The sequence below is a fragment of the Balaenoptera acutorostrata genome, chromosome 10 (genome assembly GCF_949987535.1).
Source record: "Balaenoptera acutorostrata chromosome 10, mBalAcu1.1, whole genome shotgun sequence".
NCBI classification, from domain to species: Eukaryota; Metazoa; Chordata; class Mammalia; order Artiodactyla; family Balaenopteridae; genus Balaenoptera; species Balaenoptera acutorostrata.
Genome location: NC_080073.1, coordinates 65,986,341 through 66,056,220, shown reverse-complemented (window position 1 = coordinate 66,056,220; position 69,880 = coordinate 65,986,341). Strand labels below are relative to the sequence as shown.

The 69,880-nt window shown below is 43.7% G+C and overlaps 4 protein-coding genes across 6 annotated transcripts; 3 read left to right on the top strand and 1 right to left on the bottom strand.

The window, feature by feature from the left end:
• Positions 1-32,821: 32,821 nt before the first annotated feature.
• Positions 32,822-40,478, bottom strand: PSMB9 (proteasome 20S subunit beta 9). The gene is made up of 6 exons (XM_007186927.3): positions 40,110-40,478; positions 38,201-38,268; positions 36,009-36,140; positions 35,211-35,340; positions 34,825-34,966; positions 32,822-34,166 (listed from the first exon to the last, which is right to left on the bottom strand). The coding sequence occupies exons 1-6, from the start codon at positions 40,476-40,478 to the stop codon at positions 34,039-34,041; spliced, it is 969 nt and encodes a 322-aa protein (XP_007186989.1). The 3' UTR covers positions 32,822-34,038.
• Positions 40,310-48,618, top strand: TAP1 (transporter 1, ATP binding cassette subfamily B member). Of its 3 annotated transcripts, XM_057555483.1 has the most exons (12): positions 40,310-40,410; positions 40,597-41,379; positions 41,859-41,973; positions 42,112-42,242; positions 43,002-43,207; positions 43,872-44,069; positions 44,917-45,045; positions 45,208-45,396; positions 45,970-46,143; positions 46,377-46,539; positions 46,831-46,967; positions 48,005-48,618. In XM_057555483.1, the coding sequence occupies exons 2-12, from the start codon at positions 40,782-40,784 to the stop codon at positions 48,269-48,271; spliced, it is 2,307 nt and encodes a 768-aa protein (XP_057411466.1). In that variant the 5' UTR covers positions 40,310-40,410; positions 40,597-40,781; the 3' UTR covers positions 48,272-48,618. The 3 variants fall into 3 exon arrangements, with proteins under 3 accessions (XP_057411466.1, XP_007186988.2, XP_028023411.1); XM_007186926.2 differs by lacking the exon at positions 40,310-40,410 and having other exon boundaries at positions 40,566-41,379; XM_028167610.2 differs by lacking the exon at positions 40,310-40,410 and having other exon boundaries at positions 41,164-41,297.
• A 1,098-nt stretch (positions 48,619-49,716) lies between these two features.
• PSMB8 (proteasome 20S subunit beta 8) lies at positions 49,717-53,284 on the top strand. Its single transcript, XM_007186928.2, has 6 exons — positions 49,717-49,979; positions 50,753-50,900; positions 51,060-51,171; positions 52,031-52,160; positions 52,535-52,739; positions 52,985-53,284. The coding sequence occupies exons 1-6, from the start codon at positions 49,833-49,835 to the stop codon at positions 53,071-53,073; spliced, it is 831 nt and encodes a 276-aa protein (XP_007186990.1). The 5' UTR covers positions 49,717-49,832; the 3' UTR covers positions 53,074-53,284.
• A 1,543-nt stretch (positions 53,285-54,827) lies between these two features.
• On the top strand, positions 54,828-67,752 carry TAP2 (transporter 2, ATP binding cassette subfamily B member). Its single transcript, XM_007186929.2, has 12 exons — positions 54,828-55,020; positions 55,448-55,948; positions 56,029-56,143; positions 58,404-58,534; positions 58,779-58,984; positions 59,587-59,784; positions 59,940-60,068; positions 62,008-62,196; positions 62,334-62,507; positions 62,690-62,849; positions 66,554-66,690; positions 66,990-67,752. The coding sequence occupies exons 2-12, from the start codon at positions 55,456-55,458 to the stop codon at positions 67,218-67,220; spliced, it is 2,163 nt and encodes a 720-aa protein (XP_007186991.2). The 5' UTR covers positions 54,828-55,020; positions 55,448-55,455; the 3' UTR covers positions 67,221-67,752.
• Positions 67,753-69,880: the final 2,128 nt, after the last annotated feature.

Here is a 69,880-nt window from a genome sequence, read left to right as displayed (position 1 = left end):
GTCTCCTTGGTGTTTTCCTGAGGGAACGCGTGTTCCTGTGTTCCAGGTTCTTTGCTTCCTTATTCAGCACACATTCATGTGAAAGGAATAGAAAGGGATTAGTATTTAACCTCACTGTTTATTTAGGGAAATTATTTTTAGATCATCTTCTCAAGTAATTCTGTTTCCAAAGTAAAACCGGGTGAATCAGATGACAGCTGAGGGTGGAGTCAAACCCCACCCCCACCTTGGTCGTGGATGGAGTGCCTTCCATTCCCAAGAGTCCTCAAACTGCCCTGGAGCAGGGCCTGGGGGATTCCTCCTTGGTGCTTCCTACCACCCCTTGGCCAGACCAGTCCGCAGGGGCTGCAGAGAGTGGAAAGGCCCCAAACTCAAAGAGGCTGCTCCCAGACAGGGGCTCACTGGTTCTCCCAACACTTCCTCTCTTTTCCATCGCATATGGGGCTTCCACGAGCCCCCTGGTCAGACTGGACTGGGGCAGGGAATGAAGAAATAAGTGACTTTCATTGTATCAAGGCCTCAATGGAAAACGAATGGCACTTACACCAGGATAGTTCAAGGAGACTCTATTTACAGGGAAGTGGGTGGAGGACAGTACAGTGACCTGGAGCTGGCAGCAGCTGAGCTGTCACTCCCCACCCCGGGACGGGACGGGAGGGGTATCAGAACCCAGAGCAGGGCAAATCCTGTAGAGTCCCCCCCTTGCCAGCAGCAATGCCCTACCCTTCAGCCCAGGGGACACAGCCAGCCTAAGCTGACCTTGCAGGGAGGGAGCCAAGGGAATAAAAACCCTGACCTCACTCTCCTCTTCCCTCTGCTCTCTGGGCAAGGCTAAAAGCAAGAGAAAGCCAGGGAGCAGGGAGCCTGTGATGTCATATAGGTTAGCGCCCGGGGCAGTGGAGAAGTGCAGAGAGTGGGACCGAAAGGCAGAGGGAGGACAGTCAGCACATTTACAATATGAAGGAAAGAAGCCAAGGTTGGGGGGTGCGGTGGGGGGGGAGAAAGATGCAAAACTCTGGCTTTTTTTGGCCTTGGACAAGACCTCAGTTGCAAGAGAAGACCACGTTCGTACTTTCCTGCTGGGGGACCTGGGAGAACACTCTCCCTTTCCACCCCTCCCTGCCCCAAGTTTCTGTAACTCTTTCTGAATCTTTCTTTTTTTTTTCCCTACATAGTTTACAGTAAGTTTATAGAGTTCTCAAAATGAAAGTAGAATTTTGATTGAGGTTATACTGAATATATAGAGCAACATGGGGATAATTGATTTCTTTTTATGATCAAGTCATCCCATGCAAAAGCAGAGGGTATGTCCTTATTTATTCAAATGACTTATTTGCTCTTCATTATGTCCCCACTCCCACCACACCGCGCAGCTTGCAGGATCTTAGTTCCCTGACCAGGGATTGAACCTGGGCCATGGCAGTGAAAGCCTGGATTCCTAACCACTAGGCCACCATGGAACTTATTATGTTCTTTAAAATTCACTTTTTCACAGTGATCTGGGTATGATGGGTTAACTCTTGGACATTTTAGAGCTTTTGTTGCAATTGTGATTGGTATCTTATTGTAATTTTATTTTCAATTCAGTTATTTCTGGTACAGAGAAATGTAACCAATTTTTAAAAATTGTGGTAAAAAACATTTAACATAAAATTGACCATTTTAACCATTTTTAAGTATACATTTCAGTGTTAAGCATGTTCACTTGTTGCATATTTGTTCAACAAATCGCTAAAATTTCTTCATCTTGCAAAACTGAAACTTTGTACATATTAAACAGCAATTCCCCATGTCCCTCTCTCCCCAGCCCCTGGTAACCACTGTGCTTCTTTATGTTTTACTGAATTTGACTGCTTTAGATACCTCATATAAGTATAATCATACAGTATTTGTCTTTTCGTGACTGGCTTATTTCACTTAGCATAAAGTTCTTAAAGTTCATCCATGTTGTCACATGATAGGATTTCCTTCCTTTTTGAAAGCTGAATAATTTCCCATTGTATGTGTATACAACATACTGTTTATCCATTCATCCACTGATGGACATTTGTGTTGCTTCCACCTCTTGACTATATATAGTCAAGTACATATACTTGTATATAGTGCTGCTATGAACCTGGGTGTGCAAATATCTGTTCAAGTCCCTGCTTTTTTTTTTTTTATAATTGTAGCCATCCTAATGGTGATATTTCATTGTGGTTTTGATTTGCACTTCTCTGATGAGTAGTGAGGTTGAACATCTTTTTGCAGGCTTGTGGGCCATTTGTATTTCATCTTTAGAGATGTGTCTATTCAAGTCCTTTGCCCATTTTTCAATTGCTTTTTTTGTGGTTTTATTTGTTGTTGTTGAGTTGTAGTAATTTTAAAAATAGATTCTGGATATTGCTGAGGCCATGAATGGGGCTGAGCTCCATGAGTCTCGGCCTGGCCCTAATGTGGCTCTGGCTGCTCAGCTGAGCTCCTTTTATTTTCTGATACCTGGACATCCCTGCCCTGTTCGGCCCCACAGCTCCCAGCTAGACAGTTTCTGTTCCTTGGTGGGAACTCTGACTGTTTGAATAAACCAGACACCCCACATGTGTCACGTAAGTTAAAAAAAAAAAGATTCTGGATATTAATCCCTTATCAGATACATGATTTGCAAATATTACTTTTTAAAAAATATATCAATTCGAATTTTGTTAATTTATTTATTTAAAAATTTTTTGGCCACACCACATGGCATGTGGGATCCTAGTTCCCCAACCTGGGATCAAACCTGCGTCCCCTGCATTTGAAGCATGGAGTCTTAACCACTGGACCACCAGGGAGGTCCCTGCCTATATTACTTTTAACCTACCTGTATTGTTATACTGGCATACATCAGAGATATTGTGGGTTCGGTTCTAGACCACTGCAATAAAGTGAGTCCATAATTTTTTTGGTTCCCATTGAATGTAAATTTATATTTATACAGTACTGTAGTCTATTAAGTGTACAATAACATTATGTCTAACAGAACAATGTACATACCTTAGTTTAAAAATAATGCTGTTGGAAAAATGGTGCTGATAGACTTGCTCGATGCAAGGTTGCCACAAACCTTGAATTAGTAAAAAAAAAATCTGCAAAGTGCAATAAATTGAAGTGCAATAAAATGAAGTATGACTGTATTTGAACTGAGTTTCTTGTAGTTAGCATATCTTTGGTTCACCTTTTAAAAATCAACTCTTCCAATCTCTTTTAATTGATGTATTTAGACTATTTACATTTAATGTAATTATTGGTATGTGTATTTGTCTACTTGAGATGCCATAACAAAATACCATAGATTGGGTGCTTAAACAACAGAAATTAATGTTCTCACAGTTCAGGAGGCTGGTAGTCTGAGATCAGGGTGCCAGCATGATTGGTTTCTGGTAAAAACTCTTTTCCTGGCTTGCAGATGTCTGCCTTCTGGTTGTATCTTCCCTTGCATGGGGTGGCCATTCCTCAGGTCCTGGCATCCTAGATGGTCTGCCTTCTTATCTCTACCTTTCAGAGTCTTCTTATGTTTGTCTTATATATATAATGCCTGGGGGTTTTAGTTGTACTTAAAATTAAAATTAAAAATAGAGTTTCCAGCATTGATTTATTTCATCATATATATTTTCCCTCTTAATCTTCTAATATAGTGAATTATATTGAGAGATTTTTTGATGTGAAACATCTTTGCATTCTTTGGATAAATCCTATTTGATCATCCTATAGTTATATATTAACAGTTGGTTTTATTTAGTTAATATTTTACTTAGGGTGTTATATTTACTTTTATAAAGTATGGACATAAAATTTGCTTTTTTAATATTTCCTTATATATTTTTGCAATAAAAATTCCTCTATACAATGAGCTGGGCAGATTTTGTTCTTCATTCTTTTTTTCTGGAACAACGTACATATGTATATTTTCAAAGGTCAGCTTTTGTTTTCATTAGTGCTTTTATTGCTTTCAGTTCTCTATTTCATTGATCTCTATCCTTATCATTATCATGTCCTTCCTTCTTTCTTTGGGTTTGTTCTGTTCATCTTTACTTAACTTTTGAGTTGAATGCTTAGCTCACATTTCATGGCTCACTTTCACATCTTTTTTTTTTTTTTAGTTTCCTGATAAGTATAGTTAAAGGTAAAAAATTTCCTCTAAGTTCTGCTTTAATTATATCTAACACATTTTGACATGTACTGATTTAACTTCTATTCAGTTTGAATTATTCTTTATACTTTTTATTTTAAGTTGAATGTTATTTATGAAAAATGTAAGCTTTTTATTTTGAAATAATTTCAAACTTACAGAAAAGTTACAAGAATAGTACAAAGAATTCCTGTGTACACTTTGTCCAGATTCAACAGTTTTAAACATTTTTCCATATTTGCTTTCTTTTTCTCTATTTCTGCCCCTCTCTCTAATGTTTTTTCCTAATCATCTTAGAGTAAGTTGAAACACATATGCCCCTTTACTGCTAAATATTTCAGTGTATTTCCTAAGAGCAAGGATATTCTTTTATATAAACACAGGAGAATTATAATATTCACAAAATTTAACTTTGTTGTAATACTATTATTTAATCCACAGTACATATTCAAATTTCACTAATTTTCCCAATAAAGATTCTTGTAGTCTCCAATCCCCAACCTTCTGCCCTGAAATCTGGAATCATGCATTTCAGTAAATTGTCTTATCTCCTTTTTAAAAAAAATTTATTTATTTATTTGGCCACACAGCTTGTGGAGATCTTAGTTCCCCAACCAGGGATTGAACCTATGTCCCCAGCAGTGAAAGCAGAGTCAGGGAATTCCCAAGTTGTCTTATCTCTTTAGTCATTTTTAATCTGGAAGAGTTCTTCAGTTTCTTATTTGTTGGGGCCTGAATAATTTGATTGTTCTGCTATTCAAGACCTCTTTTTATTTTTCTCTCTTCCATATTTTGAGAGGGTTTTGTTAAAATCTCCAACTGCAATTTTTAAAAACACACAACTTCTTTTTTTCTTTTTGGCCGTGAGCCTTGGCTTGTGGGATCTTAGTTCCCTGACCAGGGATTGAACCCATGCCTCCAATGCAGTCTTAACCACTGGACTGCCAGGGAGGTTCCCCCCAAAAAACACAACTTCTAACTGTAGTTTTCTTTAGTTGTTGCTTTATAAATTGTGAGGCTGAAGTTTCAATTTTATATATATTTCTGATACTCATCTTCTTGCTCTATTGTTTCTTTTTTTAAAAATTAATTTAGTTTTTGGCTGCTTTGGGTCTTCGTTGCTGCTCGCGGGCTATCTCTAGTTGCGGAGAGCGGGGGCTACTCTTCCTTGCGGTGTGTGGACTTCTCATTGCGGTGGCTTCTCTTGTTGCGGACCACGGGCTCTAGGTATGCGGGCTTCCGTAGTTGTGGCACGTGGGCTTCAGTAGTTGTGGCTTGCGGGCTCTAGAGCACAGGCTCAGTAGTTGTGGCACACAGGCTTAGTTGCTCCGCGGCACGTGGGATCTTCCCGGACCAGGGCTTGAACCCATGTCCCCTGCATTGGCAGGCAGATTCTTAACCACTGCGCCACCATGGAAGTCCCTCTACTGTTTCTTTTTAATATAAACACATTTTCTTTTGTCCTTTATGCCCTTTTATTAAAACTTAAATTTTATTTATTGTGCATTGAGATTATTCCCCAATTTTCTTTTGGGTCATATTTGCCACCTGGTTAATCTTTTTCCTCCTTTTAATTTCAACCTTTATTTGTCTTCTTGCTTTAGGAGTATTTGTTGTGAATAACACATGGTTTGGTCTTTTTATTTCCTCCATTATGAGAGCCTCTGTCTTTTTGACTGGTGACTGTTGACATAGTAAGACTTATTTTGCAACTCATTTCACATTTTGTATTTTTGTACATTGTTTCTTCCCTTTTTCTGCTTTCCATTTGATAAACTGATTTTGTTTTCTGCTGGACTGAAAAATATACATACTGATTCTGTTCTTTGGTGGTTGCCTTTAATTTAAGACCTACACTTACATTTACCTATCTTTATTATTTTCTTTTTTTATTCTTAAAATATTTATTACTATATTGGACATACTTCCTCAAAATTATTTTTGATCTTGAAAAATTTATCAAATGGAACATATATGCAAACAAATGTACACATATTTCTTGTTCCTTAACTTAAATGTATCCAGTGCTTTATTTCCTTTGGTTATCGTTTTAGCAAAATGCATTCCAGGTTTGTAAGGTTTTCTATTTCTTATTTTTTTCTTTTTTAACAATTTGAATTATATTTAGTCATTATGAAAATTAACTTCTTAATGCAAAGGTAAATATTTTTAGCATATTGGAATTCTATCTACTTATTTTTAGTTTTACCATCTTAACCATTTTTAAGTGTATAGTTTAGTAGTGTTAAGCTTCTTCACATTGTGGTGCAACCGTAGTTTTTCTTAAATGGAACTTAATTTATTGATGAATGTAGTGTTGCTGAAGCAATGTCTTCATGTTTTTTCTACTTTATTATTCTTTCTCCAGAATATGTATCAATTTGAAGGCACTGGGTTTTCAAATATCCCTCAACTTATAGACCATCACTATACAACAAAACAGGTCATCACTAAGAAATCAGGCATAGTTCTGCTGAATCCTATTCCTAAGGTAGGTGCATATATACACTTAAACATTTTTTTAAGTTAAAAAAATTTTTTTATTGAAGTATAGTTGATTTACAATATTGTGTTAGTTTCAGGTATACAGCATAGCAATTCAGTTTCATATATATATATAATCTATCTATCTATCTAGTTATCTAGCTATATTCTTCTTCAGATTCTCTTCCCTTATAGGTTATTGCAAAATATTGAGTATAGTTCCCTGTGCTATACAGTAGGTCTTTGCTGGTTATCTATTTTATATCTAGTAGTGTGTATATGTTAATCCCAACCTCCTACTTAATCCCTCCTCCCACACCTCTTTCCCCTTTGGTAACCATAAATTTCCTTTCTATGTCTGTGAGTCTCTTTCTGTTTTGGAAATAAGTTCATTTGTATCTTTTTTTTTTTTTTTTAAAGATTCCACATATAAGCAATATCATGATATTTATCTTTCTCTATCGGCTTACTTTACTTAGTATGATAGTCTCTAGGTCATCCATGTTGCTGCAAATGGCATTATTTCATTCTTTTTTTATGGCTGAGTAATATTCCATTGTGTGTTTGTGTATAAAATATTCCACTGTGTATGTATATAGATATATATAGCTATGTATACATATCTATATCTATCTATCTATATCACATCTTCTTTACCCATTCATCTGCCGATGGACATTAGGTTGCTTCCATGTCTTGGCTATTGTAAACAGTGCTGCAGTGAACATTGGGGTGCATGTACGATATTTTTTAGAATTAGAGTTTTCTCTGGATGTATGCCCAGGAGCGGATTGCAGGATCATATGGTAACTGTACTTTTAGTTTTTTAAGGAACCTCCATACTGTTCTCTATAACGGTTGTACCAAATTACATTTCCACCAACAGTGTAGTAGGGTTTCCTTTTCTCCACATCCTCTTCAGCATTTATTATTTGTAGACTTTCTGTTGATGGCCATTCTGACCAGTGTGAGGTGATACCTCATTGTAGGTTTTTTTTTTTTTTTTGACAGCTCAACACGGCATGTGGGATCTTAGTTCGCTGACCAGGGATCGAACCCGCGCCCCCTGCAGTGGAAGCGTGGAGTCTTAACCACTGGACTGCAAGGGAAGTCCCACCTCGTTGTAGTTTTGATTTGCATTTCTCTAATAATTAGCGATGTTGAGCATTTTTTCATGTGCCTGTTGGCCATCTGTATGTCTTCTTTGGATAAATGTCTATTTAGATCTTCTGCCCATTTTTTGATTGGGTTGTTTGTTTTTTTGATATTGAGCTGTATGAGCTATTTGTATATTTTGGAAACTAATCCCTTGTTGGTTGCATCATTTACAAATGGGAGAAAATATCTGCAAATGATGCAACCGACAAGGGATTAGTTTCCAAAATATACAGTCATTGATTTCTTAAAAAAGATTTGAAACAAGTAAGGCAAAATATTAAGATTTAATAAAGCTGGTGTTTGGGCAATGAATGTTCTTTAGTGTTTAAATATTTAACAATTAAAATAAAATAAAATATCATAAAAAGATTGGCAAACTAATTGATTTTAAGAAATGCTAATCATAGGAACAAAATCAGTTGTTACTTGCTCAAAGAACCAGACATAATTAATAATACCTGATTCTGTTAGAACTAGACAGAATTCATTAAAACTTATTCTATTACCTGTATATGGATTATGAGAATAAGAAGTTTGATCAGAAGAGTGGTATTCTATAATTGGCAGCATGAGGGACCTGAGTACATTTTACATTGTTATAATTAGTATTAAACATTTCTAACACACAGAAAACACAAAGAATCATACTTACACACCTGACTTCAGTTCCACCTTTCTTTTCCCTCCTCAGATGTAATTATTAAAGTTAGTGCATATTATTCTTCATTATGTTTTGAGAGTTGTCCTTGTGAGATATTGCAAAATATTTAAATCTGGTTAATAACACAACTGATGTTTTTCTGTGGGAATTCAAAGATACACTAATAATATTCATTGGGCTGTCATAACTATTCACAAAACACCTTAAGTTTCTAAAGGCTGAGGATGCTTTCACATTCCACTTGGTAACAAGGGAGGAATCACTATCTACAGCAGCATGAATGGACCTCGAGATGATCATACTAAGTGAAGTAAGTCTGACAGAGAAAGACATCACTTATATGTGGAATCTAAAAAAAAATGATACAGGGACTTCCCTTGTGGTCCAGTGGGTAAGACTCTGAGCTCCCAGTGCTGGGGGCACTGGTTCAATCTCTGGTCGGGGAACTAAGATCCCACATGCCACACAATGCAGCCAAAATATAAATAAAATATAAATTAAAAAAATGATACAAATGAACTTATTTGCAAAACAGAACTAGACTCACAGATGTAGAAAACAAACTTATGGTTACCAAAGGGGAAAGTGGGGGGAGGGATAAACTGGGAATTTGGGATTAATGGATACATACTACACATACTACTATATATAAAATAGATAAACAATAAAAACCTACTGTATAAAACAGGGAATGATATTCAATATCTCATAATAACCTATAATGGAAAAGAATATGAACAAGAATATATGTGTGTATGTGTGTGCGTGTGTATAACTGAATCACTTTGCTCTACACCTGAAACATTGTAAATCAACAATATTTAATGGAAAAACAATAATGCTTCAGGTTGAGTAACCTTGTGTTAAGGGTGACATGTGGCCTAAGAAACGAGGGAGTTTTGGTTTATGTTACAATATTCCAGATTCAGACAATCCCTCAGTGGAGAAGCTGGGACGCTGAAAAATTTTCATCTGATGACTTTGATGCTTCCTTTCTGATCATTATAAAGAATGAATAGCTCCTTAGCATTGACAAGAAATACTGATGGTGGTGGTGATTTCATTCAAGTGACAAACTCATGCCAAGTTTCCAATCCTTATCTGTTTTAGGATTAGAATATGTAATTTGTAAAAATCATGGAAAGAAATACTAACTTGCTACAAAGCACTCTAAGTACTAACAAAGACCCCCTCATGTCTCATCTGTACTTCACTTGTTTATTTTGCATGATTTCAAGGCAGTGAAGGCAAAAGTCTCAACATTTATTTCTGACAGATCAACATCACATTTTGGAGTAAAAGAAACACATATGAGGGGTACTTTAATATATGTTTTCTTGTACTTATTCAGACTCATAAGAGAAATGTTTTCATTAACTTTTACCAAATATTACTGGATTGTATAAATACATTTTCTACTTGGGTTCTGGTCTATGATATACTGTTATTTCTCTACTCATTTATTTTTTATCATATACTGACTAGATTCAGATTAATCTGATAAAAAGATCTTGTGGATTCTGCTATACATAATGCACATAGCAATCAGTAATAGAATTTCTGTAAATTTACACTTATTGATGATCTAATACCTTCTCTTCATTTAGCTGTTGATTTTCACTAAGTAGATTAAACGGTGTTCTTAAAAGCAGAAAGCCACTTATGAATAAATACAAAACGAAATGTTCCCAAATGCAATCTTGGATGTAATGTCTTAAACTTAAAAAATTCAGGTTCATTTATTTTGGATTAATTTCTCCCTGTTGGATGTTGACACACTGTTTTTCATCTGTCAAATGCATAATTATAAAACTAATCATTTTTGACAATGAAGTGAAATGATATACACACATTAAAGTGTCCACCTCTTTGCCATACTTCTATTTTTTAAAAAAATTATTTATTTTTTATTTTTGGCTGCGTTATGTCTTCGTTGCTGTGTGCGGGCTTCTCATTGTGGTGGCTTCTCTTTGTTGCAGAGCACGGGCTCTAGGCACATGGGCTCTAGGTGCACGGGCTTCAGTAGTTGTGGCACGCGGGCTTTAGAGCACGGGCTCAGTAGTTGTGGCGCACGCACTTAGTTGCTCCGCGGCATGTGGGATCTTCCTGGACCAGGGATCGAACCCGTGTCCCCTGCATTGGCAGGCGGATTCTTAACCACTGCGCCACCAGGGAAGTCCCTTTTTGCCATACTTCTTAAACGCGCTTCCAGATGACATAAAAAAAATGGGAAAAAGGTCTTTATTCAGAACCTACTGAATTTTCATTTTCAATTTTGTGGGTCTGTCTGTTTCTTTCTATCCCCAATTTCATCTAATTTGAGTTTCACAAACAAGATGCCTCTAAGTGAATGGTTAACATGTAAAATTATTAGTTATTTCATAAGAATTTGTAAAGCCTTTTTGGTATTGAGAAAGTGATAGAACCTAATGTATGTGTAAGAACAGTTCTGCAAATCAAGTAGTTTCTAATTCTTTGCTTCAACAAAACTGAAGAAAAACTCTACATTTGAGACTTCCCTGGTGGCGAGGGGTTAAGAATCCACCTGCCAATGCAGGGGACACGGGTCTGAACCCAGGTTCGGGAAGATCCCACATGCTGCAGGGCAACTAAGCCCGTGTGCCACAACTACTGAGCCTGCGCTCTAGAGCCTGCGAGCCACAACTACTGAGCCTGCATGCCACAACTACTGAAACCTGCGCGCCTAGAGCCTGTGCTCTGCAACAGTAGAAACCACCACAATGAGAAGCCCGCGCACCGCAACGAAGAGTAGCCCCCGCTCACCGCAACTAGAGAAAGCCTGCGCGCAGCAAGGAAGACCCAACGCAGCCAAAAATGAATATATAAAATAAATTGTAAAAAAAACCCCCAAACCTCTACATTTGAGTTGTGAGACTATTAAAAATAGTATTTAATAAGAGCTTACCATGTGAGTTTTTGGCATATAACTAAGAGGAAATTTGTAAAATTGGTTGAAGTTGCTACAAGAAAATTCTTTCCACTTCCATACTTTTTCTGTTCCCACACTTACATATGTGAACAAAATTCTTTAGTTATTTTACGTTAAACTTTTTTTTTTTTTAAGGAATAGAAATCATATAGAACCTGGCTTCACAATAAGTAATTTTCATCAACATGAAATTGGGAAAATAAAGCTCCTATCCATCTCAGTAAGAGATGCATTTCAGTTAAATTTTACTTTTAAAAAATTTATAATTTCATATTTTATTTACCATAATCTATATTATTTATACTGTTTTGATAATCTGTGTATCTTTAATAATTGTAATTATTTTAATCCACATGACTTTTTAAGCACTTAAAAGAGAAAATTAAAAATTCATTTTTAAAACGTACTTTGCTGCAAAGAAACATAATAGCTGGATCAAGAAAAGATTTCCAAGAACAAAAATATATTACATTAGGATGCAGCCAGGGTGAGAATTCAAAAACTATTCCATAGGGGGCAGTAACATGAAAATAGGAATTCAAAGGAAAAAGGAGCAAAGTAAAAATTCCAACTGTTAAGGAAGGGGTTGCTTGTGCCTTTTAAAAATTAATGATGGGTGTCAAACATTATGGTACTTGGATTCCACTGGACATGTGATAGAGTGATTAATAGTTTTATGTAAATGTGTTGATATATATATTGAAATTTCTATTCTTTGTAACTATTTGAATCCATGCTGAGAATTTCAGATCAACTTCAGCCTGTGGGAAGGGGCATATGATGTTTCATAATTCTTTTAGGAGAGATGTGAAGGGAAGAGCACTAATTCTTCCCCCTTCTTGTGTTACCCTGATAGGAACACAGACATATTACTGGGGAAGAGAACCTAGGTGTCAGCAGACACAGGAAGGAGTGGACATTTTTTCAGTTCTATGCCAGGAAGTCCACTCAAACTGAGGCTGGAAACAATAAGACACACTAGTCTTGAAGCCCCTGGTATTCTGGAATCCCTGCCCACACCCCAAATGGCCAACCCCCAAAGCTTCCTTCCGCTGAGTTGACTATTCTTAAACTCTCAGCAACTCTTCCCCACACCAAAGAACTAGTTTTTCCTTTCCCTTGTGATTTGAATCCCTCCCCCTTATTTACTAGATGATGAGGATACCACCCTTTTTCATTCCCCATGAAGAGAAAATGACCGTGTGGGGTCAGGGTGAAAGTGCAGGTTGTGAAGTCCTAGAGCAGACCCATTAGTCTTATATTTGAAGCAGTATAAAAATGTAGATGCCAGATGCAAGGTAGCATCTGTAAACAATGGAGGGGAAGACACATATGTGCCAGGCATAGGACAATGGCTCTCCTAGAAGTCTGTCCTGAAGTAGTGGCTTTCCTCCAGTGAACCCTAGATCTGGGGACCATGCCAAGGTGCTTTGATTCCAAATTTTCGCCTCATTTACACTTGGGATAGATGTCCCCTTTGACTATTCAACACACCATTTGTAGCACCATTTACATACCCATACATGCCACCTAGAGGGTTTGGGGTTCATCTTTTGTTTTTAATCAAGGCTGGGACCTGGTTTCCTCCCATGGAATCACTATTTTGTTTTTTGTTTTTTTTTTTGCATCACTATTGACAAGCTTGAGAAGAGAATTCTTGGAGTGGATATCTTGAAGATAAAAGAACCATTGCTCAGGTGCCTGGTGCCTTTTGGTCACTCTCCAGGCTCCTGGCTTGGCTTCCCCAGCCTTTTTGAATAAGCAGGGGAGCTCTGAATGCAGACCAGCCAAGTGGAGCTCAGCCGGCAGAGACTGGTCATCCCTGGTGGAAGGCTGCCATTGGGCACTGGGACTCCTGGAAAACCTGTACTGCTGAGTTTGCAGTTCTCCATCTTGGCTGCTTCTCGGACTGACCACGAGGCTGAGTTTTCACCAGCCTCTTGCCTCCCCTCGTTTCCCACAAGCAGACAGGGGAACTCACTTGCACGTGCTGATCCCCTCTGCAGTGGCTACTGGGCCACACCCTTCTACCAGGCTGAGACTCGCCTGCCTAAGGTCAGACTCCCTTCTATCCTCTACAGAACACCTGTGAGTCAACACCTCTGGCCCTAGTGTAAGAGTGGTCAGATATTGTGTAACTCAGCTACTTAAGAGTGGAAAACCAAAGTCAAGGTGAAGAGACCTGGTATCCTCACTCAAGCTTTTCATCTATATTATCCAACCTCCACTCTGATAACCAGAGCACCAAGGAAGAGTAGGTCAGCAACTATGTCCATGATGACTTTTTTTAGGGTTACAGAAAAATGGAAGTTTATTCAACTTTTTCTTATTGGTAAATTTTTACTTCTTTAGTCCTTTTCTATTTCCATTGAAAGACCTATAAAAGGGAGAGCTCAGTAGTTCAGATTGAATATAGAATACATAATGTATCTTACTTTAATAAAAGGATATCTATTTCTGGGATTCAACAAACTCTTGGCTTTTAGTTTACTTAAATTATGAAACCAATTAAAACTGCTTTTAAGATATTGATGTGAAGAGTCCAGAAAAATCGTTTGCTTTCTACAACTAAAACTTTTGATCTTATATTTTATTTTTAATTTTATTTTTGTTTTAGACTTCCATGATTATACCATTCCAAATTGGAAAAAAAAATACTTGTTAGTTAATATATTTACTTCCAGGATTCTGTATAGAATAAATGTCTACTATACTATTTCTCTCATAGAGAAATAGAGAGATATTTCTGATCACTGATCACTGGTATTTCAGTTAGAAATATGATATTCAGAAGAAGTTCAACTTAGGATTTTTTTTCTTAACTTCTTTATTATTTTGAATTATGGAGCAACTGTGTCCATGATTATAAGGAGGTAGGACAATGGCTTTTGAAAAGGGGAAGGGAGATGGCTTATGATTCTCTCTTGGCTGGAACCCTGGTCCTGCCTGCACCTTGGATGGCTCCTGATTGCCCTGGTCTGAGAAGAGATTCCCTTCCCCACACAACCCTCCCTACTCCACCTCAGGCTGAGGGGTGCGGATGTGAGGCTCAGAGGTTGGTGTCTAAGAGAGAAAACGGCTGTTGCACAAACTAAGGCCACCTCAGGTTAAACGGAACGAGTTACACATCCAAACAAACGCGGTGAGAACCGAAGGGATAAACGTACTACCCGAAGTATTCTCCTGGGACCCTCCCCAAGGACCTGGATTGCTTTAATGATCCCGCCAGGACAGGAGGACTCAGCGTACACCTCCCATAACTAACGGGTCTAAAGGTCTGGGTAGACCCCGTCCCTCCCTCGTCAGGGACGAGACCTATTCTCATTGCTCTCCCTCACCTCACTCCAGGGCTCCGTGAAGAGAATGAGAGAGGAATCTAGGGGTCCGGATCCCTTCCTCACTACCCCAGCTGCGTGGTACCTGGGGGACACGATCTCGGTTCCAAATCTCACCCCGCAACAGCGTCTCCTGCGCGTTCTTCAGGTATTTGCAAGCCACCAGATGCATGCCCTCTTCGTCCAGGCAGGCGCTTCGGGACTTTGCAAAATAGGCGTCTATTTTGGGGGTTTTGAGCAGCAGCATCCGCTTCTGTCGAGTCTCCAGGCCCGGGTGCAGGCTTTTTTTTTTTTTTTAACATCTTTATTGGAGTATAATTGCTTTACAATGGTGTGTTTCTGCTGTATAAGAAACAGAATCAGCTGTACGTATACATATATCCCCATATCCCCTCCCTCTTGCGTCTCCCTCCCACCCTCCCTATCCCACCCCTCCAGATGGTCACAAAGCACCGAGCTGATCTCCCTGTGCTATGTGGCTGCTTCCCACTAGCTATCTATTTTACATTTGGTGGTGTATATATGTCCATGCCACTCTCTCACTTCGTCCCAGCTTTCCCTTCCCCCTTCCCATGTCCTCAAGTCCATTCTCTACATCTGCGTCTTTATTCCTGTCCTGCCCCTAGGTTCATTAGAACCTTTTTGGTTTTTTTTAGATTCCATATATATGTGTTAGCATACGGTATATGTTTTTCTCTGTCTGACTTACTTCACTCTCTATAACAGACTCTAGGTTCATCCACCTCACTACAAATAACTCAGTTTCCTTTCTTTTTATGGCTGAGTAATATTCCATTGTATATATGTGCCACATCTTCTTGCAGGCTTTTAACGAGGTCTGCCAGAGGCGCGGAGAAGCGGACTCTGCCGGTGCCCCTCTGGTGGGCCCTTTCACCAGAAAGACTGTGGCCGGGTATCCGCCTCCGCAAGAGCGCTAGGAGCGCTCAGGCCCCACCCACCTGTGGGCCGGAAGCTATGATTGGCTCTCTGGAACGCCAATCAGAGCCCGGCGCTCTGAGGGGGGCGGGGGGGGGGACGCAGCCCCGCCCGTACTGCTTGAACCGGGCCTGGGAGGCGATCTGCGCTCTCCCGGAGGAGCCGTTTCCCTGGAGTCCCTTAGTGTGGTCCCGTGGTGACCTGAGATGTCCGGGGTCACCTCAGTTCCCCACGCACCTGCTCACCGCTGCGGCAGGGCCCGTGAAAGGAGCAGGAGGGGGATTTCTAGTAGCGTTAGCGGGTTCCAGATGCCACTGCATGAAACGGCAACCTAGACCCTAAGTCCACTCCAGCTGACTTGATAAATGTGAATCTTGACTAACCCTGGAGTCTTCCCCATAGGCAGGTGGAAAAGAGGGACGTCAGCTGCCCCTGTACAGAAAAACTGAAATCGCAGGTACCATGGATGTGGAAATGTGGGGTCCTGGGAATCCTCAGCACTGATCACGCTCCTAAGTCCACTTCCAAGCCACATCCACGACCCTGAAAGCCTGTATGTATCTGTGTGTATATATATATATATATATGTGTGTGTGCGTGTATATGTATTTTAGTGGACTGGAATAAATAATATATAAATATATAATATAAACGTATATAATATTTATATAAAATACATTTATATATAATATATAGTAATATATAAAATATATAGTAATATATAATATATGTAGTAACATGTAAAACATGTAGTAATGTATAGTAATATATTAAAATGTATATGAAAAAATATGTTTACATATGTGTATATAAATAGAGTGGAATGGAATAGAATACAATAGACTAGAAAATAACAGCCTGCACCACAGATAGTGAGTGTAACTATAGTTTCATGAAATGTTTCAGTTAAATATATTTGTGTGTGTGTATTAGCAGATATATATATATATATATATAAATAAAACATTTTTTAAAAAAAGTTTGAAAAGCACGGAGCCCTCTCCCTGAATTGAACTCCTGGTGCCCTTGCTCCCAAAGTAACCAAGAGGCCCTCTCCCTCTGAGCCCTCCCCCCACCACCCCTAGACTCCTCCGTAAGGAAAGGAGCCCTCAGCCAGAGTGACCTTCCTTCAGGACATAGCAGGTAATGGAAAGGGGCTGTGCTCTTTCTTTCTGAAAATAGCTGCTGTCTGGGGTTCCACATGATGATCAGCTCATCATTTTTCAGTTACATTGAATCCTTCATTTTAATAATCATCTGCAGAAAAAATTGAATTGATCATTGAATATCTTCACACAAAAGAAACTCAAACCCTAATTGCCACATCAGTAAGTTGTACCAAACACTTAAAGAAACAACAATTCTAATCCTACAGAAGTTCTTACAGAATATAAAAAGAGGATATATCCCCTACTTCTTTTAGGAGGCTTGTAATAACCTTTATAGTAAAAATTTGACAAAGACAGGACAAAAAAGGAAAATTATAAGTCAATCTCACTCATGAATATAGATACAAAAACCCTAAACACACAGTTCACATGGGCTTTCAAACAGGTAGAATAAATCTCACACTCAAATAAAAGGAGAAATCATTAACTTCTTGGGAAAACTGGAGATTGTTCTACTGTACTTTCCTTCCAAGGAAAAGAAAGAAAAAAATATATCCATCTAGAAGAGAAAAAAAATCACACAACTTTCCTATGTTTCCTTTAAAGAAATATTTTGGGGTGGTGGGTTGTGGATCTCTTACTGAGGAAAAGCAACCTATTGGAACCTCTGTGTTCTGCATTGTGTACTTAAACCCAGGCTGGGTTATTCTCAACTCTCTCTGTGGAGACACTGTCCATCTCAGCCTCATTTCTCACAAAGAATCACTCACTTAGAATCAGATGAATTTTTAACACAACCAACTTAGAAAAATGAATGATAGAACATGTGCTGGAATTACAGTTGTTCTTCTACTCCAGTGGTTCTCAAAATGTGGTCTTTGGATCAGCAGCTTTTGAAATGTATTTAAAATGCAAATTCTGGGCTTCCCTGGTGGCGCAGTGGTTGAGAATCTGCCTGCCAATGGAGGGGACACGGGTTCGAGCCCTGGTATGGGAAGATCCCACATGCCGCGGAGCAACTAGGCCCGTGAGCCACAACTACTGAGCCTGCGCGTCTGGAGCCTGTGCTCCGCAACAAGAGAGGCCACGACAGTGAAAGGCCCGCGCACTGCGATGAAGAGTGGTCCCCGCTCGCCACAACTAGAGAAAGCCCTCGCGCAGAAACGAAGACCTAAGACAGCCAAAAATAAATAAATAAATAAATTTATTTATTTAAAAAAAAATGCAAATTCTTAGGTCTGAACCCAAAACTTCTGAATCTGACCCTCTGGATGCGGGACCCAGAAATCTGCATTTTAACACGCCTTCCAGGGGATTCCCATGCACTCAAGTTTGGGAATGCCTGCTTGGATTCAACTGCTAGTACTCTCACAGATAAGAGTGCACCTGGACCCATACCAGTGACATCTGGCAAAAACCTTTAGACAAAAATCAACAACAAAAGAAAATCCCATAATTTTCTTACTTTCTAATAGCTCTGGATTTTCAGTACAAATAATTCTTTAACAACAAAGTTTTGAGCTAGCTGAGGAAGGATCACAGAGGCAGACAGGCTCCTATTGAGGCCAAAATAGAGATTTGTCTTACTTGATTTTTTTAGAACTAAAAACATTTTTTAAAAAATTGTGGGCTTATTTTTAGGCTCAGCATGGAATCACCCTCCTTATGGTTCTACTCTCTGCTTGGTTCACTCATTGAACGTCTTTCACTCTTTGTTTAATAAAAAGTCCAGTAGAGTCATTTATTCTGTGTGTGTGAGAAGAGGGAAATGCCAATGATTCTTTTTCTCATTTGACAGAAGAAATTCGCAAGTAATTTTAGCTTCCTGCAGATGGAGATGTTAACAATATTATCACTAGAGCTTACATTATCAAGAAAGATGAGTGGTCAGGATTAGAGATGTTTTATAGGTTAAGGGGTATTTTATCCAGTCTTGTCCAAAGTCTTTGATGTCTAGGGGTTTGACAAATTGTCTTGGTTAGATGTATCATTTACAAAGACAGATTTATGTTAAAAAAATGCATTCATCATTCTCCCCAGCTTTGCGGGCAGAAAAGAACATCTTTTCCTTATTACCTTACAGAGAATTTTCTCACCTGCGTCTTAAGGCTAAGAACTGAAATTCCATCTTCGGCATTGAGTTAAAAAGAGGTAGACCCTTCTAGAGAGTCAAATATTATACTGTGAAATGGAAAATGGCTTAGTGAGGTTACTTAGGCAGAGAATTTGGGACTTTTTAACAACAGCCAAAACGAAAGAAAGAAAAAGAAAGGAAGGAAGGAGGGAAGAAAGAAAGAAAGAGAGAAAGAAAGGAAGGAAGAACATAGAAGCATAGGAAAGGAAAAAAACAAGCTTTCATTATGTAGAGGTGATATGATTGTCTACAGAAAAAATACCAAAAAAATCTGAGATATAAGAATTAATAATATTTTAGTAAGGTGGTTGGATAAATACACAAAAAATCAATTGCACTTTTCTATCAAAACAAAAAAAAAGTGGGATATGTGATAAAATGGTCTCTTTTTTTTATTTTTTTTATTTTTTTTTTTAGAAATTCACGGTCTTTTATTTATTTATTTATGACTGTGTTGAGTCTTCGTTTCTATGCGAGGGCTTTCTCTAGTTGCGGCAAGTGGGGACCACTCTTCATCGCGGTGCGCGGGCCTCTCACCATCGCAGCCTCTCTTGTTGCGGAGCACAGGCTCCAGACGCGCAGGCTCAGCAATTGTGGCTCACGGGCCCAGTTGCTCCGTGGCATGTGGGATCTTCCCAGACCAGGGCTCGAACCCGTGTCCCCTGCATTGGCAGGCAGATTCTCAACCACTGCGCCACCAGGGAAGCCCAAAATGGTCTCTTTTAATAGCAAACTTACAGTAATCAGAAATAAATGCTCAGAAAGAAAAGACATGCAAATTGTCTCATTTCAAAACACAAGAACAGGGCTTCCCTGGTGGCGCAGTGGTTGAGAATCTGCCTGCTAATGCAGGGGACACGGGTTCGAGCCCTGGCCTGGGAAGATCCCACATGCCGCGGAGCGGCTGGGCCCGTGAGCCACAACTGCTGAGCCTGCGCGTCTGGAGCCTGTGCTCCGCAACGAGAGAGGCCCGCGCATCGCGATGAAGAGTGGCCCCCGCTTGCCACAACTGGAGAAAGCCCTCGCACAGAAACGAAGACCCAACACAGCCAAAATCAATCAATCAATCAATCAATCAAACATACGCATCTGATTCAAGATCCTCATTAAAAAAAAAACAAAAAAAAAACACAAGAACATAAGGTTTCTAATGTTATTGGTATATTATTATCTTTAAGATGATTTAATACACAATTCATTGTTAATTTCCTTTTCGCTGCCCAACATCTGCTAGTTTCCTTTTTGTGCATTCATGTTTTGGTTGTTCATTTGCTAAGCGGGACGTAGAAGAAGGAAAGTGGCCAGATTCTCTGCCTCTTCTGAATGAGATTTTCACAGTGTTTTAAGTGAACAAATACTTATTGCATGCACATTTAAAATATAAATGATCATGATTAGGAATGATATTTGATGACCTTTGTTCCCGTACAAACACGACGCGTGTATGCGCTTTTCTTTTCCTTAAGTGAAATCATTTTGTAAGACTTTGAAAGTGAACAAATCTGATTTAAGTAGCTATGAATTTGAATGTGCTCTCAAATATTTTCGAAACTGTCATTATTAAGCATATACTTTGTGTGCAGTGTAATAAGTCTCTTGGAATGTAAATGTGAATAATATGTAATCCCTGCTCTTAAGGAAAGGAAAGTCTAATAGAGGAGGCAAATATGTTGGTAAGTGATTACAATAGACTCTAATGCTATACTGTTATACTGTAGTTATGTTATAATGACCCTGGGAGCCTCTTACGAGATTGACTGTAGCTTGGACAATCCTTCACCAAGGAAAAAAAAAAAAAAAAAGAAAAGACATGCAAGATTTAAATGGGGAAAACTAAAAACATTGAAATGGACTTCTCTGGTGGTCCAGTGGTTAAGAATCCGCCTGCCAACATGTATACAATAGAATATTACTCAGCCATAAAAAGAAATGAAATTGAGTTATTTGTAGTGAGGTGGATGGACCTAGAGTCTGTCATACAGAGTGAAATAAGTCAGAAAGAGAAAAACAAATACCGTATGCTAGCATATATATATATGGAATCAAAAAACAAAAAGGTCTGAGGAGATATATCCAAAATATATAAAGAACTGTTTGTCGATTTTGTTTATCTTTTCAAAGAACCAGTTCTTAGTCTCATTAATTTTCTCTTTTTTTAAAGTCTCTATTTCATTTATTTCTGCTCTAATCTTTATCTCGTCTCCTCTACTAACTTTGGGTTTTATTTGTCCTTCTTTTTCTAATTCCTTTAGGTGTAAGAGTAGGTTGTTTAGGGCTTCCCTGGTGGCGCAGTGGTTAAGCAACTGCCTGCCAATGCAGGGGACAGGGGTTCGAGCCCTGGTCCGGGAAGATCCCACATGCCGCGGAGCAACTAAGCCCGTGCGCCACAACTACTGAGCCTGTGCTCTAGAGCCCGCGAGCCACAACTACTGAGCCTGTGTGCCACAACTACTGAAGCCCGCACGCCTAGAGCCCGTGCTCTGCAACAAGAGAAGCCACCGCAATGAAAAGCCCGCGCACCGCAACGAAGAGTAGCCCCCGCTCGCCGCAACTAGAGAAAGCCTGCGCACAGCAACGAAGACCTAACACAGCCAAAAATAAATAAATAAATAAATAAATAAAATCTATTAAAAAAAAAGAGTAGGTTGTTTATTTGAGATTTTTCTTGTTTCTTGGGGTTAGGCTTATATCGCTATGAACTTCCCCCTTACGACTGCTTTTTCTGTGTGCCATAGATTTTGGACAGTTGTGTTTCTATTTTCACTTGTCTCAAGGTATTTTTTGACTTCCTTCTTGATTTCTTCATTGACCCATTGGTTGTTTAGTAGCATGTAGTTTAGTCTCCATGTGTTTGTGTTTTTTGCAGTTTTTTCCGCACTATTTTTTTTTTTTTTATTGTTTATTACTTTTTTTTTTTTAATTTATTTATTTATGGCTGTGTTGGGTCTTCGTTTCTGTGTGAGGGCTTTCTCTAGTTGTGGCAAGCGGGGGCCACTCTTCATCGCGGTGCGCGGGCCTCTCACTATCGCGGCCTCTCTTGTTGCGGAGCACAGGCTCCAGACGCGCAGGCTCAGTAATTGTGGCTCACGGGCCCAGTTGCTCCGCGGCATGTGGGATCTTCCCAGACCAGGGCTCGAACCCGTGTCCCCTGCATTGGCAGGCAGATTCTCAACCACTGCGCCACCAGGGAAGTCCCTTTCCGCACTATTTTAAAATATTTATTTATTTGTTTATTTTGGCTGTGACACGTCTTAGTTGCGGCATGCAGGATCTTTGTTGTGGTGTGAGGTATCTTTAGTTGTGGCATGCGGTATCTTTAGTTGTGGCATGCGGGTTCTTTAGTTGCGGCATGTGGGATCATTAGTTGCGGCATGCAGAATCTTTAGTTGCGGCATGCATGTGGGATCTAGTTCCCTGACCAGGGATCGAACCTGGGCCCACTGCATTGGGAGCGCAGAGTCTTAGCCACTGTACCACCAGTGAAGTCCCTGTAGTTGATTTCTAGTTTTATACTGTTGTCCCAAAAGATGCTTGATATGATTTCAACCATCTTAAATCTATTGAGACTTGTTTTGTGCCCTAATATGCCATCTATTCTGGAGAATTTTCCACGTGCAATTGAAAAGAATGTGTGTCCTGCTGATTTTAGATGGAATGGGCAAAGCAACTAGGCAGAGACATAAGGGTCAGTGATGCGATGGGTCAAGCATGTTGGAGATTAGGTAAGGATGCATCCACAGCCCACTTGTGGATGTTCATCCCTCAGATACATATCCTCCTTTTATCCAGGGAGACTTAAGGAGAGGAATGTGTACAGATCCAGTGTATATTTCTGCAATTTCACTTCAGCTAAGGAAAAAGAGTGTATATCTTTATTATCAGTGTGTGTATCTCTTCTCAAGTTTCCATCATTCCTACCATAATGCACCACAATTGTTCACTTTCAGTAGGAGTACATCTCAGGCCCATTTTCACAAAATCAGATTACAGGGGAACATAACCAGGAAAGCATTACTCAAAAGAGCAGATACCTATCATCTGGTGTTCATGGAGCAATTAAACCTCAGACTGATCTACTTAATAAATATTTGTAGCTGCAAGTGGGCTATAGCCTTTGATTTTCAGCTTAATAAGTATTTCTTTTTGCCCTTCAGGTTCAGACTAATATTGATTGTAATTCTCTACTACCACCTAGTGGAAAATCCAACCATTAAAAAAAAAAAAGAAAAAAAGGTCCCATTTTTTATTTCTTAAAATTCCGCAGTAAATACCTGATTTTGTTATAAAATATCTTGTTATAAAAAGTTCAAATCATATAGAAGAGTGTAAAAAGAGTAAAAGGTCTCCTTTTATCACTCCCCTCTCTCCATTTCACTCTGCTTCCCAAAGGTGACCGTGCATTGTGGCCTGTATCCTGCTAGGACATTCCCTGTGCTTTTACATATTCAGGTGTTACAGCAGGAAAAATTCTAAGACATCAGCTAAGGATTGTTTTGTCTTTCTACTATAGAGACAGATAAGGCATTTTACCCTTCATGCCTTGGGTGGCCACAGCAAAACAATGATGATCAAAAGGTTAAGCTCTTGAGCTTCAAATTTACCTTTGAAAACTATGGTAGAAGCAAGATGAATGAAAGACCTAGATTAGTAAATATCTGGTCAATGCTTATGCCATAAGTGGTAGATTTGGGAAGGACTCCTGATGAAGTTAGGACCAGTTTTCTTGCTTGGAGTTGATACAGAATCCAGGCTTTGCACCCTGTAATCCTTCTAAACTGTGTCACAGATGTTTTTGTTTTACTTTAGTTTAAATAATTTAAATAAAAAAAAACCTGATCTACTAAATTAGGAGGCAAAAAAGGAAACAGGATATTTGATTGTGCTATGCTTGACCTATGACCTATTTGGTTTTCTATTGCCAAAGCCCACAAAATCAAAAACTGAAATTTCTGATCTCATTTTGTGGTTTTTAATAAAGTTTTTGGAGGTGTAATTTACATAAACCCAATGGAAACATTTAAAGCAGGGTTCCCCAACCTCTGGGCCACGGACCTGTAGCGGTCCGTGGCCTGTTAGGAACCGGGCCACACAGGAGGAGGTGAGTGGCAGGCAAGCGGGCGAAGCTTCATCTGTATTTACAGCTGCTCCCCATCACTCGAATTACCACCTGAGCTCCGCCTCCTGTCAGATCAGAGACCGCATTAGATTCTCATAGGAGCGTGAAACCTACTGTGAACTGCGCATGCGAGGGATCTAGGTTGCACACTCCTTATGAGAATCTAATGCCTGATGATCTGAGGTGGAGCTGAGGCTGTGATGCTAGCGCTGGGGACCAGCTGCAAATACAGACTATCATTAGCAGAGAGGTTTGACTGCACAGAGACCATAATAAATCAATTGCTTGTAGACTCATATCAAAACTCTATCAGTGGGGCTTCCCTGGTGGCGCAGTGGTTGAGAGTCTGCCTGCCAATGCAGGGGACACGGGTTCGAGCCCTGGTCTGGGAAGATCCCACATGCCACGGAACAACTGGGCCCGTGAGCCACAATTACTGAGGCTGCGCATCTGGAGCCTGTGCTCCGCAACAAGAGAGGCCGCGATAGTGAGAGGCCCGCGCACCGCGATGAAGAGTGGCCCCCGCTTGCCACAACTAGAGAAAGCCCTCACACAGAAACGAAGACCCAACACAGCCATAAATAAATACATAAACAAATACTTAAAAAAAAAAAACTCTATCAGTGAGTGGCAAGTGAAAAGAAGCTCAGGGCTCCCATTGATTCTGCATTATGGTGAGTTGTGTAATTATTTCATTATACATTACAATGTAATAATAATAGAAATAAACTGCGCAATAAATGTAAGGCACTTGAATCATCCCCAAAACATCCCCCCTGCTCCCGTCTGTGGAAAAATTGTCTTCCATGAATCTGGTCCCTAGTGCCAAAAAGGTTGGGGACCGCTGATTTAAAGTATTCAGTTTGATGAGTTTTGACAAATGTATACACTGTGTAACCACCACCCCAATTGATACATAGAACATTCTTCTTGTCTCGAAAAGTTCCTTCTTGCCCTTTTGCAGTCACTTCCCACTCTAGACACCTACTAATTTGATTTCTATCACTTTAAATTGATTTTGGGGGAAAAAAAGAAAAGGATTTGTTCCCCGTCCTCAGATTTTTTTTTTATTTGATCACTGCCATGGGGCATGCAGGATCTTAGTTCCCTGACCAGGGATCAAACCCGTGCCCCCTGCAGTGGAAGCACAGAGTCTTAACCACTGGACCATCAGAGAAGCCCCTCATTTTGCTGTCTTAATTTCTGGGAAGAAAACTTAAATGTAAACATATGTATTTAATCTAATTAACACAGGACATGCTTTTATTTTGTAAACTATTAGCTCTTGTGATCTTTAGACAATGCTGCAAATCATTGTATTAGTTACTCCACTTACTTTCTCAGTAAAAATTAAAAATTCCACCTCTGAAAAACTTCTAAGGTCAATAGTGGTTATTATGTTCAACTTCGTAGTCTCACCTAAATGATTTTATAAGTTTGGACTGATTTAAATTGAGTTAAGTAAGAAATGACTTTTTGATTACCTGCAACATTCTTTAAAAAAATTTTTTTTTTGTTTTAATTTATTTATTTTATTTATTTACTTTTGGCTGTGTTGGGTCTTTGTTGCTGCATGCAGGCTTTCTCTAGTTGCAGTGAGCTCGGGCTCTAGAGCGCAGGCTCAGTGGTTGTGGAGCACGGGCTTAGTTGCTCTGCGGCATGTGGGATCTTCCCAGACCAGGGCTCGAACCCGTGTCCCCTGCATTGGCAGGTGGATTCTTAACCACTGAGCCACCTGGGAAGCCCCACCTGCAACATTCTTAAAAGAAATAACAATTCATAGAGACAAAGAAAAGAAATGCTGAATCACCAAAAAATACTGAATTGCTTTTATGTATATACTCTTGTCCATATTTACTTTTTTCAAAACTGAAATTAAGATGGTAAACTCAAGTCCATTGACAGATGAATGGATAAAGAAGATGTGGTATATATATATATATTACACAATGGAGTATTACTCAGCCATAAAAAAGGATGAAATAATGCCATTTGCAGCAACATGGATGAACCTAGAGATTATCATACTAAGTGAAGTAAGTCAGACAGAGAAAGACAAATATCATATGATCTCACTTATATGTGGAATCTAAAAAAAATGATACAAATGAACTTATTTACAAAACAGACTCACAGATATAGAAAACAAACTTTTATGGTTACCAAAGGGGAAAGGTTGGGGGGAGGGATAAATCAGGAATTTGGGTGTAACATATACATACAGTACTATATTTAAAATAGATAACCAACAAGGACCTACTGTGTAGCACAAGGAACTATACTCAATATTTTGTAATAACCTATATGGGAAAAGAAGCTGAAAAGGAATATATATATATATATATATATATATATATATATATATATATATATATATTTACATATATTTGTAAAACTGAATCACTTTGCTGTATACCTGAAACTAACACAACATTGTAAATGAACTATACTTCAATAAGAAAAGATGGTAAACTCAATGTGGTATACACATTAGGGTATTGTATTAATAAGATTAATTATATTTTAAAGCTGAAGTTGAAAGCTTTAAATAATATTGTCATCTAACTATACACATATTTGAAACACACACATAATGATGAATTAAAATTAATAAGCAAAGAAAGAGAGGACTTGTTCAAATTTGGTCTTGGAATATTCATTGTACTCTTAAAAAGAGATAGAAAAAGTTTTTATTTCCTTGAGTGTAATCAGCTCAGCAAGCAGCTATTTTCTCTCAGAATACTCTCACTCAGTATCCTGATAAATTTGAGTGCTTTTGCTGATATTTTCATGGCCTTAAATATTTTAAAAACAAATAACAAAAACCCTTTGAATCATGAGAGACCTACAGCTTCTATAATTATTATGTTACCTTCTTTATATTTATTTTAAATTGTTTTATTATCACTCTGGTTATTGGGATAGCAAAAACTTTAACAATTGACCACTCTTAGGTACCTGTCCACTTATATTAATTAAGTGACCAGTTTCCTCTGACAATTCTTTTTTGTTGTTGTTGCCTTCCTGAAGCCTAAACTCTTAATTGAAAATATTAAAACTGTCAAGCTATCTTTTACTGTACTCTAAAAAACCCCTTTTTCCCACTAGGTAGCCACTACCCATTTGACCACTAGGTGGCCCCAAAGCCTTAATCTGTCACAATATGAAATGCAGGAGGCCAGAAGTTAATTAGGTGCATTTTGCATGCTTTATATACTTTAGATTAATTCTATACTCTCAAAAGAGCTACCCTGTGTATCAATCCCACAATGCTGAAAAAGCTGACAAAACACAGGAGCTCAACCTTTCCTTGATTAATCTTGTCCAGGTAAAAATATTGTGAATGTGTGTCATAATGACTGTAGATGTTTCAGGAAGGGTAAAAGCATACTCTTGTTTGTATTCCAAGTCTGGATGGGTGATTTTAATACATTTATTTTAAAGAAGGTTTTGTTTCTGGGTTTAAAATACCCTTGTCAATCAGTAGGAATCCTAGTCTGCACTTTACAGGCTGAATTAGAAGAACATGGAAAGTTGCCAAAGCCCCTCACTGTCTAGAATGTGTAATTACCTTCAGAGTAATGACTCATAAGTCTCTGTGAAATTGTGAGATTTCTAGATTCTACTCCTCTATTCTGATATTGTTGGTTACTGTGATAAATTAAACTGCACCATCTGGCCAAACAGATGTTTTCTGTTTTTCTCTCATATTTGAAGAAGCCCTCTGCTAGAAGCTATCACCAAAAATTGGGTCTTCTGAGAGAAACAACGGAAAAGGACAATCTCAGGGGCTCAGTGGAAATGATGACCAGGATTTCTTGATTCTTGCTATTGCAGAGAATAGAATTATGAGAACAAATTTACCAGTTTAAGCTGATATGGTCACCTATTGACATCTGTCAAACTGTATCAGGGGACTTAAAAATTGGAACTTATAGACTATTTTAGTACAGAAGCAGAGAAGTCATTAACATAGTCTGCTAGCCCTAGATCAGTGGGACAGGAAATAAGACCGAATGAAACTGTCAACCAATATTTAATTATGGTGATTTATTTCAGAACATTGTTTTAAATGTTCTATTTTCTGATGAGCATGTAAGCAGACCATTTTATTTTCTTCTTATCTATCTGTAATCCTCAGGTTTAGCCTATGCTTATGGAAAATAAAACCCAGTGTTCTTTGAATGATGTCTTGTTCCATTGGAACCACAGAATTCAGGAAAAAGTATCCTATAGTAAATCTTAATATAGACTGCAAAGTATAACTACTCAGGAAAAATGAAAGATAATGATGACCCTATTCCTAATTGGAATTCTGACAAATGCTTTTACAATTTTTAAGCTTAGAAAAATCTCAGCTATCCTTTGTTAAAGGACAGTGAGTCAAATTTTGCTTTTTATGGCTAGCATAGCTCTATAGACAATCAAATATTTTTGTAGACAGCATCACTGGTGGAATATATGATAATTCTATAGAAAATTTGGTATATAGTTCTTCTCTGCAAATAGTGTTCAAAGTGCTTTTGTGGGTTGCTTTATGTTTTTATGGCAATGTAGTGATATGCAGTGGTTCACATTTCCAAATTTGGAACCCTGAGCATGCCAGAAATGTCACATAAAAAGGAAAATCTCACTTCATTAATCTCATTAATTTCTCTAATAAGACAAAGGACTGCAGTTTGTATGTGGAAACAAGGCCTACAAAATCCTCTGAGCACACTGGTTCCTAGTTTATTGTCCCCACCCGACAGGTGGGAAAGGATGTTAATTTCTGAGGATGAGTTAATTTCAGAATCACTGATGAACTTTGAGAATCTCAGAGAAAATGGGATTTCATCCTCAGTGAAAGGCCCTATAAATGAAGCTCTGAGATGGTGAGTCGGGGAGGGTTCTTGGGATAAGTAAACTCTTGCATGGCAATAAAATTATTTCTGGTTATCATAGGAGTAATTAAAACTATGACCTTATGGACTAAAGCCTTCCAGAAAGATGTGAACTGTTAATATCGTTAAGACCTTTGTTTTATTAACTACATGACAAGGAGGTCTTCACATCTTAATCCTAAAACAGGCCAAATAAAAGAGCCTGTCAAATTAAGGATACTGAATTAGAATATTTCTGGAAAATCTTATTTGGTCAATTCATTACTTTACGGGTAAGAATCCTGTAGGGAAAATGTTCCAAAATTTGGAAATAAGGCAAAAATCTGCTTTCTTGATTAATATATGTGAACATTTTCTTATAATCCTGCCTGATTATAATCCTGTTTCAGGGATTGTAACTTGACTAAAAAGAACCCGGCTGGCCCTGTACTGTGAGACGTTAATCTGTAGAAAGCTGATAAGGTGTGATGCCTTTGCTTTTTCTCTGGTAAAGAAGATAACTCCAAGGTTATGATTTTATTGCTTTGTAGTACATTAACCATTTTGAATCTCTAACACAGCGATTTCCCCTGACTATGTGTATCTTTGTTTTGCAAATACTCTTTGAATCTAGTCTCTTGTATTCTTCCTGGTTCCCTCGTTAATGTTTGGTAACACTTTAAAAAATCTAACAAATACATTTCTCCAACATATGGTAGGCTCATCATAAACAGATAACCTTCCCCCTCGACCAAGCCCGAACAGGTCTCATAAACCACTTTACTGCTGCTTCCAGGTACTGCTGCTTCCAGGTGTCGCTCTTTGCTCTGTCATTAGGAATTAGACTTTATTGCAACCACCACTGAAGACACTTCGAAGCCGCTTTGGTGACAGGAACTTAGCCTTTTTTACCACTGCTTCCCCCAAAGCCAGTTGCTTTTCCTGTCACCTTTGCCAGCGAACTGAATGCAGGGTAGATGCCCATTTCCTCCTGTCGCTCAGTTGTGAATTGAAGTCTCAGGTGCATGAATTTGATTTTTTTAAAGGTGGGACTTAGGTCCTATATTGGTGCCCTGGCTTCCAAGAGGACTGGGAGAAGTGGGTTTTCTGAATTGTACTATGGGGAGGCAGGACCCATAAAGTCGGGGAAATTTTTACAGTATTCTAAAAGTGTTCAAATCTGATGGGACAGGTAACCAATGTCCTTACATGAAATGTCAGGGGTTGTATGGATTGGCTGCCTTGATAAGTGCTTTGGTTCACGGGCTACATCAGTGGTTCTTCAAGTTCAGTTAACCCCCAGAATAACAAGAAACCATAAAATGATTGTTTTTGTTTTAAGCCACAAAGTTTAGGGGCAGTTTGCTCCACAGCAATAGATAACTGAAACCTATATTGTTTTTTTTTTCTTTCTCTAATTTTATTGAAGTATAGCTGATTTGCAATGTTGTGTTAATTTCTGCTGTACAGCAAAGTGACTCAGTTATACACATATTTTTTTAATATTCTTTTCCATTATGGTTTATCTCAGGATATTGAATATAGTTCCCTGTGCTATACAGTAGGACCTGGTTGTTTCAAAACATATATTGTGTAGTTTTGTGTGCATCTGGCTTCTTTATTCAATATTATTTCTGAGATTTATCTACCTTGTTGCATTATCAGTAGTTCATTAATACGCATTGCTTATGCAGTATTCTATTGTATTAATAAGCTACATTTTATTTATCCATTTACTATTGAGGATCTATTTTGTTAAGTCATTTGAGAAAAGTTGTGGACATATGACATTTACCCTAAAATAGTTTGGAATGTGTATTTTAAGAATAAGGATGTTTCTCCTACAAAACCAGAATAACATCATCACCTCTAAGATACTTACCATGGATATAATATTATCAAATACACAGTCCGTATTAAAATTTCCCCTATTGTCCCAATAATGCTCAATTGTAAATGGTTGTTATTTTAAGCTGCTAAATTTTGGCGTCATTTGTTACACAGCAATAGGTAGCTAATGCAGTGAGTATGAGACAATAGAAAAATAGATAATAGACAATAGAAAATTAATTTCCTTCCTTCTTATTTCTTTAGGTTTGCTCAATTGTTCTTTTTCCAACATTTCAGGAGAATTTCTAAGTCATTTATTTTAAACTTTTTTTGTTCTAAGAAATGTATTTGAAGCTATAAAATTCTAAGTATTCCTTTGTGTCCCACAGAATCTGATAGGTAACATTTTTACCACCTGGTTCTAAATGAGTAAATTTCTTTTATGAGTACCTTTTAAATCTGTTATTTATCAATATTTTTTTAGTTTGCAAACCATCAGAATTTTAGGTATCCTTTTGTTATCAAGTTCTAATTTAATACAATATGGATGCTGAATGTAGTTTCAAAGATACTGATACTTTGGAATTTATTGGCGTTTTCTTTATGGCATGATGCATATTCTATTTCAGTTAATGTTCTATGTGATTTGAAAAACTATATATATATTATATCTATATCTATATCTATTTTGTTGTTGTTTTTGGATGATTTGCTTTTTAAATGAATCTTTCAAATCTTGTACCTGATTGCATTTCCTTTTTTGCTTTCACTACCCTGTAGCTCAGAGCCAGTTATTTTTCACCCATGGATAGCTGGCTGATCAACATGTGGCATGTTAAACTGGCTTTCTGGCGAAAAAACCAAAAAAGTTCTGATGCGTAGCATTGCTGGTTTCTGTAGTATAAATGCTTCCACCATGGTCAGTGTCAAGCTACCAATGGTTAACAGTTGCCTCTCAAAATTCCTGAATGTTTTACAATCTGCTCTTGTTAGGCTGTTCAAAACAGCTCCAGCACATCACTTTTCTTTTTTAAAAAGAGATATTCATGTTGTATACTGTTTTTACCTCTTGGCTTCATTTATTTCTTAACTTTACTTTGTCTTTGCTCTAATTATTTTCTTTCTCTTCTCCTCCTCCTCCCCCTCCCCCTCTTCCTTCTCCTTCCTTCCTCCCCTTCCCTCCCCCTCCTCTCCCCTCTCTCCTCCTCCCCCTCCCCCTCCTCTCCCCCTGCTCGTCCCCCTCCTTCTCTTTTTCCTCCTCCTCCTTCTTTTTAAATTGTAAGCTGCTACAAGCCATTTTTTGGAATAAGGGGCATAAGGATGCAGTTTTTTGGCCAATAAAGAAAAAGATGGCCATCTAATTTTAAAAGGTTTACATCTTAATTCAGTTCTCAAAGTCTTTGCTGTTTTGTGCTGGTTGTGTCATATGTGCAGCTCAGGAGTAACCCGGCTGTCATGAGGATTCATACCTAGAATTAGGGAGCCCCGTCCCCAGCTCTCTCATCTGGGAGATTCCCCTACACTCTCCTGCCCACAGGGGCCCCTTTTCTCAGTTCCTCCAGCCAGAAGGGCAGTGGAGATTCAGCTCAGAAGTGCAGCTCTGTAGCTGATGCCTGACTTCAGGGCAGAGCCATGAGAGGAAAGAGAAAAAACATTGAACCCTCCTTTTCCCCCCAGAGCGTTGCCTTCCCAAGTTTTGACTCTCTCCACAATCCCCCTGCTTTTGTTTATTTTTCAGAGTGGTTTAGTACTTGCTTTTGTCCACTCTCCAGAGTTCGAGTTGGGGAGTTGTGATTGGCAGGAGAGACAGGCTCTTAAACTATTATGTTAAATTTCAAAATAAGTTAAATCTCATGGCTAGAAAGAACTCAAGGCTCTAGTAATTTATTTTTTATTTATTTATTTTTCAGTTTAAATGGTTGTTCTAATTTTTATTTGCAATGTACAATTTATTTAACATCTTTATTGGAGTATAATTGCTTTACAATGTTGTGTTAGTTTCTGCTGTATAAGAAAGTGAATCAGCTATATGCATAGATATATCCCTATATCCCCTCCCTCTTGAGTCTCCCTCCCACCCTCCCTATCTAGAGGGCTAGATGGTCACAAAGCACCGAGCTGATCTCCCTGTGCTATGCGGCTGCTTCCCACTAGCTATCTATTTTACATTTGGTAGTGTGTATATGTCAATGCTACTCTCTCTTTGTCCCAGTTTACCCTTCCCCCTCCCCTAGGCTCTAGTAATTTTAGATTATTTTTCTCCAAACCAAATACACACTACCAAGGACATAGGAATGTCTTAGGGTACTTTGAATTCGTAGGTTGAGCCTGAGATCCAGAAAGAAAAGCAGACAGAAGCTTCCTGGGTAGCCTACTAGGATTTCTGTTAAATACACCTCTTAACTGCTCACTTATGAGCAAAATGGCATAGAATGTCAAAACTATAAACCATCTTAGAAGTCACTCAACACCTTCATTTGACAGAAGAGAAAATGAGGGCTCAAAGAAGGGGAGTAATTTGTCCTCTCACTCAGAAAGTGCCTGGCAACGATAGGACCAGAACTCAGCCTGTTTCATACAGTTACTCAAACATCTAGTGATGACTTGGTAAGTGTCAAATCATGGGCTGGGCTAATTATTGCAGATTTCAAGGAGGAGATGCTATATGAAGCTTGCGGTTATACAAGGTTTCACGTTGTGTTAGAGGAAATGCATACGGTAAACTAAATCCCACATCTCAGCTTTTGAACTTGCCATGACTTACTCTTCCTAAGTTCCCATCTATCCATACACAGAAGTAGTTGTCCTATCTACATAAGATTTTTTTGTTTGGGTTCTAAGAAATAAAGTTTATAAGCATGTAGCTAATGCTTGGTTCAATAAATATAACTTTTTTGGTTCTTGTTATTAGTCTTTGAAATTCACAAGTACCCCCCCCCCCACCACCAAATATTTAAGTACTTATCAGTTTTTGGTCTCTAATGTGAATGAACGCATTATGAAAGGAATTCTTTTCCATGTGAGTTTGCTGGTGCTCTTAGCTAATTCTCACGTGTGTAGCTGTCTTAGCTACCTATGACCTGTCATGTGTAGAGCTCTTCCTAGTTCTAGTATACACCCCGCCTCCCTGCCCACCTCTCTCTCCTGTGGGAAAGATGTTTTAGACCTGGGGACAAAAGAACAAAAAAGATATGCTAACATCTGGGTGGGAAGAAGCTCCCTTCCCAAGCTTTATCTCCCTGAGTGACCATGACCATACCAGCTTCCGGTCCCAGAAAGTTTATTATAAAATAAAGAAGGGAAGTCTGAGAAAGATTCACTCGTCATAGAATTTCGGCAGCTCATTGCCCAAGATGACTCGATGGTCCACACCAGCGGCTGTGATCGTGACCAGGTAGATGACGCCCCCACTGGAGCCATCCCGGTTCATGGCCAGAGCAATAGCTGCAGAGGGTTTCAAGTTGCAGAGAGGAAGAGAGAATGGCTTAGCTTCAAATATCGTTTCCCTTCCCTCCGGTCCATATGCCTATGACCACTTTCAGACTTCAGAACCCATCTCCTAGAGATGCATATTTAGTGGTGGTCAACCAACTTTAAAAAAAAAAAAGTCTTCACATAATGTCCATGGTCTCAATACTCCCGCCATGATTGATTTCAAGTTATAAATAGATAAATAAGCAGCTCCCCAACCTTGAATATTTAACAATCGACTCTCATGAGCGGGCCCAAGCTAGCTCACCACTGGTTCTTGTGGTCACCCATAAACCTAGTCCTGGTTTATGCCTTTTATCCTGAAAGCCCATCTAGTTTAGCCTTTGTCCTGCCATCTCTCACTCTCAAAAGTGTCCCAGTTGGGACGTTTTCTCTCTCTTTTTTTTTTTTTTGTCCGTGCCGCATGGCTTGTGGGATCTTAGTTGCCCCACCAGGGATCCAACCCGGGCCCAGGGAAGTGAAAGCGAGGAGTCCCAACCACTGGACCGCCAGGGAATTCCCATTGGACATTTAATTAAATGGTCACCCACGTATTCCTATTCCTCATACTTTACCTCCTTCCCACATTTAACAACCCCTGCCCCAGGTACCCTTCCACTTGCTGAGTTACCATTCGTGGTGAAGCGCCTGCACTCCTCTGGGGACATGCCTGGTTTGTAGGCCGCGTCCACGTAACCGTAGATATAGGTGCTGCCAGAGCCACCGATGGCAAAGGGCTGTCGAATCAGCATCCCTCCCATGGTCCCATATACCTGGGGGAGGCATCCTCAGGTCAGACTCTAGAAGCCTCCCTCCTCTGCTCACCACTGAGACAAGCAGGTGGTGTCCACACTCTGCAGTGAAGCCCCAGCATCTCATGCCCTTCTCCTTTGAGACTATCCTACATTTTCGAGGCAGGGTCTTTGGAACTCTTGGCGAGAATGCCATATGACCTCCATCTCCCTCTCTGCGGGAGAGGGGAACCCCAAGGGACGGAGGACATTGGGAGAGACTCACCTGGCCCCCTTCGCGTCGGTCCCAGCCTGCTACCATGAGATGTGCAGACAGGTCCTCCCGATATTTATAGGTGATATTCCTCACCACATTTGCAGCAGCCAGAACAAGTGGGGGTTCCTCCAGTTCCATTCTAAAGGAAGGGTTAGGAATAGGCAGCAATATGATTTTCCTGAAGTTCCACCCTCCTGGGCCATTACCATCATCGCTGCCGGGGGAACACCCGAAACCTATAGCTGCAAGGATTCAAACTCTAGCTCCCCTCCCACATGTGCAGGGGAACCAGAGTCTCACATCACCCACTGGGAAGAAGGTTTCAATTGCTAATTGTTCTCCCTCCTTTACTCTGTCCCACCCCCAGCCCCCAATGACATAATTCTCCTGACTGCCAGAGCCCTGCCCATGTGGGTAAAAGCAGGTAAACTTTACTTCTGCCCTAATGACCTTGGTTTCCCCCAGGGTCACCACCTGATATTATGGTGGCCCACGTCCTGATCTTCTTCCCCACTATTTATATTAGGAGAGTGATTTGCAGTTTTTGAACTACTTTCACTCATATTTTTTGATTCTGGAAATAACCATCTGGTGAGGTAGGGTAGGTACTATTAGTTATCTCTACTCTACAGGTGTAGAAACCAGCTTCGAGAGATTCAAGTGCCAGTTCAACACTAATGAAAGCCGGAGGCAAAGCAAGAATTTTTCATTTTCCACAGCAGTGCTCCTGGAACAGGACTCTGTATAGGGGTTCACTGGTTGGGGGAACTCTAGGCGGTGTGGACTGGGGACCCCAAAACTTCATACCCATGGAGCTCCAGCTGGTAGGCAGCCATGTCCGCTATGGCCTGAGCATCAGCAGCCGAGCCAGAGAGAGCACAGTAGATGCGCTGGTGCAGGGGGGACAGCTTGTCAAACACTCGGTTCACCACCGCCTCTCTGTCAGGAAGGAGTCAAAAGTCATCAACGTTAGAGATGCCAATTTTTTACAAAATTTTATTGAAGTATAGTTGATTTACAATGTCGTGTTAATTTCTGCTGTACAGCAAAGTGATTCAGTTATACATATATTCTTTTTCATATTCTTTTTCATTATGGTTTATCACAGGATATTGAATAGAGTTCCCTGTGCTATACAGTAGGACCTTGTTGTTTATCCATCCTATATATACTAGTTTGCATCTGCTCACCCCAAACTCTCAATCCATCCCTTCCCCACCCCCCTCCCCCTTGGCAACCACAAGTCTGTTCTCTACGTCTGTGAGTCTGTTTCTGTTTGGTAGATATGTTCATTTGTGTCATACTTTAGATTCCACATATAAGTGATATCTTTTGGTATTTGTCTTTCTCTTTCTGACTATGCTTAATATTTAATCTCTAGGTCCATCCATGTTGCTGCAAATGGCATTATTTCATTCTTTTTTATGGCTGAGTAATAGTCCATTTTATATATATATATATATATATATATATACACACCACATTTTCTTTTTTTAAAAATTTTTTTATTGGTGTATAGTTGATTTACAATGTTGTGTTAGTTTCAGGTGTACAGCAAAGTAAATCAGTTACATATATACATATATTCACTCTTTTTTTTTTTTTTTTTAGTATAAAGACAATCCTCAGAATGGGAAAACATATTTGCAAACGAAGCAACTGACAAGGGATTAATCTCCAAAATATAACGGCTCATGCAGCTCAATATCAAAAAACCAAATAACCCAATCAAAAAATGGGCAGAAGATCTAAACAGACATTTCTCCAAATAAGACATACAGATGGCCAAAAAGCACATGAAAAGATGCTCAACATCACTAATTATTAGAGAAATGCAAATCAAAACTACAATGAGGTATCACCTCACACTGGTCAGAATGGCCATCAACAAAAAAATCTACAAACAATAAATGCTGGAGAGGGTGTGGAGAAAAGGGAACCCTCCTACATTGTTGGTGGGAATGTAAATTGGTACAGCCACTATGGAGAAGAGTATGTAGGTTCCTTAAAAAACTAAAGATAGAACTACCATATGACCCAGCAATCCCACTCCTGGGCATATACCTGGAGAAAAACATAATTCACAAAGATAGATGCAACCCAATGTTCATGGTGTACCACGTCTTCCTTACTCGTTCCTCTGTCGATGGACATTTAGGTTGCTTCCATGTCTTGGCTACTGTAAATAGTGCTGCTATGAACATAGGGGTGCATATATCTTTTCGAATTATAGTTTTGTCTGGATATATGCCCAGGAGTGGGATTGCTGGATCATATAGAGAGTTGCCAAAATTTTTGATGTTCATCTTTCGGTGTTTCTCAAATTTATTTCACGAGAGAATGGCTTCAGAGTACATGAAATTTAATGCTTGGATTAAAGCAGGAAGCAAAGAATTGTCTCCAACAAACGAAACACTGCAAGTAATGATCAAAGTTAGATTTATTTTCAGGCTTAGATTTTTATAATAAAACAAAAAATACTAAATTAAGCTAAGAATAATCTTCCCCTTATTAATTTTTCTTTGTTATTAACCATCTTGAGGAAGTTATGTGTTCTATGGAACATAAAGTAAGTAACATTGATCTAATCCTGTATACTTATTTTGTATGTGAGGAAACTGGCCAGAAGGGAGAAAGACAAACTTAGTTCAACATGTGATGGATTAGACACCAGAATATCTGCTTGGCAGGACCATCTTTTCTATCTCTAAACATAGATGGAAGGTGGGCCCCTGAAATCTCTATCTCCTAAACCCTTTTCAGACCCGATTCCGTGACTCCGTGGGACAGGCCACATTAGCATCCAGGCCCCAGATTCTTCTCCATGAATTCAGAGACCCAAATACCCACCCAATATCTTATCATAGTGGCCTTTCTGAAAGGTTCACTCAGTTTCTCCAATGCTTCAGTTTGCCAGTCTCTTTATGAATGGTTAAGAAAAATGTGCACTGGGGGCCATTAGTTTCCTTCCAAAAGTACACACCGGCACTGGTACTCACCCTGCAGACACCCGGGAATCAGATCCCACCACGACGCCCCCATCAAACTCTACCGCCATGATGGTTGTCTGCAGAGACACAGAGGATGGAACGTCAGAGCAGCAAGAGCCTTGACCCCTTCATGTTACAGATGAGGAAACATTCTCAGAATGGGGAGGCGACTGGCTCAAGGTTATACAGTAATTTAGGCCAGAGCTGACTCCCAGAATGGGATTTTTTGGTTCATCTTTCCATTTTCTCTCGTCTCTCCCAGCAGCAAGGGAATGTCAGAGCCTGGCAGTGGTATCACACAGAAAGAATGGCATCCCTAGAATCCTTTCCACTGTAAAGAAGGAGAGGTGGAATGAGGCTCCTAGGGGCATAAGTGCTCCATTTGAGTGAAGGGCTCGGGGGGGCACTTCCAAGTCCCGGTGACGCAGCTCCACAAATGAATTACCTCCGCATGCGCTTGTTGTGTGTACAGATGTGCTACAGACCTCCCCACGCAGCGAGTGACCGTGACCTTGGGAAACAAGCTCAAACCCTTTTTTTGGGCCCACAGTCATCCACCCCACCACCCCTTAATCAGAAGTGAGCTCTTTCAGTTTACTGAACAACACAAAACATCTCAGGGGTCAGTGGTTAGCATGGCCACGTGTCAAGGAAGGAGGAAAGCAGCAGGAAACACATGGGACAGTTTAAAATAGAGGTCTCATTTAAGGATTTCTTATCAAGAGGTAAACAGCCAGGGGAAGAGAGTAGCCAGGGAAAGAGATCTGTACCAAAAGAGGATTTGATTGGGGAGTTTGAGCTGACTTTTTCAGGTCAAGAAAAGAAATTAAACAAAAGAATTAAGGAAGAGTGAAGGAGGATAAAGCTACATTTTTTTACTCCTGTTGAACTGGAAAGAGCCTTAAAGATCCTACAAATGAAGAAACTGAGTCATAGAGAACGCAAATGACTTGTCCAAGGTCACACAGGACTAAAACCCAGGTCTAGCTCCCATGCTTTGTTTTGACTTCTACTTCTTACTTTTCACTGCTCATCTGGCAGTGAGGAGAGATATTCTAATTTATAAATGGTTTTACGGCTATACTTCTCACCACTCCATAAGTTACTCTGGCCTCCAGGGATGTTGGCCGAGTGTTCATTTTGACATTCTGATTCATCATGAATAGCACAGCAGAGAACAGGGGCAACCCCATCCAAGAGGTTATTCCTATATAACAAAGCTGCTCCAAAGCTAAGCTTGGTGGCAGTAGTTTGAGAGCAGAAGCCGGCCTGCCTTGGGCTGCCATCCGCCCCAGGGGTCCAGCCTGGGCAAAAGTCGTCCAGCAGGTTGTGGAGGTGGGTGGGGAAGACATGAGGAAGGGAGCACGGTGGCACCTAGGCCAAGGAGGAGCCTTCCTGGGCCAGGCTGGGGAAGGTCACCTCCAGCTCACATGGAACCCCCATTATCAGTGCTGGGGCTATGAGTTACCCATGGGCTAGTTTATCAAAGGTCTGTGTGATGCGTCCCTTTTCAATCAGTGCCCATACTCCCCTCTCTCAAGTGCTGTCCTACTTAACCCAGGGCACCGTTTGCTTTTCTCTGTGCACCTTCTCCAACTCCCTCCCTTGATTTAACCAGGCGCTCTCTAGCCCAGAGTGAAAGCGAAAGCGCTTTAGGGCAGCTTCTCCTTAACGCTTCCAGCTTAGAGCCAAAGCACCCCTTCTCCACCTGCCTCCCGTGCCCAGTCCCTTCGCGGACCCCTAGACGACCCCTTCAGAATACAGACGCCCGTGTTAATTTCGGGATGTGAGCACTGGCTGCTACAAGCTCTCTCCCCACTCTTGTTAGTCTCCAAATTCACTCTTTGGCTCTTCCAGGGTCCCCCTATCGCTCCATTTCCTCCACCCCTCCGCTAACCCTCAAGCCCAGACTCATTACCCCGGTGTGGACTTCTCTGGCCCGGGGTAAGTCACCGGTGGGTGCTCCCGCCCGCAGCATCCCGGCGCCGCGCTCCTCGCCGCCTGGGCCACTGGTTTGCGACCTGGGACAGCGCGCTGCTCGCTGCCTACAGCTCCGCCCCTTCTCCAAGCCCGCCAGGGGGCGCCCGGGTCCATGCCGCGAGGCTTCGCATCCGGGCGCTAACTTGCGCGGAGCAGAACTGCCCGGAGACAGATGACGTAGAAACCCCACCCAGAGGCTGGAGTGAGAAAGTCGCGACAAGTGGATCCCGCAAGTGGAGGTGAGGACAGGAGGGTCGGGTGTTGGGAATGGAGAAGGTGGGGCACCAGGGCTTGCTCCCCTAAACATCGGATCTGATGTCGACGCCCTCCCCCCACATAGTCCGGGCGGACCGCCTTCGGAGTGGGCGGGTCTGGAGAGCCGGAGAAGCTTTCATTTTCCCTTTATCGTAAACCGCTCACTTCAGGCCAGCGCCAGCAGGCTCGGTGGGTTCCCGGGACTTTCCGAAGCCCTGCCCCGGCTCGCCCTGCTCCCTCCCCGCCGCGGTCCGGGCGCCCGCCCTGCTACGACTCCGACAGCTTCCAGAGACTCCGTCCCGGCGAGGACTGCGAGAGTCCCAGGACCCGGGCCGGCCTCGAACCGCGCGCGCCCATGGCCTGCTCGGAGTCCCCCGCTCCCTGCGGGTGTCTCCGCCTCTCCCGAGCCTCCCTCGCGTGCCTGGGGACAGCGCTGCTGCTCCTCGCCGACTGGATGCTCCTCCGGCTGGCGCTGCCCCGAATAGCCTCCCTGCTGGTACCCGCTGCGCTGCCGCTGCTCCGGGTCTGGGTGGCGGGCCTGAGCCGCTGGGCGGTGCTGTGGCTGGGAGCCCGAGGCGTCCTCGGGGCAGCGCTGGGCTTCCGGAGAGAAAGCGCAGGAGTCCGGGGATGGCTGGCTGCTTTGGAGCCGCTGGCGGCGGTGCTGGGCTTGGCCCTGCCAGGACTTGCCTCGTTCCGAGAGCTGGGCCCGTGGGGAGCCCGCAGGGACGCTGACAGCACCCGGCCACTGCACTGGGGAAGTCGCCTGGACGCCTTTGCGCTCAGCTACACGGCGGCACTGCCTGCGGCCGCCCTGTGGCATAAGATCAGGAGCCTTTGGGTGCAAGGAGCTCACGGCGCTTCTGGAGTGGCGGTGAGCCGGCTTCTAGGCTTCCTGGGCCCAGAGAAAGAACGCCTCCCGCTCATTCTGGCCCTGTTGGTACTCTCCTGTCTTGGTAAGGGGGATGCAGGGGGAGAGGGACGAGGCTAGAGGACTGGGAAGGAATCGAGAGTAATGGTCAGTGAGATAGATTGGTATGAGTTCTCGGAAATGTGGATGAGGGGAAGGGGACCCCGCTCAGGTCTTGAGAAGAGCCCCCACTCCCCACCCCAGTGGAGAGGGAAGAGCCCTGTACTGGGTAGGAGTCAGGAGTCCTGGACTCCAGGGCTGCCCCGGGCGTTGTTTCACTGGCCACCTTGGACAAGGTCTTTCCTCTGGGGCAGCCCATCCTATGATCCCTAGGCTTCCTCATTCAACCTCTAAAGGTCTGGTGGGGCCAAAGCGTTTTGAGTTCCCAGGTGGCCCGTTTAGGTGTAGATTGTGTCTTTCTGCCACTGCCCTCCAGGATTATGGGCAAAGGTGAAAGGAGGGTGGGCCGGGGGCCGTCTGGTTAGAGCTGACCTGCTTAGACTTGATATTTCTCTCCCTCCCCAGGGGAGATGGCTGTTCCATTCTTCACGGGCCGTTTCACGGACTGGATTCTACATGACAGGACAGGCGCTGCCTTCACTCGAAACATAAGTCTCATGTCTGTCCTCACCATAGCCAGGTCTGAGGGCTGAAGTTGGAAGGCTGGGGATGGGGGAACCCTGAAAAAGAGGGAGTTGAAAGTTGGGGCTACCGTCCAGAGTGCATTTCTGGGGGGCCCCCTGACCATGCCTGGCCCTCCTTCTCTGTCTCCCTCTAGCGCAGTGCTGGAGTTCATGGCTGATGGAATCTACAACAGCACCATGGGCCGCGTGCGCAGCCTCCTGCAGGGAGAGGTGTTTCGGGCTGTCCTGCGCCAGGAAACAGAGTTTTTTCAAAAGAACCAAACAGGTTTCTCATGAAACTCTTCACTATCCGTCCACTTACTGTTTATATCCCCATACATCTTTTTACTTATAACCTTGATCCTTCTCTCACACGTAAACGTCGTCATGTCTTATTCTTGACGTACCTCAAGAGCAAAATACATATACTCCTTACCTTCAGAAAAACCTAGTGTTTCCATCCAAGATTTTCCCACAGATATATCCCTCTGTGTGTATTTAGATAGAAATGACAGGAATTTCAAACCTGGAAATTTTGAGATCACAGAGTCCAACCACCTCGTTTTACAGAGAAGGGAACTGAGGCCCAGACCCTAAATGCCAACACTTGCATAGACACGTATGGATAGAGATGAACTTGGGAATAGAAGCCATCTCTTGATTCCCAATCCAGGACTTGCTACAGTTTCCTGGACTGCTTTCTAGCAGCACCTTCGTTTTTCTCCAGCTCTGTTATATGATCAGTTTAAGTTTTTCCTGCCTATGTGCAGGGGATATACAAGTTCTTTAGAGAACAGAAATCTGTCAGAGAATTAGAAATTCACAAGAGCATCAATTTCTTTAGAGTTAAAAGGAAGGTCTTTGGCTAGGCTTTTCCTCTGGAACCCATTCTCCTTGAGTTGAGATTCCAAGCCTCCCTAAACCACTGACCTTGTTTTCCAGACCTTCTTAGAACCCCTCCCCCTGGCACCCTGGCTCATTGCCAGTCCTTCCCATCACTCTGAGCTTCTCACTCACTCACTCTCTTCTCCTCAACCCTTGGCAGGTGCCATCACATCTCGGGTCACAGAGGACACGTCCACCATGAGTGAGTCTCTGAGTTCACAGCTGAGCCTCTTGCTGTGGTACCTTGGGCGTGGACTGTGTCTCTTGGGGCTCATGCTCTGGGGGTCCCCATCCCTCACCATGGTCACCCTGCTCGCCCTGCCACTACTTTTCCTTCTGCCTAAGAAGCTGGGAAAATGGCACAAGGTATGTCCAGGGAGTTGCCTCAACCTATACTGACCCTCATTGCCCAGACTTGGTGGGCTCTCCTCACAGATTTCTTTCCTGGCACCTTCGCTGATTCTTCATCTTTTTGAAACTCCTTGTCCATGTTCCTGGATTGCTCAGTGTCGATCTTCACATTCTCTGTGTCTTCTAACGTCTGCCTACAATCTGTCTTTAAGCATATGATCACCGAGGTTGGGATTAACATATACGTACTACTATATATAAGATAGATAAGTAACAAGGATCTACTGTATAGCTCAAGGAACTCTACTTGATACTCTGTAATAGCATATATACGAAAGAACTCTGGAAGAGAATAGATACATATGTATGTATAAATAAATCACTTCGCGGTATACCTGGAACTAACATAATATTGTAAATCAACTATACTCCAATATAAAATGAAAACTAAAAAAAGGAATATGATCACTAGTCTCAAGAATATGATCCTCTATGACGCTTCTGAGTCATTTTCCTCTTCTCTGTATCTCTTTAGTATCCGTGGGGGATATAGCTGTGTCCCTTTCTCTTCTGTCTCTCTGCCCTTTCTCACCTTTAATCTCTAATTGGATAACTCAGGTCCTAGTGTCCCTTATGGTTTGCCAACCACGTGTGACATCTCTTGTCCATGTCTCCACAGGTGCTGGCAGCACAGGTGCAGGAATCTCTGGCAGAATCCAGCCAGGTGGCCATTGAGGTGCTGTCAGCTATGCCTACCGTCCGGAGCTTTGCCAACGAAGAGGGTGAGGCCCAGAAGTTCAGGCAAAAGCTGCATGAAATGAAGACACTCAACCAGAAGGAGGCCCTGGCCTACGCGGTCAACCTCTGGACCACCAATGTGAGCACCTGGGGATGAATGCCTATTCCCTGGTCCCCAAGATGCTTCAGTGCCATTCCCTGTCCCATGACCCTGCTCCACACTCTTCCTCCGCTGGGCAATGGTGGGTTCAGTGTCTGTATCCCAGCAACCAGAGGCTCCATGACCCCACTCAGTGTTCCTAACCCCCTCCCTCTTTTCAGGCATGCTAGATGGCTTCCTTTCCCTAGGGTGCACGAAATCTCCCCGACCCCCTTTGTAGGAAAGTGCCAAGTCTTCCAGTCCCAGGGCCTTCCTCTGCCTCATGGGGGTTGCTCAGGGAGCTATATATTCCTGCACCTGGGCCTGCTTCATGCCGGAACTATGCGGATGTACTCCTGAGAGCCATGGGAATAGCGGAAGCCAAGGATGCGGGGCATCTTGTGATGTAATTGACAGAGAACTAGATCAGCGATCAGAAGTTCCTGCCTTGATGCTGCCACTTACTAGCTCTGGGACCACGGGCTATTAACTTACTTTCTCTGAGACTTTTTTCTCATTTTAAAAAATGGGAGTAATATAACCTAGTTTATAGGGCTCTTGATATGAATATGAGATGACATGACATTCATGAAAGCCTTTTGTGAAGAGCAAGATGCTCCCCAAACAGGGCGCTACTGGTGATGGTGATGGTGATAATTGACTTCTATCATGGATAACCGAGTGAGACTCCATGGGATGCTATGGTTCATTCTTTAATACCTATTGAACCCCCTGAGTTACTTGGGGAAAGGGGACGCTATCTCTCCTTAATGTTAACGATTCTGGTTCTTTGCACCGGAATTTTAGATTTTCCTTCCACAGTCCCTTTTCTCTGTGGTCTCCACAGATCTCAGGATTGCTGCTGAAGGTGGGAATCCTGTATTTCGGTGGGCAGCTGGTGACAAGTGGGTCTGTAAGCAGTGGGCACCTGGTCACCTTTGTTCTTTACCAGATCCAGTTCACCACAGCTGTTGAGGTGAGGTCCTTCCGTTCTTACTCCCCAGTGCTTTTCCTTCCCCTGTGCCGTCACCATCTGAGTCAATTTCCTTCCCTCCTTTGCCCTTCTCACATCACATAATCCTGGTAACAGATTGGGTCCCTCCCATCCCCTGCCTCACTATTCATACCTCCCCTCCAGGTACTGCTGTCCACCTATCCCAGGGTACAGAAGGCTGTGGGCTCTTCAGAGAAAATATTTGAATACCTGGACCGGATCCCTCGCTGCCCAGCCAGTGGTGTGTTCACTTCCTTAAAGTTGCAGGGCCTCGTCCAGTTCCAGGGTGTCTCCTTCGCCTACCCAAACCGTCTAGATGTCCCAGTGCTGCAGGTACAACCTACCAATCCCTGTATTCTACCAACCTCACCCTCAACTCGAGCACCCTAAATTTTCTCCCTGCCTTCAACCTGCTTAGCACCAGGTTTAGACAGAGTCTCCCTCACCCTTCAAAGGCAAAGTCGAGATCACGCGTTCCATAAAACTGCCCCCAAGCTCAAGGACCAGGCTGGATTTCCAAGAAGAATGGAAGAGGAGGCTCTCAGGGAGAAGGCTCTCCTATCCTAAGGCATCATGGAAGCAAAAGCTGTGTCTCCAGTCTTCCTTTTTCTTTCCATCTGTAGTTTGGAATGTGATTTTTTTCTTTTTTTTCATGCTATCTGAGATCGAGTGTGTGGCACAGTGGTGCTTAGTCTTTGCCTTTGTGTTTGTTTCATCTTCCATCTCTACTCCATGGGGAGGTGTCTGTGCATGTGGAAGGGGAGTAGTTGCTGTACTTCCGCATTTTCCTCCTTTCTTCTCTGGGGGAAGACATTGACAAGACAACGTGACAAGACAATGACTGACAGGTCTCAAGGTTAGGGGCCTCCGGCTGCCTCTTAGTGTGTGTGATTCTGTGGCTTCCAGGGTCTGACGTTCACCCTTCGTCCTGGTGAGGTGACGGCGCTGGTGGGGCCCAATGGGTCTGGGAAGAGCACAGTGGCTGCCCTGCTGCAGAATCTGTACCAGCCCACCGAGGGGCAGGTGCTCCTGGATGGGGAGCCCCTTCCCAAATATGAGCACCGCTACCTGCACAGACAGGTGAGCAAGAAGATGGCATGGGGGAGGGCAGGGAGCCTCAAGTCAGAAGAGCATTCTTACCGAGCGCTCTGAACAGAGTGTTAGGAGACCTTAGGTGGAGGTGAGCGTGCGGTCAGGAGAGAGGCCGTGTAATTTTGTGATATGCTTCCAATAGAGATTCTCAGTCTTCAATCTCTAGAGAACCACACTCCTGTGTTCCTTGTTCTATGACTCTGCATCGTATTTTGTCCCAGGTGGCTGCTGTGGGACAAGAGCCACAGCTATTTGGAAGAAGCTTGAAAGAAAATATTGCCTATGGCCTGGTCCAGAAGCCAACCATGGAGGACATCACAGCTGCTGCAGTGGAGTCTGGAGCCCACGGTTTCATCTCTGTACTCCCTGAAGGCTATGACACAGGTGCTCTCTCCACTCACATCACCACCCAGACATCTTCACCTTCCTTGTAACCGCAGTAGCCTTGCCTTGATTCCTTAGCTCCCCCCACGCCACTGACATCAATTTGAAGTTGTAAGATCTTGTTCCTATGGCTCTTTCATCCTCATGTCCTCAACTCCTTTACCTTCCCAGAACCTTCCCTATCTTGCTGCATCCATCAGTCCTTGGTGTGCGTGTACATGTGTGTGTGCGTGTGCACACATGGGTGCACATGTGCTTATTCAGCTCTCACCTTGGCCCTTGTCTCTGCAGAGGTAGGTGAGGCTGGGGGCCAGCTGTCAGGGGGTCAGCGACAGACAGTGGCCTTGGCTCGAGCCTTGATCCGGAAACCATGTGTACTCATCCTGGATGATGCTACCAGTGCCCTGGATGCAAACAGCCAGTCCCGGGTAAGAGAGTCATCTTCTTAATGCCTATTTCCCATCCAGTCCTCCTTCCTTCACTCATCCTTTGTTATTATACTAGCATCATAATTCTCCAAACTGGTCCTTGCAATTCTCAGTTCCCATTAGCTTCTCCCCAAGATGCCTAAAACCAGTTAAAAGAGATGATCTACAGACCCTGAATCTGTGAAGCCAAACATAAGCAAAAGACCATCCTCATAATACTAATATGAATTGAAATTTTACTATGTGCTGGACGTGCTGGATGGCCCTTAACATGTAGTCTCTTGCTCACTTATTCATCGTGAATGCTTGTGAGCTGGGTGTTGTTATCCTCATCCAACAGATGATAAAACGGAGGCTAAGAGAGGTTGAATAACATGCTCACTGTCATTCAGCTATTGAATAGCAGAGCCTGGACCCCAATTCAAGTCTGCCTGACTTGAATGCTCATGCTCTTTACTAGTAAGTTATATTTCCTTAAAAGAGAATATAAAAATTAGGAGAGACTCTTCAATACCCTTCACTCTTTTCTTATGGGATTCACCCTAGGGCTCTTTCTTTCATTACATTTTTTTTTTTTTAATTTTTGTTGGAGTATAGTTGATTTACAATGTTGTGTTCATTTCAGGTTTACAACAAAGTGAATCAGTTATACATATACATATATCCACTCTTTTTTTTTTTTTTAGATTTTTTTTTTCCCGTATAGACAATTACAGGGTACTGAGTAGAGTTCCCTGTGCTATATAGTAGGTTCTTATTAGTTATCTATTTTATATACAGTAGTGTGTGTATGTGAATCCCAATCTCCCAGTTTAGGACTCTTTCTTTTATTCCACCGTTGCCACCTCATGTAAACAGCCCTTCACAAATCGAAGGTTTGACAGAGAAGCACCCAGAAGGAGAATCTTCAATTTCCTTGGGGTTATTGGCAGAGGTGGCAATGATCCTGGAGAGGTCTGTCCCAGCTCTGGAAACACAGATGTCTCCCTGAGCTGGGAGTGGTCCCCTGGTCTGACAGAGTGTATGTTTTTTCTCAGGTGGAGCAGCTCCTGTATGAAAGCCCTGAGCGGTGCTCTCGGTCTGTGCTTCTCATCACCCAGCGCCTCAGCTCATTGAAGCAGGCTCACCACATCCTCTTTCTGGAAGGAGGCACCATCATTGAGGCGGGAACACACCAGCAGCTCATGGCGAATGAGGGACGCTATTGGACCATGGTTCAGGCTCCTGGTGGGTCAGGTGCTCCAGAAAAAGACTCCTCAGACCCGCACACTCCATCTCCGTCCCTTTTTCCCTCCTCTCTGTAGTGGAGAGTTTGAGAACAAAGGTCTTACCAGAGTTGCAGAATGGGCAGCTGCTACTGGGAGTGGTGACATTCTAAAACGTAACCCTTGAGGTGATGCCTGAAATTTTGCCATGAGTGTTAGTTGCTCTCCAAGCTCCTCTTGGTTATACAGATTTCCTGGAAGAAAACAGGCTTTAGAACTCCTTAGTGTAACTGGGTTTGGAGCCAGGGTTGGTGTGGCTAGCATAAGAAATATTTAGAATACACAGAAAGGGAGGGTCAGCTCCTTTTCAACCTGACCCGAGGCATATGCTGGCCCATAAATACCCTGTGGTTTCTTGATATTTATAATAAAATTGGTGTCTTGTACTGTGGTTTCTCGTGTTTTCAGTGGACCAAATGGCCCATCGACCATTGCAGTACCATATTCAGGAGCTGGGTCCCTCCCTCCTTCAGCATCCTCAGTGTTTCCCAGCCCTAAGTGTGCCATCTTCTCCCTTAAGTTTTCTGTTTCCTATGGTTGCCCCCTTCACTTCTCCATCCCCCTGTGCCCGACCCCAAGGATGAGCCAGACAGGGGGATACAGTGTCCTCCAAGGCACCAGCAGCTTCAGTGCCTCAGAGCCCGGAGGTGGAGGATGGAGGATGAGCACGTCTAGATAAAGTTCACCACCTCGTTCGCTCGCCCACCCCAGTCCTTTACAGCAGGGCTCGCCCGGTTCTGCAGTGGCACCTGCCCAGGTTACTCAGCGTAGTGGGCGGGGTGGTCTAGTAAATCTCTTCCATTCAGGGAGGGCCGTGGTAGTGTGACGTCAACAGTTGCCGGGCAGATTAGGCCAACTCAGGTTGCAAGGAGAGGCGGGTTTTAGAGACGTTGAACACGACAGTGCTCAGTCAAGCAAGAATTACGCGAGTAGGTGCGGGCAGAAAGGGCAGTTCTTGTGGGTGGCTACAGGTCAGGGAGACCGTTGAACCGGGAGAGGCCCTAGGAGGGACCAGGTCGAAGGATTCAGAGGCTGCACCCTCTCCTTGGTGCTCCCTTCCCCCACACGCTGCGGGTGTATTCTGTTGCCGGTCTCCCCAAGACCTGTCTGTCCTCAAGACTCAGTGCCTCCACGTACTCCTATCCCTCCCCTACTTTTATAAAGCGATGCTCCTAGGCACACCCCTCCCCCATTCCGGATTTGAAACTGCTCCCAGGTTCTCGCTGACTTCCAGATTTCTGGTTAAGGCTACGCTTTTGATGCTATGACCCCTGCCCACCCCATAACTGTCCCCGGAGGATGCCCCAGCCTGTCGGTGTCTCTTACAGTAACCTCATCGCCCAGGGAGCTTTCGAGCTGCTCGCTCTCTTTCTTCCTTTCTTCTGGCAGTCTATCACCCCCGTTTCCCTAATTTCCATGAAGGCGGAGCAGAGAAGCCTGTCCCCAACATAATACTCCTGGTCCCCATACGCCCACCGGACACTTCTCAGGAAGGGCAGGGGGATGTGGAAAAAATTCTGGTTCCCTCCCCTTAAGGCTTCGGGCTTTCGCTTTCACTTCCTCCTTCAAGAGCCGCCAGATCTCCGGGTGCTGGGCGGTCATGGCGCTGCTGGACGTGTGCGGAGCCCCCCGCGGGCAGCGGGAGGACTGGGCTTTCCCTCACGCGGGAAGCCGGCAGCGCTCGGACCCCGGTCACTACAGTTTCTCTCTGCGATCTCCGGAGCTCGCCCTCCCCCTGGGAATGCAGGTCAGGGCTGTAAGAAAATCCCGTGGGAGGCGGGCAGGAGGGAGCAGAGTAATGGAGGGTCTGCCTTGAGACTGTCCGGAGGCGGGGAAATGCGGAGGGGGCCATCCTTTAGTCTAGCAGAGCCACGTCCAGGGTCTAGGGCTAGAGCCAGGGAAGAGGCCACGTGGGACTTGGGGGCTGGCCGCCTGAGGGTTAGGAGGTGCAGATTAGGACAAAGAGGGAGAGGTGAGCGGGGAGGAGGCTCCCATCGGGAGACCAGAGAGCTTTCCTGCTGGTTCTCCATCACAAACAAATCACGAAGCTTTTCTCATAGGCCTATCCTATGGTACAGGGGCTGTGTAGTGTCTTGCAAAACCTATGAACTCGAGCGTTTAGCCTGGACTCAGCCACTCACAGTTGTGTGCCTTGGATCAAGTCCCTTAGTCTAGGTCTTGGGTCTCTCTTCTGTAAAATGGGGATAATATTCATAAAACGTTTTTCCTGAGGGTTAAATGACCTATGAATGGAAAACCATTACAGTCACCCTTAATATGTTTAGTTATGGTACCACTTATTTTATTTTTTCATGTCTATTGTGCTGGCATATGGAAAAGGTTGGTGTCATGGCCTCTTCTTTCTCCCAAACCATTTCCTTGTAGAGCTGGGTTATTAACTGTTTCATTTATTGGTGGTTGGAGAATTTCTGGGTATCTCCTTCCTCTAAATTCCTTTCCTGGAGCGTCCAGCTTCAGAAGTTTTCAGTGGCCCTTTCTCTGCCTTTTCTGTCTCCTTAGCCCACTGAATTCTTCCGGTCCCTGGGTGGGAATGCAGAAAGGAACATTCAGATCGAGATGGCTCATGGCACGACCACGCTGGCCTTCAAGTTCCAGCATGGGGTGATTGTGGCCGTGGATTCTCGGGCCTCGGCCGGGAATTACATTGGTGAGTGTGTGTTCTCCAGCTGGCAGAATCTGGGGAGCTGGGCCCTCCTCTCAGCAGGAGCCCAACATCTACACCAAAGTAGGACCAGATATTGATTTAGGACACACAGGGAGAGCTGTGGGGTCATTCCTCCTCTCCCCAAACTCCATCTTCTTCCAGACACATTAACGGTGAACAAGGTGATTGAGATTAACCCTTACCTGCTTGGTACCATGTCTGGCTGTGCAGCTGACTGTCAGTACTGGGAGCGTCTGCTGGCGAAGGAGTGCAGGTAGGCCTGGCCCCTTACCTTCCTTCTAAGCCTGGATTCTGCATCTTCCAGATCACTGCTCCTAACCGCCCCCAGCATCTTAGTGCTAATGTCGTATTTCACAAAACAGCCTTTTGGTGATTAAAAACCTTCTCCCAAATCTCAGCCTGTGCTCCTGCCAAGAAGCCAGATCATTTGTCAGTTATCAATATTTAGCACCGACACCATCGCCCCTGGTGGGATCCTATCATTTACTGGGATTTCTTTTTTTAAATTTATTTATTTATTTTTGGCTGCATTGGGTCTTCGTTGCAGTGCGCGGGCTTCTCTCATTGAGGTGGCTTCTCTTGTTGCAGAGCACAGGCTCTAGGCGAGTGGGCTTCTGTAGCTGTGGCATGCAGACTCAGTAGTTGTGGCTCGAGGGCTCTAGAGCGCAGGCTCAGTAGTTGTGGCGCACGGGCTTAGTTGCTCCGCTGCATGTGGGATCTTACTGGACCAGGGCTCGAACACGTGTCCCCTGCATTGGCAGGCAGATTCTTAACCACTGCGCCACCAGGGAAGTCCCTACTGGGATTTCTTTATGTGGTTTTGACGACTTCCCTGGTGGTCCAGTGGTTAAGACCCCATCTTCCAGTGCAGGGGGCGCAGCTTGCATTCCTGGTAGGGAACTATGCTCCCACATGCCGCATAGCCAAAAAATAAAGAAAAGTTAATTTTATATAAATTCCAAATCTTTCCCCATCCTTAGATCCTACAAAACCACTCCTTTCAAATGCTTATCTCTTCAATCATTTTCTGCCCATCAGTTGGGCTGCTAGGAGGGCTAGCCTTCTCCTGTCACCACTAAGTCCTCTCCTGGAACCACCCTGTCCTCACCCAGGCTGTACTATTTGCGGAATGGCGAGCGTATCTCTGTGTCTGCAGCCTCCAAACTGCTCTCCAACATGACGTGCCAGTACCGGGGCATGGGCCTCTCCATAGGCAGCATGATCTGTGGCTGGGACAAGAAAGTGAGTCCCCTCCCTTCTCCATATTCCCACGTGTGGATGAGAGGTCAGTTTCCCCACCGTACACTCCCACTCCCTCCCCTACAGGATACGTGGCACAGAGAACACTCGGTTATAGAACTGTTACCCACAGGCAATTTCTGGGTCTGGATGTGGACCATTGTTTCATAAGCTTGTCCCTTTGGATCAAATAGCTGATTCCAAGTTTGTTTTTCCTCCCTTAAGTTCTATGATTGTTCCCAAAGTGTTCTCCTAGTTCAAATGTTCCTGGGGTCAGCCTAAGTCTTTGGTCCACTTCTCATGGCTCACACTTGAATCTGGATGTTACCAACAACTTCCTCTCCACTTCCAACCTAGACCCTTCCTGCATCCTATAGGGTCCTGGACTCTACTATGTGGATGGAAATGGGACTCGGCTCTCCGGAAATATGTTCTCCACCGGTAGTGGGAACTCCCATGCCTATGGGGTCATGGATACTGGCTATAGACCTGACCTTGGCATTGAAGAGGCCTGTGACCTGGGCCGAAGGGCAATTGTTCATGCCACCCACCGAGACAGCTATTCTGGAGGCGTTGTCAATAGTAAGAGACCAATGCCCTCCTCCCCTGCCACGCCCCTGGGGAGGGAGAAAGAAGGGGGGTTGAGATTGGGAGACATGGGGGAGGCTGAGTGGCAGGGAGCGGGTTTTCAGAACCTGAAGGGGGCATTGCAATCCCCGTAATAAGGGCTTTGAGAGTGTGTGTTGCTGTTGTCGCCTTCAACATAACATCATTAGCAGGATCTTGCTGAAGGGAAGGTGACTCTGTTCTTTCTCCTTTGCCTGCAGTGTACCACGTGAAGGAGGACGGTTGGGTGAAAGTGGAAAGTACAGACGTCAGTGACCTGATGCACCAGTACCGGGAGGCCAGTCAGTAATGGTGGCAGTGGTGGACTTGGGGACCTGGGCCAGGTTACACCCCAGGAGAAAGAGGGGCCTGACCTGACCCAGAGATAGAGAACCAGGGGCCACTGGGAGGCAGCGTGGAGTTTATCCTTTTGTGTGTTCTCTGTCTCCATGAGTATCACCCCCAGCCCAACCTTCTGGGTGCCCCACTAAGCACAATAAAGGAAAACGGTTATAAAAGCCTCTGTGTTGTGGCCTTATGGGGGCTCTGGGCTGGGCTTGTTGGGAGGAGGGATCAGGAAATAAAGACAGACTTTTCCTGAGAAAAGAGACTCAAACCCCTACCTAAGAAATGGGGTCTCATCAAATATTTCTCTGGGCTTTCCTTCCACTTTCATCTCTCCAGGACCTCGGGAAGGTTCAACATTGTCTGTGGACACTTATGTGCAATTTAATTTAAGTTAGGCATACAACCTGGAGGCTCCTGTGTGGTCAGTTGTTAATGGTTTGGGTATCTGGGTGTAGTGCGCTTAGAACAACTGTTTTTGACTTTGTAAAGTAGAATGAACAAGCTTCCTCCTCACATGTGTGCGGTAATTGTAAACACGGTCCCATTTATCTCAAATAACCCCGTGGAGAGATTGGATATTACATGGAAAGATGGACGTTAGGGGTTCCATTTCATGATGGGTCACACTCCATTGCAAGATGACAAGACTGTGATTGAAGTGGAAGAGGAGATAAGGAGGACTCGCTGAAGTTGGAAATATGAGGAAAAGGTAACCAGGTTAGAAAGATGAGACAGAATGAGATTTTCTGAATCACGCTGGGACTTCAGGAAGGAGCAGGACACTGTCACCTCTCCAAGGAGAGTTGGTCAAAGGAAGAGCTTGTAAGTAGGAAGCAGCTGAACATGGAGCTTTTTCATTAGAGAGAGATCCTTAAAATCCCAGAGTGGAAGGGGTTGGAGAAGTTATAGTAATCCCCTAACTTCAAATCTGAATTTGAAGTGACTCATGGTAGTCGTGCCAGTAACATTTCAAAAGGGTGCATTGGAATCCACGTGGCCCTCCCTTGGGGAATATGTTGAGTCTGGGAGGTGGTTTCAGTCAGAAGAGTTATTTCTGGAATAAACCAATCTGCCTGTCCCATAGATGGGCTCTGGGTCTGGCAGGACCTATAGAAACATGATTACTGTGCTAATCAGTGTTAAAATAGACTAAGAAACAAAGTCCACTTCCCTCATATGAGGAAGGTGGTTCCACCATAATCTGAAGCACGAACCTAGAGGCGTCTGAACACTTTCTCTGCTCAGGAGCTGTGTTGAGAAAGACAGATGAAGATGTGCAGTGGGGGCCTTCTCAACTCAGAATCTGTAAGTGGAAAGTCACTTAGGTCCTGGTGAGAGTAGCTGGGCCTTCTGTATAGAAGAAGTCCTGTGTGTTTCTCGCTTGGACTCTGGCTCTGTTTCACGTGTGTGTGTGTGTTTTGTTTGTTGTTGTTGTTTTAAACCCCAATATCCTACAACTGGAACTTGGATTGGGAAAGAGGGCAGTTCTCAAAATAGGTTCAGAGCTGAGGTATGAAAATCCAGCGGTTCTCCAATTACAAAGCATCCCAATCCTCGAAACAGCTTTATTTTACTTAGTGGCAATTTAAAAAACTGCAGTAGCTTCCTATGACAGAGTAACTGTTGCTGAGGGTGGAGACTAACCGGAGCCTGGCACGTGGAGCAGGACTCGGGGGTCTGTTCCGCGGGCTGCAGGTGTCGCGCGCCCCCTGCTGGCCGCCGGGCCCACAACCGGGCACCGGCTGCGGAAGCGAAAGCGAAAGCCGAGGGAGCCCGGCCGCCCTGGCTCGGGGATCCTCGCCCGCCGACAGAGGGGAAACGAAGCGGAGGCGGCGCGAGGGGACTTCAGAGCTTGGCCCCCGGCACGTAAAGGAAAGACCCCTGAGCTGCAGCCCAGAAGCCCCCTCCGGTGAGTGGGTGCGCGTGGGAACCTGGAGTGCTAACAGGGACGCAGCCCACCCACCAGCCACTCCGCGCCCCAGGCTTCCTGCCCTTCTGGACCCCGGGAGCAAGGGAGCGGGGCGGGACCGCCTGGCCCTTTGGAACTCGGCGGCGGCGGCTGGCGGGGTCGGGGTGGGGGGAGGGGGTCACGGGTCTTTGTTTTAGAGGATGAGGCTGCAGATGGTCCGGCTTCCCAGCTCCCTCTGTCAGGCCGAATGCCTGGGGTCCTAGGAGGGCGATACTGATGAGGACCAAGCACCTTTCAGGCATCTTTCAGGGTAGCACTGGGTAAATAAAATGGGAAGCCCGTGGACGCGTTCGACGGAGTGCGAGTGGGGAGGAGTGGGGACAAGGATTGGGACTCACCTCTGTCGTGTCTCACCTTCTACCCCTAGATCTCGCCATGCGGCTCCCTGACCTGAGACCCTGGGCCTTCCTGCTGCTGGCTGACTTGGCGTTACTCTGGCTGCTGCAGGCGAGCCTGGGGGCTCTGCTTCCCCGCGGGCTTCCAGGCCTGTGGCTAGAGGGCACCTTGCGACTGGGAGGGCTCTGGTGGCTGCTGAGGCTGGGAGGGCTGCTGGGGTTTGTGGGAGCACTGCTGCCCCCCCTCTGCCTGGTGACCCCTCTGTTTCTCTCCCTGAGGGCCCTGGTCCCAGGGACCTTGAGTGCTCCCCCAGCCAGGGCGGCTTCAGCCCCTTGGAGCTGGCTGCTGCTGGGGTACGGGGCGGCCGGGCTGAGCTGGGGCGTGTGGGCTGTGCTGAGCCCTCCAGGAGCCCCGGAGAGGGAGCAGGGCCAGGAGAACAACAGAGCCTTGATGTGGAGGTTGCTGAAGCTCTCCTGGCCAGACCTGCCTTTCCTGGTTGTGGCCTTCTTCTTCCTCGCTGTTGCCGTGTTGGGTGAGTCGGGAGAGGGCGCTGTGACTTGGAGGTGGGAAAAGGCCCTGGGCGCCAGCACATTCACTGTTGTCCTCACGCAGGTGAGACATTAATCCCTTACTATTCCGGTCGTGTGATTGACATCCTGGGAGATGATTTTGATCCTGATGCCTTTGCCAGCGCCATCTTTTTCATGTGTCTCTTCTCCGTTGTGAGGTAGGTGATGGAGATTTGCTAGCCCCCAATTTTTACAGGGACCCTCACTTTCCTAACTCTGTTTTCAGACCCTCTTGTGCCCAAAGCACAAAATACTTAAACTAAAAATCTGTATTTGTTTATTCACCATTCTGTGTCATGCATCCATTCATTTATTCCTCCGTTCACCACGTGGCTCCAACATCTTCAAAGTTTATATTACTTATTATAGTTACAGATAGGAGTGAATGTAGTACAAAAGGTGTTTATGTGTCGAATGGAATGTCTCTCAGATACCTCTCAACATTTTTATCTCCATGAAGTTCCATTTCTCTTTTGTGTCTCCAATCTCCCACCCTGTGTTTGTTTCCACAGTTATCCTGTTGTCAGGGTGGGCATGTTTCTTCCTCCTGACTCTTCGTCCTTAAGTCATCTTGTCTATCCTGGAAGATCTTACTCTGAGGCTTGTCACCTTTCTTTCCAGCATCTTTACTCTTTTCCACTTCATTTACTTTTCCTTCTGTTTTAAGACGTAGCCAGGAGTCCGCTGTCTACAAACTAAGTAACTAATTACCTAACTGCTTGATAGGGCTGGGGCTAGGATGAGGTGAGTCAGGTACCTAGGCTGCAAAATTTAAGGAGGTGCTCATTCTCAGGGTCATGCGAGTACCTCACTAGCCTTCCCCAAATACCAGCCGGCTGCTTGATCCTGCTCCTTTGCTATGGTCATATTTCATTTAGAATCCCTCAAACACCAGTTCTTCATTGTTTCATACTTACTACTCTTTGCTGAAACTAACTACTTAAAAGTGAACTTCTTATTGATCAAGCTGCTGCTTTAAAAAAAAAAAAAATCAGCCCTCAGTTCTCTATGTGTCTGTAGCATCTGGCATCAGAACAATCTCTCTTTTTTAAAAAAATTATTTACTTATGTATTTTATTTATTTGTCTGCGCTGGGTCTTAGTTCTGGCATATGGTCTCTCAGCTGCAGCATGCGGGATCTAGTTTCCTGACGAAGGATCGAACCTGGGCCCCCTGCACTGGGAGCTCGGAGTCTTAACCACTGGACCACCAGGGAAGTCCCAGAACAGTCTCTTATGATTGATCTTGTTCTTCAGGTAGCTTTTATGAACTCCCTTTCTACTTTCCAGTCCACTCTCCCTCTTCTGGAGAACCGTCCTCCTCTGGATCCTTAATTATGGACTTTTCTCAGGACTCAGTTCTTTGATCTTTAAGAACATTTTTCCTGTTGAGCTAATGCAGCTCACGTCTGCAGGACACTCCCACATCCACATTCCCACATCCAGCTCCAGTCTTGTAATCCAGAGGCCTCCTTGACGTTCCCATTGGCTGACGCCCTGTCACCTCAGACTCCATGCACCCAGAGCTCCGGGTGCATCCCACTCCCTCCTGGTCTCCTTGAAAATGCCTCCCTCTTCTTATTCCCATTCATGAAACCATCAGTATCCTCAGCTCCAAGCACCAGCATTGTCGCTGCCTTTCTCATGTTCTGGCATTTTCCACACTCAAAACGTGCTCCTGTGGCTCCTTTCTCTCCATTCTCACTGTGATCACCAAAGTCCAAACCCTCACCATTTCATGTCTGAGTATGCCGACAGCCCTCTAAACATGGTAATTAGATTTGTATTAGAAACCCATATTTTGTACAGTTCCTGCTTGTCTGCTTTCACATTTTTCCTTTGAGTTTGACTGTAAAAATTCACTTGGTCTAAGAGGAATTCTCCAATCCCAAGGACAGTGGAGAGGGGAGAACAGCAGGATCCCAGGGCTTTGGAGATGGGAGGGCAGGGAGTCCATTGCTGCAGTTCCCACAAAAAAGTATCAATATCTGGAAGTAGGAAGAAGGACGCCGGGGGTGGGGAGGAAGGAGACCAAGACCAAGGGGAAAGCTGGAGGAATGACCCTGAGGGAGACCAGGTCAGAAGCAAGCCATAGGCTCTTTCCCTTCACAGCATCTTTCCATTTCTGTTGTACTGTTCCCTCCTGTCTAGCGCAGAATGAACTAGTGATGCTGGTGAATCTGTCCGTGTTATTATGTGGTTCCCACAGCTGGCTCACTGTGTCCTCTTTTCTCTTTGTCTGTTGATTCCTGCCCCTTGTGTCTCCCTCTCTCTTATTTGTTTCTCTTCTGCTCTCATGATGTACTGCCCCCAACTTTGTATTTCTTTTCTTTCCATGCTTTCTCCTCTGCTTCTCTCCCTCCCTCCGTCCTTCTCTGCATCTCTTCTCTTCATCCTCCGCCGCCCTCCTTCCCCGCAGCTCACTGTCCGCAGGCTGCCGAGGAAGCACCTTCACCTACATCATGTCCAGAATCAACCTGCGGATCCGGGAGCTGCTTTTCTCCTCCCTCCTGTGCCAGGACCTTGCTTTCTTCCAGGAGACTAAGACAGGTAGGGCCTGGAGTCCAGGTCTGGGGTCCCCCAGGACTTCCTTTCCCCTCCAGTGCCCTCCCCCTGCATCCCTGGTGCCAAGGCCTGGAGCTGTTTTTCTCTCTTTGGGGACCATGTAGAGAGGCGGTCTCCACCTGTCTGTATGCACAGAGGGAGGGCTGTGTGAGATTGGGAGCTCAGGAGGGAGTTTCTGGGGGTTCTGCATTACAACACGTGGTTTCCTCACCTGCTTTGTCCTGCCCAGGGGAGCTGAATTCCCGGCTGAGCTCGGATACCAAACTGATGAGTCATTGGCTTCCTCTTAATGCCAACGTGCTGTCTCGAAGCCTGGTGAAAGTGCTGGGACTTTACAGCTTCATGATCAACCTGTCACCTCGACTCACCCTCCTTTCTCTGCTTGAGGTGCCTCTAGTGATAGCGGCTGAAAAGATGTACAGTGTTCGCCATCAGGTACGTGTGGATGGTAGGGAATCCCCACGGAAGAAGAAAATTCTCCTAGAGGCCTTCTCCTCCAGGCCCTTAGAGGCTTCAGAAGGTCCATGACCCTCTGGGACTTTGTGTGTGTGTGTGTGACAGAGAGGGGGGGTGGGAAGAGAGAGAGAGGGGGAGAGGGAGAGAGAGGGAGGGAGAGAGAGAGAGAGAGAGAGAGAGAGAGGGAGATATTTTCAGGTTATTTTCCATTATAGGTTATTAAAAGATGTTGAATGTAGTTCCCTGTGCTATACAGTAAATCCTTGTTGCTTATCTATTTTGTGTTAGTAGTTTCTATCTGTTCATCTCAAACTCTTAATTTATCCACTCCTCCCTTCCCCCACCTTTGGTAACCATAAGTTTGTTTTCTACATCTGTGAGTCTGTTTCTGTTTGTATATAGATTCATTTGTATTATTTTTTTAGATTCCACATGTTAATGATATCATATAATATTTGTCTTTCTCTGTCTGACTTACTTCACTTAGCGTGAAGAGAGCGTTCCAAGGGCTGGAATGAGACGTGGGGGTCGGCTGTCTTCTGCCGAATCAGCCCCTCCCATCTCCTGCCCCACTTTTCCAGGCAGTCCTTCAGCAGATCCAGGATGCTGTGGCGAAAGCAGGACAGGTGGTACGTGAGGCAGTTGGAGGGCTGCAGACTGTGCGCAGTTTTGGGGCGGAGGAGCAAGAGGTCCGTCGCTATAAGGAGGCTCTTGACCGATGCCGGCAGCTGTGGTGGCGACGAGATCTGGAACGGGCCGTCTACGTGCTCTTAAGGAGGGTGAGAAGGCTGAGTGGCTGGTAGAAGGGCCCAGGGAGGGGGCAGGGAAAGTGATGGTCCTCTTCCTACAGCTGGTCCGGGGTTCACTCAGTGTCATAGGGGCAGGGAAGCCAAAGAATGGAAGATTCTCAGGCTCCCTTTCCTTCTCCCTCCAGATGCTGCACTTGGCAATGCAGGTGCTGTTGCTGAGACGTGGGCTGCAGCAGATCCTGGCTGGGGACCTCACCCGGGGCGGGCTGCTCTCCTTTCTGCTCTACCGGGAGGACGTGGGCGACCACGTGCAAGTGAGTCAGGAGCTGTGCACGCTCTCTTTTCCCGCTTTGGCTTCTATTTGTTCCCCTTAAAAAAAAACCAAACTGAAATAACCCCAACTCATTGTGATGGAGAATTTCAAACATGGGCAAAAAAAGAGAAAAAAACTATAATGTGAACCCCCATGTACCCAGCATCTGTTTTTTTTTTTTTAACTTTTTCTTTCTTTATTTTATTTAAAATTTTTGTTTTATATTGGGGTATAGTTGATTCACAGTGTTGTGTTAGTTTCAGGTGTACAGCAAAGTGAATCAGTTATACATATATCCACTCTTTTTTAGATTCTTTTCCCATGTAGGTCTTTACAGAGTATTGAGTAGAGTTCCCTGTGCTACACAGTAGGTCCTTATTAGTTATCTATTTTATATATAGTAGTGTGTATATATCATAGGATATTGAATATAGTCCTCTCTGCTATACAGTAGGACCTTGTTGTTTATCCCCCAGCATCTGTTTTAACAATTACCAATTCATGGCCAATCTTATTTAATCTGTAACCCCACCCACTTCCCTCCCCCCCATATTATTTTGAAGCAAATCCAAGATATGGTTTCATCTGTAAATACGTATCGCTAAATGTAAACATTAAAATACATGTAACCACAAAGCCATGACCACACCAAAAGAATTAACAACAACTTCAGCAAATGCAAGTCAGTGATCAGATTTTCACATTTCTCATAGAGGTATATATTACACTGATCTCTTTCTCTCTCTCATATACATCTGTGGTGGCAGCAACCAGTAAACCTTAGTGCCCAGATCCATTAAATCATTTGGGGTGGCAAAATGGTGACACTCCACCATTCCTTCATTTATTAGCCAGATGTATGTCTCAAGGGAGATGTCTCCTCATCTACTGTTTGGTTGCCAAGTGGTACAGTTTGATTAGGAAAGGCAGAGTAAGTGTTTAGTTCCTTCCCTATATTTACCAGTTTTCAAAAATAATTAGTCACTGCATCTTGGGCTTTATCTTATAAGTTTTGTAGACACTGATTAAACATCTTTTCTGGGTGGAGAGCTGTGCAAAGGAGTCTGGCATCTGCAAAGAGGAGGTGGGCACAGCACCTGCTTTTGAGGAGTTCCCTGTGTAATTGGGCCAGACAGAACTGTGTACGAGTAACTGGAAAGGTCTGGGGATGGAAGGACTATGGTCTCCATCCTTTACCTGGCAAATTGGAATAATGGGGTATTGGCGCCCCTTTGAAATTCAAGCAAATTACACATTAGGGAGACTTCCCTGGCAGTCCAGTGGTTAGTACTCCATGCTTCCACTGCAGGGGGCACGGGTTTGATCCCTGGTTGGGGAAACAGGATCCCGCATGCGCTGTGGCACGGCCAAAAAAAAAAAAAAAAAAAAAAATCGCACATTAACAGTAGGGAATTGGGACTTCCCTGGTGGTGCAGCAGTTAAGAATCTGCCTGCCAAGGCAGGGGACACGAGTTTGATCTCTGGTCCGGAAAGATCGCACATGCCGTGGAGCAACTAAGCCCATGTGCCACAACTACTGAGCCTGCGCTCTGGAGCCCACGAGCCACAACTACTGAGCCTGCGCGCCACAACTACTGAAGCCCACGTGCCTAGAGCCCATGCTCTGAAACAAGAGAAGCCACTGCAGTGAGAAGCCCGTGCACTGCAACGAAGAGTAGCCCCCGCTCACGGCAACTAGAGAAAGCCCGCGTGCAGCAACAAAGACCCAACGCAGCCAAGAATAAATAAATAAATAAATAAACAAACATATATATATGTATGTATATATAGATATATAAAAAAAAGGTAGGGAATCTTTTTTGGATGAGGGGAGAAGCATGGCTGGGGTGGAGTGTGGCAGGGAGTGTGTGAGGAGTTGGGAAGTTGGTTCCTGGTGGAGCTTCCTTTGCTTGGCTGACCCCTGCCTTCCTGTTTTGCAGACCCTGGTGTACATGTTTGGGGACATGCTGAGCAACGTGGGGGCTGCAGAGAAGGTGTTCTGCTACCTGGACCGAAAGCCAAATCTGCCTCCAGCTGGGACACTGGCCCCGCCCACTCTGCAGGCCCTGGTGAAATTCCAAAACGTCTCCTTTGTGTATTCCAGTCGCCCTGACCAGCCTGTGCTCAAGGTGCCCAACGGAGACCCCAGGGAGGGAATCTGGGCCCCTCACGCCCTGAGTGATGAGAAGCTTATCTTCCTCTGATAGAAAGAAGAGGAGAGGGAGGGCAAAGAGGCAGGCCCCTAACTCTTTTCTGGCTTTTCTAGGGTCTGACATTCACCCTGCATCCTGGGCAGATGACCACACTGGTGGGGCCCAATGGATCTGGAAAGAGCACAGTAGCTGCCCTGCTGCAGAATCTGTACCAGCCCACCGAGGGGCAGGTGCTGCTGGACGGGAAGCCCATCTCCCAGTATGAGCACCGCTACCTACACCAACAGGTGGGTGGGGAGGAAGGAGAGGGATTGCAGATTGGAGGGAAGAAGGATGTGCAGAGAGCAGGGGGTGGAGATGGGGGAAGAAACATAAGGGGTCCATTGTGAGGTAGGTAGGCGGGGAGGAAAGAAGGGTCCCTGCCATGGGGGTTTCCACATGGTCCTCTGCTCCTGTCACCTCTGCCCAGGTGGTTTTGGTCGGGCAGGAGCCTGTGCTGTTCTCGGGTTCGGTGAGGGACAACATCACTTATGGGCTGAAGGGCTGCAGTGATGAGAAGGTGCTGGCTGCTGCACGGGCGGCCAGAGTGGAGGAGTTCATAAAGGAAATGAAGCACGGACTCGCTACAGGTACCTTCTTTTTTTTTTTTTAAACATCTTTATTGGAGTACAATTGCTTTACAATGGTGTGTTGGTTTCTCCTTTGTAACAAAGTGAATCAGCTATACGTATACATGTATCCCCATATCCTCTCCCTCTTGCGTCTCCCTCCCACCCTCCCTATCCCACCACTCTAGGTGGACACAAAGCACAGAGCTGATCTCCCTGTGCTATGTGGCTGCTTCCCACTAGCTATCTGTTTTACATTTAGTAGTGTATATATGTCCATGCCACTCTCTCACTTCGTCCCAGCTTACCCTTCCCCCTCCCCGTGTCCTCAAGTCCGTTCTCTACATCTGTGTCTTTATTCCTGTCCTGCCCCTAGATTCTTCAGAACCTTTTTTTTAGATTCCATATACATGTGTTAGCATACGGTATTTGTTTTTCTCTTTCTGACTTACTTCACTCTGTATGACAGACTCTAGGTCCATCCACCTCACTACAAATAAATCAATTTCATTTCTTTTTATGGCTGAGTGATATTCCATTGTATATATGTGCCACATCTTCTTTATCCATTCATCTGTCGATGGACACTTAGGTTGCTTCCATGTCCTGGCTATTGTAAAGAGAGCTGCAGTGAACAGTGTGGTACATGACTCTTTTTTTTTTCTCCATCCAAAGCACTTTATTTTAATACTCCAGTTGGCATGGGAATTTATTTCAGGAACACATTATGAGATCTAAGGACAATTCCGTTAGACTGTGTGGGTGCATGTTTAGTTGTAAGACTTCATAAATCTTTGAATCTGCACATGGAGTTTGGAAGATTTTGGTTTCAGGTCGCTCCTCTTAAGGAATGACTCTTTTTGAATTATGGTTTTCTCCGGGTATATGCCCAGTAGTGGGATTGCTGGGTCATATGGTAGTTCTATTTTTAGTTTTTTAAGAAACCTCCATCCTGTTCTCCATAGTGGCTGTATCAATTTACATTGCCACCAACAGTGCAAGAGGGTTCCCTTTTCTCCACACCCTCTCCAGCATTTATTGTTTGTAGATTTTTTGATGATGGCCATTCTGACTGGCGTGAGGTGATACCTCATTGTAGTTTTGACTTGCATTTCTCTAATGATTAGTGATGTTGAGCATCCTTTCATGTGTTTGTTGGCAATCTGTATATCTTTGGAGAAATGTCTATTTAGGTCTTCTGCCCATTTTTGGATTGGGTTGTTTGTTTTTTTGATAATGAGCTGCCTGAGCTGCTTGTAAATTTTGGAGATTAATCCTTTGTCAGTTGCTTCATTTGCATATATTTTCTCCCATTCTGAGGGTTGTCTTTTGGCCTTGTTTATGGTTTCCTTTGCTGTGCAAAAGCTTTTTTAAGTTTCATTAGGTCCCATTTGTTTATTTTTGTTTTTATTTCCCTTTTTCTGGGAGGTGGGTCAAAAAGGATCTTGCTGTGATTTATGTCATAGAGTGTTCTGCCTATGTTTTCCTCTAAGAGTTTTATAGTGTCTGGCCTTACATTTAGGTCTTTAATCCATTTTGAGTTTATTTTTGTGTATAGTGTTAGGGAGTGTTCTAATTTCATTCTTTTACATGTAGCGGTCCAGTTTTCCCAGCACCACTTATTGAAGAGGCTGTCTTTTCTCCATTGCATATTCTTGCCTCCTTTATCAAAGATAAGGTGACCATATGTGCGTGGGTTTATCTCTGGGCTTTCTATCCTGTTCCACTGATCTATATTTCTGTTTTTGTGCCAGTACCATACTGTCTTTATTACTGTAGCTTTGTAGTGTAGTCTGAAGTCAGGGAGCCTGATTCCTTCAGCTCCGTTTTTCTTTCTCAAGATTGCTTTGGCTATTCGGGATCTTTTGTGTTTCCATACAAATCGTGCAATTTTTTTTTCTTGTTCTGTGAAAAATGCCATTGGTAGTTTGATAGGGATTGCATTGAATCTGTAGATTGCTTTAGGTGATATAGTCATTTTCACAATGTTGATTCTTCCAATCCAAGAACATGGTATATCTCTCCATCTGTTTGTATCATCTTTAATTTCTTTCATCAGTGTCTTATAGTTTTCTGCATACAGGTCTTTTGTCTCCTTAGGTAGGTTTATTCCTAGGTATTTTATTCTTTTTGTTGCAATGGTAAATGGGAGTGTTTCCTTAATTTCTCTTACAGATTTTTCATCATTAGTGTATGGGAATGCAAGAGATTTCTGTGCATTAATTTTGTATCCTGCTACATTACCAGATTCATTGATTAGCTCTAGTAGTTTTCTGGTAGCATCGTTAGGATTCAATATGCATAGTATCATGTCATCTGCAAATAGTGACAGTTTTACTTCTTCTTTTCTGATTTGTATTCCTTTTATTTCTTTTTCTTCTCTGATTGCTGTCACTAAAACTTCCAAAACTATGTTGAATAACAGTGGTGAGAGTGGGCAACCTTGTCTTGTTTCTGATCTTCGTGGAAATGGTTTCAGTTTTTCACCATTGAGAATGATGTTGGCTGTGGGTTTGTCATATGTGGCCTTTATTTTGTTGAGGTAAGTTCCCTCTATGCCTACTCTCTGGAGGGTTTTTATCATAAATGGGTGCTGAATTTTGTTGAAAGCTTTTTCTGCATCTTTTTAGATGATCATATGGTTTTTCTCCTTCAATTTGTTAATATCGTTTATCACAATGATTGATTTGAGTATATTGAAGAATCCTTGCATTCCTGGGATAAACCCCAGTTGATCATGGTGTATGATCCTTTTAATGTGCTGTTGGATTCTGTTTGCTAGTATTTTGTTGAGGATTTTTGTATCTATGTTCATCAGTGGTATTGGCCTGTAGTTTTCTTTTTTTGTGACATCTTTGTCTGGTTTTGGTATCAGGGTGATGGTGGCCTTGTAGAATGAGTTTGGGAGTGTTCCTCCCTCTGCTATATTTTGGAAGAGTTTGAGAAGGATAGGCATTAGCTCTTCTCTAAATGTTTGATAGAATTTGCCTGTGAAGCCATCTGGTCCTTGGCTTCTGTTTGTTGGAAGAGTTTTAATCACAGTTTCAATTTCAGTGCTTGTGATTGGTCTGTTGATACTTTCTGTTTCTTCCTGGTTCAGTCTCGGAAGGTTGTGCTTTTCTGAGAATTTGTCCATTTCTTCCAGTTTGTCCATTTTATTGGCATAAAGTTGCTTGTAGTAATCTCTCATGATCCTTTGTATTTCTGCAGTGTCAATTGTTACTTCTCCTTTTTCATTTCTAATTCTATTGTTTGCCTCCTCTTCCTTTTTTTCTTGATGAGTCTTGCTGATGGTTTATCACTTTTGTTTATCATCTCAAAGAACCAGCTTTTAGTTTTATTGATCTTTGCTATCGCTTTCTTCATTTCTTTTTCATTTATTTCTGATCTGAACTTTATGATTTCTTTCCTTCTGCTAACTTTGGGGTTTTTTGTTCTTCTTTCTCTAATTGCTTTAGGGATACAGGTACCTTCAGCCAAACCCATTCACCTCCCTCCCCAGCATCATGAGTTCTGTAGCTGCCTGTCCAGCTCAGGAGCCTTTGTTCCCAGAGAGCAGGGCAGGGTGATGATGCTCTATGTACACGGGCAGCCCTAGAGGTCCATCCCCTACCCCGGGCCCTCATCCGCCTAAATGTTGGCTGTGGAAATACCAGCTGTGCTTGTGAGGAGGATGTTGTCGTGGTCACCTGTGTCTGAGGAGAGGGATTTCTCGGTTTCCTCAGAGGTGGGGGAGAAAGGGAACCAGTTGGCTGTGGGACAGAAGCAACGTCTGGCCATCGCCCGGGCCCTTGTGCGGGACCCCCAGGTCCTCATCCTGGATGAAGCCACCAGTGCCCTGGACGTGGAGTGTGAGCAGGCTGTGAGTACTGGGCTGGGAGGGGCAGGGGCGGTGGGACCCTTCTTAGGGCTGGGATGGAATGGAGGATACGTTGGGTGGTGTGGGGACATCCCTGATGCCGCCATGGCTCCCGTCCCATCCTCCAGCTGCCACAGCCCCGCTGAGAGAGGAGGGCAGCGCAGACCTTTCCCTCCCGCTTTGTCTTATCTTCTCGTGTTTCATGCCTTCTCTACCCTAAGTCACTAGAGATGGTGCCCAGTGGGGCCTTGGCTTCCATCTCATTCTTATCTTTCTGAGGCATTACGATCCTCCCCCTTCAGCTGCAGGACTGGAAAGCTCAAGAGGGCCGAACGGTGCTGGTGATCACCCACAGGCTGCAAACGGTTCGGAGCGCCGACCAGATCCTGGTGCTGAGGCAGGGGGAGCTGCAGGAGCACGTGAAGCTCATGGAGGGGCAGGACCTCTACTCCCGCCTGGTGCAGCAGAGCAGGAGGACTGAGACCCCAGAGATGCTGGAGCCTTCTCAGGGCCATCTCAGTGACCCAGAGTAGCTCCTGCTTTGGCTTTCCCTGGGGGTGTTCCCCTGGGTGATTGTTTTTGGAGCTGGAGGCACGATGATGGAGATTTAGACCATGTGTACTTTTGTCAGGGCCATGGGAGGGCAGGGGGTTGCTCTCTGTATCCAGGGACCTTATTTCCTTGATGAATAGAGCTTTGCCTGGTGCTGAGTACTGTACTGTGGCATCATAAATATATTTCAAAGTATTTTTTCCTTATATAAATAGCACACATTCGTATAGGAAGTGTAGACAATAGAGACAGGTAGGAAGGAGAAAAGTAAAACTACACACTGTTTCACATCCCAGAGATAATCACAGGGACTATTTTGCTGGCTGTCTTATCAGCCTTTGAATTGTTCTTTGAGATACATATTAACCAGTATGACATAAATATTCATGAGTGTGCCTTTCTGTGTCCTTCCCCATTCCCACCAGGACCTGATATTTTGTTGGGGAGCTAGGGTATGGTGGGACAGAGCACCGTTCCCTAATTGACAGTATGAGTAAAATATTGATGAGTTAACTGTGTACAGAGTTTTAATATGAGTAGGAACTATGCTAAGCATTTTTCATGTATTATCATTTTTAATCCTTATCCTCAGCCCTTTGAGATTGTTAGCTTTTATCCCCATTTTATGGATGAGAATACTGAGTCTCCAAGAGATTAAAGGACTTTCCCAAGGTTGCACAGTGGTGGAATTGGACTTGGAATCCAGGCCTGACCCCAGAGTCCACGCTCTCAACTAATACATTATATTGCATCTTGTGTCATAATCTACTTTATAATCAGATCAAGTAAAGCTCTTTCACTTCTAGCTCCAAACAGCTCTGAATCCCTTATCTTCTTTCTGATCTCGTTGTTGTAACTTTCATTCATAGTGTGAGATAATCTCATATTCAGAGAGGTTCCCCTACCGTTGGTGCACCTCTTCCAGCCATTGTTCACAAAGTCATTCTTCTTTCTAAAAGACGCATAAGACGATGTCACTCCTGTAAAATCCTCCCTGTGTCTTCACCCCTTTTTCTGCTCAGGTCTTCCTCAGAGACAGTTTTTCTAGCCCATTTGTCTCACCCTTTCCTGTTGGATTAAGTTCTATCCACAACAAACTTCCTGCCCTCCTGATGCCTTTGTGCCTCTGAATATGTTGTTTCCTGCCATTTGGTGAAAGACGCTCCCGGATTTGCCCCAGTTCTTTAAGATTCAACTCAGGATTTAAGTCTCCCAAGAAGCCTTGCTTTATCTTCTTAGTCTGGAGAAAGTGCCCTTTCTGCATGCTCCTGTTGCTCTGCTCCTGGGGCTTACCTCTCTCACAGTCCCTATTAAACTCTCCACCGCCCACTGTAGACCTCTGTCTTTCCACTAGACCATGAGCCCTTGCGGGGGAGGCCGTCTGTCTTATTAAGCTTTATATCTACTACCTGGCACAGGGCTCCATTCATAGTGGACAATAAATAAATGTTTGTTGGGTAAATGAATAAATCTCCTTCCTCTACTGTCTTCCATCTTAATCCTCCCTACATGTACAAATCATGGAAAATCCAAAGCTGTACACGTCACTGGTTATTGGAAGGGTCTTAAATTGGACGGTTCCTATTCTAGGAAATTGAAACTTTCACTTTCCCAGAAATAGCAGGTACTTTCCCGGCTAGCAGTGAACTCACTGGAACTTTTTGTTGTTTTGGATTTTTTTTTTTTCTGCCTGGCAACTGTTGGGAGCGAGGTGAGGCCAGAGTAAGGAACTTCTTATGCAGATAAACCTCTGCTTCAGCCTGCTGCTGTCCTACTGCTCCACACCTGTTTATCTCTCAAATTTCACCGAGGGTGAAATAAGCATTGGGAGAGAGAGAAGTCTGGCCTGATTCCTTCCCCTCCCCACCAAATGTCCTTCTTCTATTAATAAAGTAGGAATAATAATTTCTGTATCTCCCAACCTTATGGAAACTATAGTCCTCACAGACGAAGATCTATTAATCTTTGACGTCCTCAGTACAAATTATACCCATTGACTCAAAACACTTTAAACTTGGAAGACATCTTAAAAATAGTATAGCTGTCAAATCGTACTTTACAGATAGGGAAAGTGGCCTGAAATCACACAGCTAATCAGTGACAGAGCTGGGAGGAAAACTCAGGCATCCTGATGGGCAGTACGGGAAGATACAGCAGACCTTAGGATCATAAGTGGTCATGAAAACTTGTTATCTCAGGGAAACTTCCAGGTACGCCTTATTTCAGGGACACAGAAAAATGTTCCCCGACAGAGTATTCAACAAATCCCTACAAGTGTGGTCTGCCTGGTAACCACAGACATTAGTAATTCTGATTTGTCCAGAGTTCTTTTCATTTCCCCCTCCTACTACCCATCACCATTTGACTTCCGCCCCTTAATTTCCCCTTCTTCTTGTCACTTAACTTCAGTGCCTTTCCTGCTCAGCCATGTACTGCTCTTTCCAAAGCGAGATATGAATGGAGAGGAGGAACCTTAGGAAACTCTCAGATTACTTTGGAGCCCCAAACAACCTCCCGCCCCATCTGCCCTGCCCAGTGTGGGAATAACATTGAACTTAAAGTACTTTACACCCCAGCCGAGTGGGGCAGCCACTTGTAGTCTGCATGGCAGTCATGGTTCAGGAGAAGGAAGTGTGGAGTC

Coding starts and splice junctions, on each gene's coding strand:
- TAP2 (XM_007186929.2), top strand. CDS start 55,456: ATGCGGCTCCCTGACCTGAGACCCTGGGCCTTCCTGCTGCTGGCTGAC. Junction 58,985..59,586: donor TGTACAGTGTTCGCCATCAG/GTACGTGTGGAT, acceptor CCACTTTTCCAG/GCAGTCCTTCAGCAGATCCA. Junction 60,069..62,007: donor ACGTGGGCGACCACGTGCAA/GTGAGTCAGGAG, acceptor CCTGTTTTGCAG/ACCCTGGTGTACATGTTTGG.
- PSMB9 (XM_007186927.3), bottom strand. CDS start 40,478: ATGTTTAGGGGAGCAAGCCCTGGTGCCCCACCTTCTCCATTCCCAACA. Junction 38,269..40,109: donor CCAGAGAAGTCCACACCGGG/GTAATGAGTCTG, acceptor GTGTCTCTGCAG/ACAACCATCATGGCGGTAGA. Junction 35,341..36,008: donor TACCAGCTGGAGCTCCATGG/GTATGAAGTTTT, acceptor CCCTTCCTTTAG/AATGGAACTGGAGGAACCCC.
- TAP1 (XM_057555483.1), top strand. CDS start 40,782: ATGGCCTGCTCGGAGTCCCCCGCTCCCTGCGGGTGTCTCCGCCTCTCC. Junction 41,380..41,858: donor GTTGGTACTCTCCTGTCTTG/GTAAGGGGGATG, acceptor CTCCCTCCCCAG/GGGAGATGGCTGTTCCATTC. Junction 46,968..48,004: donor ATGCAAACAGCCAGTCCCGG/GTAAGAGAGTCA, acceptor GTTTTTTCTCAG/GTGGAGCAGCTCCTGTATGA.
- PSMB8 (XM_007186928.2), top strand. CDS start 49,833: ATGGCGCTGCTGGACGTGTGCGGAGCCCCCCGCGGGCAGCGGGAGGAC. Junction 49,980..50,752: donor CCCTCCCCCTGGGAATGCAG/GTCAGGGCTGTA, acceptor CTGTCTCCTTAG/CCCACTGAATTCTTCCGGTC. Junction 52,740..52,984: donor TTCTGGAGGCGTTGTCAATA/GTAAGAGACCAA, acceptor CTTTGCCTGCAG/TGTACCACGTGAAGGAGGAC.